At 35.1% G+C, this 71,851-nt stretch overlaps 6 protein-coding genes across 7 annotated transcripts; all 6 read left to right on the top strand.

Annotated features, from left to right (window-relative positions):
• The first annotated feature begins 27,717 nt into the window (after positions 1–27,717).
• LOC136815454 (dermonecrotic toxin LamSicTox-alphaIC1-like) lies at positions 27,718–34,982 on the top strand. Its single transcript, XM_067071912.1, has 7 exons — positions 27,718–27,827; positions 28,712–28,889; positions 30,383–30,492; positions 30,974–31,071; positions 32,811–33,102; positions 33,848–33,973; positions 34,361–34,982. The coding sequence occupies exons 1-7, from the start codon at positions 27,767–27,769 to the stop codon at positions 34,483–34,485; spliced, it is 990 nt and encodes a 329-aa protein (XP_066928013.1). The 5' UTR covers positions 27,718–27,766; the 3' UTR covers positions 34,486–34,982.
• A 7,715-nt stretch (positions 34,983–42,697) lies between these two features.
• Positions 42,698–45,550, top strand: LOC136815332 (oocyte zinc finger protein XlCOF6-like). The gene is made up of 2 exons (XM_067071775.1): positions 42,698–42,779; positions 43,104–45,550. Exon 2 carries the CDS (start codon positions 43,151–43,153, stop codon positions 45,407–45,409), a length of 2,259 nt encoding a protein of 752 aa, XP_066927876.1. The 5' UTR covers positions 42,698–42,779; positions 43,104–43,150; the 3' UTR covers positions 45,410–45,550.
• A 660-nt stretch (positions 45,551–46,210) lies between these two features.
• Positions 46,211–50,467, top strand: LOC136815341 (uncharacterized). Of its 2 annotated transcripts, XM_067071794.1 has the most exons (4): positions 46,211–46,985; positions 47,092–47,151; positions 47,820–47,978; positions 48,322–48,741. In XM_067071794.1, exons 1-4 carry the CDS (start codon positions 46,622–46,624, stop codon positions 48,360–48,362), a joined length of 624 nt encoding a protein of 207 aa, XP_066927895.1. In that variant the 5' UTR covers positions 46,211–46,621; the 3' UTR covers positions 48,363–48,741. The 2 variants fall into 2 exon arrangements, with proteins under 2 accessions (XP_066927895.1, XP_066927887.1); XM_067071786.1 differs by having other exon boundaries at positions 47,820–50,467.
• On the top strand, positions 49,658–52,471 carry LOC136815301 (zinc finger protein 665-like). Its single transcript, XM_067071745.1, has 3 exons — positions 49,658–50,171; positions 50,382–50,397; positions 50,649–52,471. Exons 1-3 carry the CDS (start codon positions 49,658–49,660, stop codon positions 52,381–52,383), a joined length of 2,265 nt encoding a protein of 754 aa, XP_066927846.1. The 3' UTR covers positions 52,384–52,471.
• A 775-nt stretch (positions 52,472–53,246) lies between these two features.
• LOC136815290 (zinc finger protein 84-like) lies at positions 53,247–59,075 on the top strand. The gene is made up of 4 exons (XM_067071734.1): positions 53,247–53,387; positions 53,501–54,532; positions 55,678–56,580; positions 58,239–59,075. Exons 1-4 carry the CDS (start codon positions 53,379–53,381, stop codon positions 58,980–58,982), a joined length of 2,688 nt encoding a protein of 895 aa, XP_066927835.1. The 5' UTR covers positions 53,247–53,378; the 3' UTR covers positions 58,983–59,075.
• A 1,227-nt stretch (positions 59,076–60,302) lies between these two features.
• On the top strand, positions 60,303–71,832 carry LOC136815279 (zinc finger protein 91-like). The gene is made up of 6 exons (XM_067071723.1): positions 60,303–61,244; positions 63,724–63,891; positions 64,019–64,372; positions 64,426–64,907; positions 66,494–67,325; positions 70,096–71,832. Exons 1-6 carry the CDS (start codon positions 60,375–60,377, stop codon positions 71,722–71,724), a joined length of 4,335 nt encoding a protein of 1,444 aa, XP_066927824.1. The 5' UTR covers positions 60,303–60,374; the 3' UTR covers positions 71,725–71,832.
• The last annotated feature ends 19 nt before the right edge of the window (positions 71,833–71,851 follow it).

Raw genomic sequence — 71,851 nt, 5'->3', positions numbered from 1 at the left:
TAGAAGTGAGTGTGCCATGCGCAGAATGGATGATCTGTAATGAAATTATAGGATTTGTGACAACTTTCGAAGGACAAAAAACAAGACTTCATTTTAAGGCACAATACCTTTAGGGAAAAAAACTTTCGCGGATTTCCAGGGCCATATTGGTTATTTCAATTAATGATTATTCAAGCTGATAAAAAGTATCACCTTGTCTCGTATCCTTTTGGACCTCGGGACTCTTAATCTCCGAGCAGATCCTTTTTTTTTTTTTTTTTTTTTTTTTTTTTTTTTTCTTTATTGAAACAAAAACACGTGTACACTACGAACATATTACAAAACATTACTTAAACATAAAATATAGTCCCTCCCCCCGCTAGGAACTAACGTTATATCGCCAGAGGTACTAGACTATGTAAAAATAAATAAATAAGGAAATAAAGAAAAAATCTTGGAGAAGGAAGCTACAATTGTTAGGTAAAAGCCTAAAATAAAGCACCGCTAAACCTTCCAGTTTCGTTTAGAAATTCAACAACAGAACAAAGAATAGATTTATTTAGATTTGAAGTCAAACTTTCATCCCCATATAATAAAAGCCGACAGAAAAAAGGAGGGTTAAGCGGCGGATGAAAAATAATGCCTATGGTCTGAAGTTTGTCGAACAAAGATTGTCTTGCATGGGAATATATAGAGCAGTGCAGAAGAAAGTGCTGAGTGTTTTCAACAGAGTTAGTTCGGCAACCACAGAAAGGGTCTAAAGTGTCGCGGAAGCCATGTCTAAATTTATGCTCGTTGAGATGGCTGAAACCGACCCGAAGTCGATTAAGAAAGATTACTCCTTGAATGTCAGGAACATCAAAAACATGAGATTGCTTGGGTCTCAAAAATTCATAGATTGCTTTTTTGAAAGTTTTAATTGAAGGTAGATCTCGTATATTACCTCCCAGAACATTCCACTGAGATATGCAGTACGGAAAAAAAGTGTTACGGAAACGCTCAGTTCGTATATTAAGAGGATAAATAGGATTTCTTGTTCTAAGGCCACCTGGTGCTGTAAGCCTTACTGGCAGGTAGTTACGTAAATACGAAGGGGCTAAATTGTTAATAATTCCATAGAAGAATGTCATTCTTCTAGCAAAGCGCCTGTCAGCAAGACTTTCAAGACCAAGTTCTGAATATAGTTTTTCTTGAGACGTTCCACGAAAACAGCCTGTTATAGCTAAACAGGCATTATATTGAATAGATTCAAGCCTCTGCACAAAGGTAGCATTTCCCGGGCGGTCATATACGATATCACCATAATCAAGATGAGGCCTAATGAAAGATTTATAAATGGTTAGTAGAGATCTCCTAGGCACATGCTTGCGAAGTCGGTTAATAAGACCAATTCCTTTATTGGCCTTTTTTATCTTCTCGTCTAGATGGCGATCAAAAGAAAGTTTTGAATCTAGGATTAGACCAAGATGTTTCTGGTACTCACTGGTCGCGATATTAGAATTATTAAAGGAGATTACTGGAGCATTAGGAGGAGTGAGTCTACAGGTAAAATAGACTTCAATGGCTTGCTTAGATGGGTCAGGGTTAAAAGACATCTTCCATTGATGAGCCCAGTCAGTTATCCTGGAGAGATCTCTGTTAAGTACCTCAAGGCTCAAGAGTTGATCAATCACAAGAGAGAATAAAGAGGTATCGTCAGCAAAAATCTTCGGTTTTGACTCAAGGTTTTTTGGAAGATCATTAATATAAATTAAGAAGAACAATGGACCAAGAATCGAGCCCTGAGGTACCCCAGCATTGATTCGCTTCCACTCAGATGTTTTTCCATTTAACACAACTCTCTGATGCCTATCGTTAAGAAAGCTGCGAATTAAGGAAAACAACGGTCCAGTCACCCCATAAGATTTGAGTTTAAAGAGTAAGCCCATCGTGCCACACCCGATCGAATGCCTTTGAAATATCTAAAAAACACCCCCCTGGTATCTAGAGAAGGATCTTTGTCAAACCCTGTATAATATCATGCGTTATGGATAACAACTGAGAAATGCAGGAATCCCCCTCCCGAAAACCAGACTGACAAGGAGAAAATAAGTTATTGTTTTCAAAATACCTGTAAAGTGTATCGTAAATACACTTTTCATATATTTTTCCAAACACAGGAAGAAGAGACACTGGTCTGTAGTTTTTGGCTATGCTCCTGTCTCCCTTTTATAGACAGGAACCACGTTACCTTTCTTCCACTGTGATGGGAAGATGCCAGAGTTGATAGAAAGATTGGAATATGCTAAGCAAAGGTTTTACTAGAGACTTACCACAGATTCTGACCATACGAGTAGAAATATTATCCCACCCATGGGCCTTGTTAACATTCAAAGAATTAATAATAGACTCGATTTTTTCTTCTTCAAATACAAGATTATCCAGTCTAGAGTTAGTAAGAAATTGTTCAGGTGGCAAAACACTGCCAGTATCGATAAGTGAGCATTGGTTTGAGAAAAAAGAGTTAAAAATATCGGCCTTCTCAGAAACATCACTTACAAGGACGTTTCTTTCATTTCGAACAGGTGGAATTTTCGGGGTTTTACGTACGTTCAGAAACTGCTTCAGCGTAGACCAGTATTTCTTACTTCCTATGTTTGGATCATTTAAAGAGTTGCCAAGACGAGAAAAATAACTTTCCTTGGCAGTCTTGATGGCCAATCTGCACCTGTCAACCATGTCATCAAGTGTCTGACCATCTAAAGGATTTCCCCATTTTCTCCAACGACGATATATCTTAGCCTTATCCAAAAGCATCTGCTTAATCTCAGGAGTCATCCATAACGCATCTTTGTCTCTGATGGTGATAGTTTTATTTGGAAACAAATTAGAAATAATATTAAGTATATATTCAGAGAGTAGGGCAACACGATCTTCTACGTTGAGTCCCAGAAAGGAGGTTTCCCAATCAATGGCATTCAGGGCAAGCACGATTCCCCTCTCATCAGCACGAGAAAAGTCCCAAATCTTGCGTTTATAAGCTGGAGGGAATATAGTTCGAAAGTTTAGTTTTACGAAGGGTATCTGGTGATGGCAACGTGGATTGAGTGAAGGTAAAACCCCGGAATCTAAAATAGGAGTCCGCGAAGATGAAAAAATAAGATCAATGCAAGAAGGAGAACACCCAGGACGAAGATGAGTCGGCTCATCAATTAGTTGATGTAACCCATATTGTGAAGCTAACTCGCTAATGTCCTCTCCTTGAGAATTTGTAATGTCACCAGTCCACCAAACTGAGTTTCTTGCGTTAAAGTCACCGAGGAAAATAGCTAAAGTAGGAGAAGCAGATCCTGATACTCCGCACGCGGTACGTATTCACTCGAGACGCCATAACTCCGTAAGAGAATCTGCCCAGGTTGGTGCAGATTAGGTCAGATCGGCACATTCACCATGCAGTATATCATATATCACCATCATATCGACGCTGTGCCGACGAATCGAGATTCTATTCAGCGTGCAATCAACGAAGACAAAAGTTAACCATGACGACCATCCAAGATCTTGGATGAAGTTCAAAGTTGATATTTTTATTCCCGTCGTTTAAAACACAACTAAAAAATATCATCTATGCTTTTTAAAAAGAGTCAGTGATAGAGGTTCATAAAATAAAGTCTGTCTATTATTTCGATTCAATTAAAGTGACATTTCCATAATTAATAGTTTAGTAATTACTTTTATACATTCGGGGATCATGTATAAAAGATTTCTTTCGAAAGAAACTCACTCCAATTACACTTGGAGGTTTCTGGGGAATTCGTAAATAGTAAACTGCATACTGATACAGTCTGCTAGACATTAATAAGGTAATATTTGCTCTTCATCTTTGATTATTTCTACAGTGAATAGATTGACACATGCGCGATAAAAATTCTATTATTGGTCTTCAGAGGTTAATATATTCTTTGAAAACTTAACCTCTGATACTCAGGTTAGCAGTGCGTGGTATACGCAAAATGGATAATATGTTTAGAGAGTCGTGACAAAGGAAAATTTTGTGAGTTTTACGATCCTTATTAGAACTTTCGATCTTTTACGACACCCCACTGGGACCCCAACCCCACTGGAAAATTTGACAAAAATTTGGTCCCCGGTGAGAAAATACCCTGGAATTTCAGCCCCACTCGAAAATCAATGCCTAAAAATTGCACTCCAAAACCATCCACACTGGATTTTGTAACCTTGGAACAATAAAATTTCTATCCCTATTGGGATTCCCACTGAAGAAAAAAGTTCCACCGAGGATGTGAGACAGGGGTTTTTTAAGGGGTAAAAATTTGGCGGACTTTGAAGTTCCAAAAAGGTACCCTTAAGGGTGGCTCATACCCATACCCTTCACTTGCCTAGGTACCCCCCTCCCCCAGTCTATTTACTAACGACTAAAAATACACATACCTAGCAATAAAGCTGTTTTCCTCCTCGTTCCTTAAGTAGTGATACCAAAACCAAATCTAGAGAAACTTGAATGATAAAGCAAACTTTATCATTTGTTAGAAAAAGAGACGCTAAAAAATAATTAACATAGTGACAGAAGAAAAAATTATTCAACTTTTACATGAAATAATCGATTATTAATGCTTTAATTGGGGACCTTGTCGTCTCCTTTTAGACACTTAAGATACTTTAAAGCTCATCAACAATTTATTTTTCAATAGAAAATACTTCAGAGTGAAAATTTATACGCCTTCAAGTATAGATCTTACGATTTTCACACATACCGCAGATGAGATGGAGTTTTTATAAGATACTTTAACAATTGGTCATTTGAAGTAATAAAGATGACGCGTTCTTTAGAAAAAGTAAGAAAATTGTTTTATTACTGGTTAACGATCAACCAAATCGAATGAGGGCTTGTAAAAACTCCATCTCGTCCCACATACCGAGACGCTTAGGTGAAACTTGAGTAAAACTTTCATGTATGACGATTAAAGTCAAATAAATACACTTTTTCTATAAGAACAGAATATATAAGAACATAAGTCACCCACTACTTAGGCAAAAGGGGTATGGGGAATTGCCGCTGGTCAGGGTACCTTTGTGGGGGACTTTGGAAAAAAGTATGAAAAATTGGGAATATATTTGGATTTTCAGCCCCATTCAGGGTGATATTTTTCAAAAAAACGAGTCCCACTTAGGGTCCATTTTCCGAACTCCAGTTTCACACCCGAAGTCGGCAAGGGTAGTTAGTACTCCCCCCGGATATAAGGCTTCGATATCATAGCAGCAATCAAAGGGATACTCGTTTTTAGAAACAAACCTTTAGCCAAATGACAAATGAGATGGCAGGAATGACATAAACCACATTAAAAAGGTTTGAATTGAAAACACCTTGGCAGACTGGCGGGGCTGTTCTGCTTAGGCTAAAAAAATGGACCACACTTTGTGCTGTTGGACTCATCTTTTGTAGATTTTTGCTTAGATTTCCCATAGATTTATTATAGAGACTCTGGCTAAACATCGAATGAAACGGTGGAGAGCGAAGTATTGTCTTTCTTTTGTTTCAGAAAACAATCGATACAGGCTTTGTCCGCAAAGGACAACTGTCATGGCGGCTCGAAGGACTCTGATTTTGAAAAATTATTAATACTCTTATTTCTAAAAAGTTCTCAAACTTTTTCTATGCGTACTTTTGCTGGCCAAAAGTTTGAAAATGAATGCTAGAATACCAAACGAATACATTTATGAAATCTGGTGTGAGAAAAACATCATCAGACGAGTAAATTCAAACAAAATGCTTATAATGACACGAAATTTTGAATTGGGAATATCTTTCCAATATTTCTCTGAGAAGAGCTGAGATTTGACATAGCTCATAGCTCCACTCTGGTATGAAAATATTTTGGTGGCACGTGGTGGCACGGTGGATTTTTTGAGGTTGAAGTTTAGAAATTTCTGGTGTCAAGATTCAATTTCTTATACAGGGTGTCCCTAATAAAAGTATCGAGTTTGAACATGCGATTGAGTAGAAAGTTTTAAGTGTGTATTCACAAAATTGTATTTTAAGCTCTCCCTCTTTTTTCTTTGTCATTACGTAACAATAAAAACATACTCTGCCTGTTTACAAATGCAACGAAATTACGATCATGAGAAAAACGCAACAATTAAAACATGTTTGTAAAGAATCGTATGTAAAACTATGAAAATAATAAAAATGGAATGTATGGAACAATAAAAAAGTAAAACGAGGGAATTTGAATTTTTATTAATTATGATTTTTAAAGACGTACATTTATGGCATTTATGCAACAGGGGAATAGTAAAAGGGCTATTGATTAATTTATACGTTGTAACTACCTTTTGTAATGAGCCTATGTGATGGAGAACGTTCTTATATTTTAGCGATAACACACACAAACTCTTTTACTCAATCGCATGTTCAAACTCGATACTTTTATTAGGGACACCCTGTACATAACTTGTTTTTGCATCTTCCACGCATTTTAAAACGTCATAAAGACGTATAATTAGTAATTAACTAGATGAGTTTGAATCTCGGAGGAGAGCTTAAAGTCTCATTTGGGAATTGGGTAAGTGTATTTTGATGTGAAATGCAATTAAAATGCTATGAAGAATCATGTTAATGGCGGAAGGAGGGTGAACAATAATGTCATTACTGCAGACAAGGCTTGTACATGAGAAATTGGCAAAAATCAGCGAGTTGTTTTCCGGTGTCTATAATAATTCCTTGGATTTCCCAAAAATGTGACCTGATCTGCCCTGAATGGAACTGCGGGACTAACCTTTCTATTGTGGTGTTTTTTGTAACGCAACCTGGGACTTATGTAGAGGTGAAAAAAGGTACCCTGTCAAGTACAACATCCCTTGGGAAACATCTCCGTGATGGAAAGCTATCAATTCCTTTCAATTCTGGAAATCCCATTTTCCCGCCCATTTAATATTTTATATTCAATTTCAGGGGTTTCAGAAATGGAAAGCTATTACTAAAGGTTTTCTTTTTACATAAGTGTTCCCGTTTCATTTCAGACACATGTTTCGTATCAGACAGTGTCTGCCTATTGTTATATTGTGCTGATATAAGCAAAAAAAGGTTTTTCTTTTTCTCTTCCTGACCAATCTTGCTCCACATCCGTGTCAATATTCAATATCAAAAAGCTTGTAAATCAAAATTGATGAGTAAGCAAACGATATCACTCTTATTTAAAAACAAAACTTTTAATCGGGTAAATTCCTTTGAGCATGGGCTTATGTGTGGAAATCCCATTATAAGCCCATTCAGGCCCAGTATTTCAAGATTGAATTGATAAATCGATGAAACTCTTTAGAATTTCTGCTACACTTTCACCGTTATTTCTTCAGCAATTATTTTCACGGAAAAATGTATGTAATTAGTGGAAATGACGGAAATTGAAAACGTGATTAATTGTGATTAAATTGTCTTAATGCTTAATTATTAGTCTTAATTTACGGAAACACAAATTGCTTAGTTGTATATTGCTCATAATAATGCTATACAAGTTCGCAGGCAACCGTGCGAGCACATGGGCCTCTATGAACCGCTCTTTGTTCGGTTTTCAATTTTTTTAATGTAGAGTTTTTCCTAGGGCTCTCCCTAACTTTAAATTTGAATTTTGTGTCCTCTATTCAATTAATCATTTCTTGGACTTTCATACACTCTAATTTACATACACCACTTTAATTGTGTTCCTTTCACTTTTTGTTAGGTCTTCTGGTAACCGGTGTAGCGGATTATTTTAACTCCCTGTAAAAGATAACTCCCCCAGTCATGATAAACTAGTAAAAAAACACTCCCCTAGAGTAGAAACTTCCAAGGAAATTATAACTCCCTTAGTGAATAATGACTCCCCAAAACCCTTTTTCTAAACAGGTAGGGAGTTGGAAAAAAAAACTAGTTGGATAAGACTCCCCTCAAATGTCAAGCAGAAGAAGTCGTTGTGATGCATTGCATTAACCCTAATTAACCCTAACACACTGCATTACCAAACTTGGAAACTTTGCACTCATCCTTGTCCCAAGGGATCCCAAAAACCCAAAGAGAGTCTTTAGAATTAAAGGTTTAATTTGGAAACTTTGTAGACTTTTGTACCTTTCTTTGTTGTTAATTTCCAGCAATTTTTCAAAAGCTTAACTACATTAACCTGATCAATATATTGTGCCCCCCCCCCTTTATTCGATTCACTGCCCGATGTGTTGCCGAAGATATCACCAATTGCATTGTAAGATTCCGAACTTCAGACTTAGACTGAAAACGGATAACTTCACCTTTCCCAACGTATGGTTCGTTATTGTACATGGCGTGGTAAATCCATAATTTCATTGTATATGATTTTTCATCGAATTAGCCCTTTAAAACGAATCGTTGAAATGTTTTCAAATACATTAAATTAATACAAAAGCTTCTTTTGTGGCTTGTCCTGGTAAAAAACTGGTAATAGAGAATGAAAAAAAAACACGAGGAACATGACAAACAAGTATACCCAATTTCATCCATCCGACAACTTTGGAAGTCTAAGGCTGCCTTAGATTTTTCTGGTATATGCAGTATCAAACAGGCACGCATTTTTAGATTCTAGCTCGACTGAAGTTAGGGGGAGTCATTATAAACTAGGGGGAGTCTAAATTTGCTAGGAAATATCAACTCTAGGGAGTCATAATTTACTAGTTTATAAGAACTGGGGAGTCATAATAAACTAGTGTATTTTAATTGGGGAGTCACAATAATCTAGTTTATTATGACTGGGGGTTATAATTTAGTTGAGTTGAAATAATTAACTGTGACACCGGAAGGGTAATTTGCTCCTTTAGTGATCTCTCCCAACACTATATTGGACACTGGTCTATAGCGTTTCTCATCTTCTCTTTCTTTCGAAAATTTCCCGATTCTTTGTGTTTCTTCTATCTTTATATTCCTTAAGTGAAGCATCATAGGTAAGACTTTTTCACTAAGGCATTCTTCGTCGTAAATTTTGGTTGACTCCTCTGAATCTTCAGTGGATTCGTCAACTCCAATGAAGAATTAAATTACATGCTGTGGATTGAATCAGTCGTTCCTCCTGTTTTTCCCTTCGAAATGCCTTTTCTATGTTCTTCTCGATTTGCCTCGACGCGACTGCTGTGTACCTCCGTGGTCTTACTTTTTCTTTCTTTTCAATAATGTTTTCGATTGTTGCTATTCTGGTCTCAAAACTATCCTTTATTTCGCGGATCATAGTATTAACGTCTTTTGACTTTAGCTGATTGATTGCTACGTGCTACGTACTTGGGATTTCATTAGTTTTTGCAAGCTTTTATTTCATTTCGGAATCCTGAGATTTTCAATGTTTCGTATGAGTCAACTCGTTCCAATAGATCAGGGGTGATCACGACACAGTTTTGACAGATGAAAGCTCTCGATTTGTATGTTAGACATAACTGGATTTGATATGTGACTGAACAAAATAACAATCTTTTAAGGATAATATGATCCTCATATCTTGGGATAGACATCGAAACATCCTCGTTTGAATTCCTTCATGATTGTCAAGCATTTAATGGTAAGATTTTCCAGGATATGTTAGCATCATAGAAAGTCTTCTTCATGAATCAACCGCCACTGAAAGACTGTTGATTAGTTCGTACGGGTGAGAAACGAAAAATTCTACATTCACATATGTGAAATGGTGCTTTGAATTTACAGACTTGATTCGGTGTATAAAAACTTCTCTAAACCGTGGTCACATTCCTGATGTTAAGAATTATGTAAGAAACTTAGGTCCGTGTGACCACGAAACAAAATTTTGTCTGAACACCCGCTAGTCATCTTACCCGCAATCATCGCGCCCGAGTAACCAAAACAATTTGCCTTACGGGAGTTGAGGTTTCGGTATTTCGGTACGGTGTTGGAGAAGATATGTGATTTATGCTAAAGCTTAATAACTCCTTTCCCATATTAGTCTTTTTTTTTTTAGTGAGAAGGAAAGGTGTCAGCTCAAAGTATACTCAGTACCAGAGTGTATCTCACGTTTATCGCTTCGTAGTACACTCTGTGTGCATTGCCTGTTTGATTAAAAAGAAATCCCCGTACGGAGACCTCTGCGATGAAGTATGATTTATAAATAGCAACACTTCTCTCATCGTCTCCCCTCTCTCACCAACACTCCATCGCAGCGGTCGGTTTGAAAATCTGAAATGAGAAAAGACGATGACAACAGACACTCTACGGCAATGAATTTCGAATAAGTCGTAGATACTGGGTCTATGTGCAGACAACTCAAAGTGTGGTCTTTGTAAAAGAAATACAAACTTAAGAGGGAAAGTGAAGTGTTGAAGAAGCAATTCGGTGTTGGTTATATAGGTCTTTTTCCCTCGGTATTTTGGTGATTTAGACATCTTGTGTCCGAGACCCCGGTGGGAAAAATACCCTTCAATTTCATCCCCACGAGGAAGTTGACTTTGATTTCATCCCCATCCAAAACTCAATGTAAATTAATTACTCTCCAAAACCATTCCCACTGGATTTTTTGACTTAGGAACAATATGATTTTTATCCTCATCGGGATTTCTATCGAAAGTTTTATCCCTGCTTTTATCCCCCTGTCTCATTTTTAAATCGAGTACGAATCCATTAGTGGATGCCAACAGCCTAAACTAGTCATAACTTTCATTAAGGTGCCACCGCAGGAAGAGTTGAATTTGTGTTCAAAAGGAATGATCTTAGCCCTACAGTAATTTTTGTTAAGAGTGACCTCTCATCTGAGACAAAATTCTTTCAAATGCTAACAAATGTGTCAAGGGAGTGATTTACAGTCTACTTAGAGTGACATCCTTGCCTTGTCTTACACGTTTTTTATAAGAACAATTTCATAAGAATACGAGGCTGAAATTTGGCCAAAACCTAAGAACAAATTAAGAAGAATCTGAACCTCAGATTTCAGAAATTACTGAGAAGTAAATGTTTCCATTTTAATTAATATTGACATTTAAGGCTGGAAAACTCATATAAATTTAAGAGCAGTCCAGCCAGAATCATACTTACTGGTTTTTTCTATAAAAAGCGTATATATCTACTGAAGATACTGCTTTTCATATAACTGTTCGAATACTTTGAGTAGAGTAATATTTTTAACCTATGAGGAGCGCTTAATAACTACTTGTGGTATAAAAAGGGAATTTCCCAGAAAAGGGAATTTCCTTAGATTCATTTAACTCTCCAGGGATAAGAAAAAGACAAACTGACATTTCAAAATAAGTAATCAGATCAAAATAACTCCGGAAAAGTGTTTTTGATGATGATAAAACAATAGAGAGACCGTAAGATAAGAATGCTACCGTTAAGCGGAACTAAAATACTGAAAAACGCGCGCAAAATTATGAGATGTTTGCCCAACTTCCTTATGCGTGAATCTATGAATGCCATCCTCAGAAGCTTTAGGCTTCCTCCGGTGGCAATAATTCTGAGCATTCGCATACTAAGGAAAAATGGCTTCGGTTTTTTATCGATTTCAGCGAAAATCGTCTATAGATCGGTCTTCGGAAACTTTGTAAGCCCCAAACTGGATTCTTTTGACAAATCGCTTGTTCTGTGACGGGGGAAATGTACTCTTAGGTGCCAAATAAACGCCCCCCCCCCCGCTTGTTAATTTTTCGAAAATCTTCCAACCCCCCGGACCTTATTAGGACCCCCCCCCCCTGTTTAATAATTTTTAGAAATATTTTCAGCTGTCAAAGAGAAGGCCCCTTATATTGCTCTAAATAGCCTGATTTTAGCCTATATTTACCTTATTTTTGGGTTTTCAGAAGTACAATTTCCAACCCCCCCGGCAATTAGGTCCCCCCATTTATTAAAATTTCAAAAATTTTCCAACCCCCCCCCGTTTATTCGAACCCCCCCGTTTATTTGGCACCTAAGAGTAAGTGAATCAACTTCAGAATATGAACGGGACGAAATCCAGGTGTCATCCACAACGTTAGAAAGCTCATTACTCTAGTCAATACACAATACAATAGACAGCTCCAGACTTTTAGGCCTTACTCTTGGTCTATAGGCACTGTTAAAGGCGGCCACTAGTAACCCCCACCGGGATTTGCTTATTAATAGGCTTAAACATAATAGACAACTTTCACAAAAGATGTTTATCAATAGAGATTTCAAATAAAAGAATGTTTAAAGCACAGCTGATTGGCTTAGGTTTCGAAACTCTCTATTGTTTCATTAAATCCTCAGTGCGCATGCGAATATCAATATTCAAAACAAGAGCAGTGCTCATATCCCGAAGAGTGGGAGTTTTCATAGTCCGTATAAAAAACCCTGGTCTGGAAGCTTATTGTTTTAACTTTTTGTTAGCTTTTCCCTTTGTTAATATCAAAAGATAAAAATCGATTTGCTCAGTTTTTGATCACGTTACCAAATATTCCTCTTGGGGTTGGTTTAATATCCAATCACATGATCAAAAAGTGAGCAAAACAAACTAATTTCTCAACGCAAGTTCAAGTAAGAAACAATGGAAAGAAACAAAAGGCTTCCAGACCGGGGTTTTTTATACGGAATATGGAGTTTTACGCTCGAAACGAAGGAAGATATGACGTAGCCTATCATTACCCCTGGGTACGAGGTGCTTGCCTTTTTGACTTCATTCAATACTTTTACTTGGAGAATATTTGTTTATCTGTTTAACCATAGCACGTATAAAAAACCCTGGTCCGGAAGCTTATTGTTGTAACTTTTTGTTAACTTTTTCCTTTTTCCTTTGTTAATAACGATTATAAAGATCGATTTGCTCAGTTTTTGATCACGTTACCAAATACTCCTCTTTGAATTGGTTTAAGATTTAGTCACATGATCAAAAAGTGAGCAAAACAAACTAATTTCTCAACGCAAGTTCAAGTAAGAAACAATAGAAAGAAACAAAAGGCTTCCAGACCGGGGTTTTTTATACGGACTATGGTTTAACCTCACTTCCACTGTGGGTATATAACCAATAGAACAAATGCAAACTTGTACCGTGAAAATCACATGCCGAAATCATTTATCAACCTGTGCCGACCAATCCAGATTCTATTCAGCGCGCAATCAACGCAGAGAAAAGTAACCATGGCGACAATCCAAGATCGTGCATTAAGTTCAAAGTTGATATTTTTTTCGCGTCATTAAAAACACGACTCAGAAATGTCATCAACGCTTTTTAAAAAGAGTCAGTGATAGAGAATTATAACGTAAAGGGTGGGTTTACATCTGTAGGGGAGAATCGATTAACACTCATTTTGTCGATAACAATTCAGAACATAAAACAAAAGCTCAAAATCACTTTTACGAATTCTTTTATAAACATAATTGATCTTCCCCTCGTTATTGCCGTTGTTACAAGAGGTAAGTTTGGGTACCTCTTAAGACAAAGGATTTTTCATACCAATTTTGAAATACAGGCGGCAACGAAGCTCGCTTCAAAAGACAACAAGTTTGAAATATATTTTATCAACATTTTCAACTCTAAAATGCAAAATTTCAACTGCGTGTATACTTTTGAATCCCTTTTATCACTGCAATATTTTTTTTTATGACTTGAAAAAAACAGCTTGCCAAAGTTGAGAGCCTGTTTCATAAGAATATCGAAATTAGAATGTGACACTCTCTAAAATTATTAGACACTTAAGTCAAAATTTAGAAATATTAGTTGGAGTTTTGACTACCCTTGGAGTCCAAGCTCGTAATCTTAGAAAAAAACAAAAATACCTCACCTCACAAAGTTCTAAGATTATAAAGCTTGGTGCAGGTAGATTAGTCTGACACAGAATGTTATAAACAGTCTGTGTGTGAACCCTTGTTGACAGACTTTCTGAACTTTGGAAACCCAGGCAAAGACACATAATTAACTTACCATAAAAACTCTTTCACAAGCTCTAAAGACTTGCAAAACTACTAAAAACATCAAAACATCAGCGACATATATTTAGACTTCCAGCCAACAGCCATTTTGTTTTGAAATGAATCTATGTTTTCATTTTCATTTGTTTTCTTTTTTTCTGCAGAGTCAGCTTTTTCCATGAATTATGCGTGCGCATCGAAAAAATATCAAAATGCGCGCGAAAGTACTATTAAGTAATACGCCAAAAGCTGGCCAATCAGGCCGAACCTGCATTGCAGGGAAAAATGTCCCTGCAGGCGAGTTACCTGCGCCAAGCGTTAAACAAGCAGCAAAAATATCATAAACTAGACTGTGAACAAAGTTTAACGCTTGGATTCCCAGGCTAAGTTTTGACAAGCTGACGATGATTTTGCCTCTGTTAACTTTGTTATGATATAGATTAATTTTACGTCAGAGGGTCGAAATATGGTTAACAGTGTAAACAGGTGGAGATTTTGGGGAGGCAAATAAATGACAAAAGTGTATTAGGTTCCGAAATGTGTATTTGTCGAAATGAGTAAAGTATAGTAAACTTGAAATGACTGAAATTTGCCGAAATCTGTGAAATGAAATAAATGTGAAATATTGTTCGCTTTGGGGCTGATGTTGGGGATGTACCATGCAATATGAGGTCTAACTTAAGCGCCTAAGACCGTAAGGATGACGGCCTGTCGAAGGACTGTAAGGAGGACAGCCATATGAGCGTGGACTGTAAGGAGGACAGCCTTTACTCCTGAACCTTATGAGCGTGGACTGTAAGGAGGACAGTCAAATGAGCGTGGACTGTAAGGAGGACAGCCATATGAGCGTGGACTGTAAGGAGGACAGCCTTTACTCCTAACCTTATGAGCGTGGACTGTAAGGAGGACAGCCTTTACTCCTGAACCTTATGAGCGTGGACTGTAAGGAGGACAGTCAAATGAGTGTGGACTGTAAGGAGGACAGCCATATGAGCGTGGACTCTAAGGAGGACAGCCTTTACTCCTAACCTTATGAGCGTGGACTTTAAGGAGGACAGCCTTTACTCCTAACCTTATGAGCATGGACTGTAAGGAGGACAGCCTATACTCCTCAACCTTATGACCCCCTTATGAGCGTGGACTGTAAGGAGGACAGCCTTTACTCCTAACATGTATGTGCCTGTAGATACTGTATAAGCTAGCCACTAGGTAGGAGTATGGGGCTCCGAAAGGACCCACACCCCCAAAACGTCCTCAAAACTACCCTGAATCGAGATCTGAGGGTAAAATTGTTTGGACATTTAATGCAAGGGATCTGCTAAATATATAATAAGATTCTTTGAGGATGGTGAGTGTGGGGTATGTTTCAGGGAAAGAAAGGGAACCAAGTCCCAGGGTAGCTGAAACCAAAAAAGCAATCTACTTATTGTGAAGTCTGCAGACCCAATTTATGTTACAGCTGTATAGAGAATAGGTGTCAAAAAAAAACGAATAAAAAAACAAAACCCATATCTCAACAAGTAAATTCCCACATGTTCATTGCTAATATAATTACCATTGAATCGTGACGTCATTCGACGTCACCAGGGATTATAGCAAGAGAAAACAAGAAAGAAAAGAAAAATATCTGTCCCACTTACATATGAACCCAAGGTTGGATAGTAAGAAACCCAGTTAAGACAAAATAAAACTTGACGACACAAGACCAAGAGCTACCCAACCAGTAGGTTTGCATGGGATCATAGGCTAAGATTATTACCAGTGTATCATGACGTCATTAGACGTCGCCAGGAATAATAGAATGAAAACAAACAAAAAAGGCCAGGTGAAAAAAAAAACGAAAAAAAAAAAACTGCCCAATTTACAGGTGAACCCATGGGTCGATAGTTAGAAACGCAACTAAAACAAAAGTAAACATGACAGCACAGACCCAGGGCTATCCACTCAGTAGGTTCCCAAAAGTTCATAGGCTAAGTAATTACCAATGTATAATGCATCATTGGACGTCGGCATGAGTAATAGGATGAAGAAAAGAAGGGTGAAAAACAACTGTCCAACTTACAGGTGAACTCTTGGGTCGATAGTGAGAAACCCAGTTAAAAACAAAAGTAAAACATGACAACACAGAAACCCAGGGCTATCCACTCAGTAGGTTCCCAAAAGTTCATAGGCTAAGTAATTACCAATGTATAATGCATCATTGGACGTCGGCATGAGTGATAGGATGAAGAAAAGAAGGGTGAAAAACAACTGTCCAACTTACAGGTGAACCCCGGGGGGGGGTACTAGGTTTGCGAGGACTTTTTCCAAAATTTTGGTCCATTTTTTCCAAATTTTGGTTTGATTTTCACCAAATTTGGTCAAAATTTTTGGAAATCGTGACCCTTTGAGAGAGAAATTTTTGATTTTCGTGATTTTGGGACCCTTTCAGAGACTAACTTTTGAATTTGTACCCCTTTGAGAGACTTTTGAGGAATGAGAAAAGGTACCCTTATGGCTCGCACACAAGTACCCCCCCCCCCCCCGGGAGGTGAACCCATGGGTGGGTAGTTAGAAACCCAGTTAAAAAAAAGTAAAACATGACAACACAGAAACCCAGGGCTATCCAACCAGTAGGTCTCCAAAAGTTCATAGGCTAAATAATTACCAATGCATCATGACGTCATTGGACGTCAACAGGAATGATAGGATGAACAAAAGAGGGGTGAAAAACAAATGCCTAACTTAAAGTGAACTTATGGGTGGATAGTGAGAAACCCAGTTAAAAACAAAAGGTGAAACATAACACATAAACCCATCCAACCAGTAGATTTCCCAAAGGTGCATTTAAGCTGAAATAATTACCAATGTATCAACCAACACCATTGGATATCAACGGGGATTAAAGAAGGGAGAACAAATGAGGTGAAAAACAACTGCCCGACTTGACAAATGAACCCATGGGTGGATAGTTAAAAACCCCAGTTAAAAACAAAAAGGTAAAAGATGATAACACATGAAACCCAGGGCTATCAACCAAGGCTTCCAAAGGTTCGTAGGCTAGAATAATGAAATGGCTAATGTATCAACGTCATTGGACGTTACCGGGGATTAAAAGGAAGGGAAAAACAAAATGGGGTGAAAACAACTGCCCGACTTACGATGTATGAACCCATGGGTGGATAGTTAGAAGCCCCCCAGAGTAATGAAAGACAAAAATTGCAACTTGAAATCAACAAAGCAAGGGTACGCAAACCTAATGTGGTTCCTTTCCACGACTAAGATTGCCCATGTGCTATGACCAGCAAAACAAACTCAGGGACGTACACGTACCATCAAAGTAGACCATAAAAGATACCAAGATTTGATTATGTTGGAGAGGGGGGAGGATGAGAATAGAAATTTGAACTTACAAGAGACTGTTCACTTAACTTTCCATTTTGTTGAAAGACCATCCAAGGAAGAGAGTGAAGACAGGTGCATCTAGGACTGTGACTTCGAGGAGAAAGAGTACGCAAGTAACAAACGTGTGTGGATGGGAGCTTCTTGGATTGGTTGTCATCAGTCAGCAATGTTTATTGTTTTTGAAGGAATTCAGCAGTAGAGTAGCCAACAGCAATCATAGAGTGTAAGGTAAGGACCAGCAGAACAAACATCCATCGAGAGTTCTTGATATATTTAATTAACTATCCGGACTTTTCTTTGACACTTGAAAACATGGTCTTGGGTCTGCTGCACATGTCATCCCAACAAATTGAAAACACAAGAATAAGAAAGGCTAAGCGTATAAATAGTGATACTGGGATTTGAGCAATGGCTTCTAGAGTGCGTAGCATGATGGCGGAAGGGTGTATTGCGGGCGTTAATTTGTCTTCCTAAAATTAACCTAAGCTAAATAAAGTTAGCTCTAATAAAAGGCTTAAGAAGAGTATAACAACAGGGAATTTTGTCGAAGTTTTGACGTTGTTAACAAGGTATTCCCAAGTGGTATATCATCAAAATCTATTGTTTCATTTTATGCTTTTAACGAGGCGGCAACGAAGCTAGCAGCCTTTTGTACAAAAAGACAAAGGAGATGGATGTCCAGTCGTTTATATGTTCATGGTTGAATATAGAAAAACCATTTTTGCATTCTGTAATAAAATTTGAACCAACCAAAAAGCTTAGGGAAAATCAATTATGACTTACAAAGGAATCGTGATGGAATCAAAAGAAATCGTGCGATTATCATTGCATTCCTTAATCGATTCTCCCCTAGATGTAAACCCACCCAAAGAATTGTCTATTATTTCGATTTCATTGAAGTAACATTACCATGATTAATAGTTTAGTAATTACTATTATACATTTGGGAATCATGTAGAAGATTTCTTTTAAAAGAAATTCATTTCAATCACACTTGGAGGTTTCTGGGGAATATATTGAATAATTTTTGCATGTTCGCTTTTATTAAGGCCCCCTTTTGTGGTAATCCTACCTTTTACATCTTTCGACCGCAATGATATAAAATTAAAAAAGAACTGCCACTAATAATCTTATCAAGAAATCGTGAAAAAACAGAATTATGATTGCATGAATTCTACTGAACTTGCAGGCTTCTACTTTCTTACATCCCTTATAATCCATGCACGTGAGAGATTAGAAGAGTTCAGAAAAGAGTACGAAATGCGAGCCAGTTTGCTTGTAAACGTATGGTTAACGTTGACTTTCTCCGTAGGATGTGTCAAAGGATCTTCAGAAACTGACAAATTAATACATCAAAATTCACAGACCTATGATATCATCACCAGTCACCTGCTAAAGAAACGAAGCGTAGACTACATTTCAGAAGGCTATCTATACGTTAAACAGAAAAGCATTAGAACACTTATGAGAAGCCTGCGGTCTGTTGGCAAAAGTGAAATCAAGTATTTAAGGAGTAAACGTGATACAGATGGGATGACATTTTATCCACAATCTTCTAATCCTCAAGACTATGTGATCGGACTAACCATTGCTGCATTGTTTATTGTGTTTGTTGCATCTTTCATTGTAATCTTTTATTATTGGGGCAATAGGTATTGTCCAAGTCTATTATTTTAAATTTAAAATTAAAAACTTTTTAATCACCCCATTCAAATGTACTTGAGATTTTTTTTGGGACCCTGTCAGGGACTCCATTGCTAATTTATCGTTTTTGTACCCTTTAAAGCTTACTCTTAAGGCTCTCGCATAGCAATTCCATGCTTACAAAATGGATGAAACCTTTTATCCGTGATTGTAAGGATGATTCCTAGCGAAAAATGATGACACCATATTGAAACCATTTGAGTGTTTGATATTTTTTAATCGTTCGTTTTTGTAATCTAAGGGACCTGGCAATCATTCAAATAAGATTTTTAGTTGCTTCTAAGAACTTGTTTTAGAATCGTTTCTCATTTCCATTCTATTCATATAGCAAATTTTTCCCCATTTGTTTCATCGCGGAGAATGCAGCTTGAATTTCTTGACATTTCGAGAAGAAGTCATTGCGATGCTATTTCGCGCGCATTCGAATCTACGCCAATCAAAACGTTCGAATTCTAAAAAGACATTCGAATGTCAAAATGTCCAAATGTCAACAAAACGTTGCAATCTACATTTGAGTTTTGAAGTTCGAAGAGATCACATCATTCAAAGAAGCCTTTGACTTTATATTTCTCTTAATTTTATTTTGGAAAATTGAACTAAATTCTGTTTAGAGATTGATTTTATGTGATGTTAGGTGTACATAGAAAAAATGGATATTTTTCTATGGGATGTAACTTCAGTTTTCACTGCATCTTTTTTGTCCTTCTGAATTTCGATTTTGAAGGAAACTTTTATAACTTTTAACTTTGATCAAAAAAGTGGCAAGACGAAAGATTGGATACCATGGATTTCAAAGGAAAGTGAGTGTTTGTTTGAGAGTTTGAGAAATGCCAGAATTAGTCTAGGTAGGAGGTAAAAAGTTGTTTTTTTGTGCAAGATATCATTTAGATTTTCTCCCGATTTTCTGCACTTTTCGGACCTTTCGCACTTTAAGAGTTTTTTTCTTTTTGGTAAATCTCTTTTCCTGCTAATACAAAAACAGCATACATGAGTTATTTTTAAAATTAGCCAGTATTATTTTAATTTATTTTCTTTTTATCATTTACTTTTCATTAAAAATGTTCAATTTTTTTCTGCTTATTGCTAAAGTCATTCCTAATGTGCAATTTCAAACTTGACGTTAATTCTTTAGAATAAGGAGGTACTCAAAACTTCAAGACAAAAAAGCATAGATGAAATGAATTACAACCTATAGACATCAATACATCATTTTTTGGCATTTTTCATCCTCTTTGACATGATTTAGTTGTATAATTCATTTCTGGTTCCAGTATTTTCTACTGGCCTTTTCTATTGGCAACGTCAATTTTTTTAAGCTAAAATCTTTTTTTGTCTTTTCGACAGGAGGAATCTTTGAGCCAAGCTGGCATAGTGAAAATCCTTTACAACCTATCAATATTTATACATCGTTGGAAAGAGCTAGAACTGATCTTTCTTTCTATATATTTGTATAATTAAAAGGCAGATTTCTCCTACCTCTTTAAACCCTGAAAGTTTGTCAATTTTCGTTAAACATAGGAAAAACATGTCTTTTTACAGAATACTAAATCTTTTTATCAAGAATCAACTCACAGACAAATTTAGTATTGCCAGAGAGAAGAAAGATCAGACAGTTCAAATATACAACATTTAGCATGTAAAACTTTCAAAAATCTCTAAATAATTTGAGCAACATGTGATGAAAACAGCTTAAAAATTCAAAATTTTCTATTATTGACGTCAAAAAAGTGACGTCGAACCCCCGGATTTGATAAACGTCAAAACGTTCGACTTGCATTCTCCGCGATGTTACTCTTTCTTTTTGGCTTTGGGGATAATTAGTGGATTTTTTACATGTGATTTAATTTACGGTTTTCCATCGACGGGTTTTCCTAGGCTGCTTGCACCCTCTAACGAATTCGTGCTTCATATTTTTTTTTTTCTTTATTGAAACAAAGACACGTGTACACTACGAACATATATTACAAAACATTACTTAAACATAAAATATAGTCCCTCCCCCCGCTAGGAACTAACGTTATATCGCCAGAGGTACTAGACTATGTAAAAAATAAATAAATAAGTAAATAAAGAAAAAAAAGAAGAAAAAATCTTGGAGAAGGAAGCTACAGTTGTTAGGTAAAAGCCTAAAATAAAGCACCGCTAAACCTTCCAGTTTCGTTAAGAAATTCAACAACAGAACAAAGAATAGATTTATTTAGATTTGAAGTCAAACTTTCATCCCCATATAATAAAAGCCGACAGAAAAAAGGAGGGTTAAGTGGCGGATGAAAAATAATGCCTAGGGTCTGAAGTTTGTCGAACAAAGATTGTCTTGCATGGGAATTCATATACTGCTTCATATACTACGGTTTTATAGAGGTCTGCGATTCAGACTACGATTTCCTGGCTTCTGCTGGACGTTTGTGAGTTGCCGAGCTTCTGATGTAGGCTATCTTATTTTCAAGGTAGTTTATTTATTCATCTCTGTACGCCGTTCTCTGAAATTAGATTAAAATGATCTACCGGGTGGGTCAGAAAAAAACGCAACGAAAATTGAAATGTCTATAAAAGGTTGTGACGTATTTGTAGCCTGATCAATTTTGCTTTTATCCTCCACTTTTTTTCAAATTTCAAACTTCAAAGGAAGGTTAAAAGGTTTTATTTTTACATAAGTGTTCCCGTTTCATATCAGACACATATTTCATATCAGGACAGTGTTTGCCTATTGTTTATATTATGCTGATATAAACAAAAAGATGTTTTTCTCTCCCTCTTTCTGATCATCTTGCTCCACACCCGTGTCAATTCAATGTGAAAAAGCTTGTAAATTGAAATTGATGAGTAAGCAAATGATATCACTCTTATTTAAAAACATGACCACATATCATAAACATATCGTTTTACTCGAAACAAAATTTGATGTTTCTTCTATCGATAGTATTTTAGGAATCAAAAGTCAAAATTTCGTTGCGTTTTTCCAATTTTTGGCCCAATCAGTATATATTCAATGTGGTAAGTGAAGATTCTTTAACTTTCTGAAACTGATGATTCGATTCTACCGAATGGACTCTCCATCCCAGAGTTTTCGTTTGTTTGCTTTCGGTTTCTTGGTTACCCTGAGTATCAGAGGTTAAGTTTTCAAAGAATATATTAACCTCTGAAGACCAATAATATAAATTTTATCGCGCATGTGTCAATCTAATCACTGTAGAAGGAATCAAAGATGAAGAGCAAATATATTACCTTATTAATGTCTAGCAGACTGTATCAGTATGCAGTTTACTATTTACGAATTCTCCAGAAACCTCCAAGTGTAATCGAAGTGATTTTCTTTCAAAAGAAATCTTTTTCATGATCCCCAAATGTATATATGGGGATATGTTGGAGGATATATTGGATATTTTGTCTAGGGGTAATGAAAAATCTACAAAATCTGCCTTGTTTTAGGGGCAAACTTGTTTAGGAGTGATTTCCGATGCTTTGTCCCGGTGGTGAGAAACGTTGCCAGGGGGGGGGGGTCAAAATTCACAACGTCCGAAGGGGAAATTTCCAAAAAAATGTTATATCCTCCACACTCCATATTCTTTTTTTGTTGGGAGAGCCCAATCATGATTCTGTTCGTAATTAATCCAATATTTGCAACGGCTTTTGGATTGAGAAAAATGCCGATTCCTCCGACAGCGTTATTGGCAGAATTTTTCCAAGCAGAACAAGATACGAGCTTCCATGATCTAATCGGATAACAGCTGTTCATAATTTTCTTACGCGCACGGTAAACCTCTAAAGGCGCTTGAAAATTATCCATCTGAGGAAAATAGTCCTCCTGCGGAAAATTCTACCACAAGAATCTTGTTGTGCGCCAGAAAATTAAGAACTGATAAGGCGCCCTATTCATAAACACAATCACGCAACTTTGTTGTCGTTTCTAGTCCTTTTAGACGAACGTGGTCCTTACGATTTCGAGATTGCATATTCCTCAGATTGTTATGTTTTCACACATCCCTTTAGAGCTTCAGTGTGATGTGCAGAAAACATTCACAATCTGATCTCAGGTTACCATGATCCAAATGAATGTTCTATCGTTGGTAGTTCTTCATGAACGAAGCAACGTTCTTGAATACTATCTTGGTAGGTTGATGAAACGATAAATTCAGTTCAGGTATTTTTAGATGTTAAAATATTAGGTATCAATGGCAAATTTCATGAGAGGGTTGAAAACTTGTACTTTCAAATTGAATTGAAATGGGTCCTAAAATAGCACTTTACTCAAATATATCTCAGCCATCAAACCGGGGCCCTTTGATGTGAAAAATGATATAATCTTGACTTACGCGTATGAGAATGCCGAAAATCTGATTGACGACACCTATTTGTGGGCAAAAATAATTAAGTTTATATAACGGCATTTTATCCATACAAATGGGTCTAAACGTGGTCTAAAACTGAATTTATCCAGAGAATACGAGCGTGAAAACTAATTTTTTTAGGCGTAATGGCGTGAAATCGAAAAAAAAAATGGCGTGATGGCGTAAATTTTGGGTCCGCTGGGGGGCCTCATATAAGTTATATGAGGCTATCTAAAGACTGTGATGCTGTTGGTGGGCATTAATTGGGCAATAACTTTTTGGGACTGCGCTTAAAAATAACGTACTTAGATACCTTTTCTAGTATAAAAGAATCAAGAGCTTTGTTTATATCTCAATGAATTGAGTTTTCATAAATATATCAAATTTTTTGTCATTTAATCCCCAAAACAAAGTTGTATTTCTGGTATTTGATTTTTTTCGTAAGCTCTATCTATATTTTGTATGAGCTTTATCAATACACGTTTTTTTATAAGATCATCCAAATTTTTTTGAAGCCTTCAAATGTTGTTAGCTTTTTTCAGTTTTAAGCCTAAAAATGTTTATTAGTATGTTCTTATATTCGCCATTTTTCGAGTATTTTTGTCCATTTTTCTAAGAAAACAGGTGTTTTAGAGTCCGCAAAGCCTTAAAATGTTCTTAACTTGTTCTTAAGATTTTGGCTACCAAAGCCTTATGTTCTTATATAGCTTGTTCTTATAAAAAACGTGTAGATAGGGAGATTGATCAGGATGGATAATATAGATTTAAGATTTCAAAAACATTAGTAACTTGTGGCGACAAAGTGCAAAGGTAGAGCTAAATTCAAAATTTATTTTTCTTTAAAAAATTAAAAACATAACAGTACCCTTATGTGTAGCGAAATACCTGCAAAATTTATGAGGGAGTGCAGACGTTTATGACATATACATTACATCATTTTCTTTTGATAAAACAAAGGCAATAATCACAGTATCATAAAAATCGCTCTCATCCATAAATTTTGCAGGCTATCTTGCTACGCCTATGTACAGGATGTTTCACGCCTTCCACTAGAGACGATCATCAGATGTATGAATAATAAAAATTTGAACAAATTCTATACCATGTAGAACTTATGACAAAGTAATTATTAGGTTGTAAAAAGTGATCAAAAGTGATAAAAGTTGAGTTACTTGGCTAATTTCTTTTTTAGCCAATTAACTCAACTTTTATCACTTTTAATCACTATTAAAGCCTATTAATTACTTTCTCATATTCATTTTTTATTAATTCATACAACTGATAACCTCAGTCGAAGGCGTGACAGTGTGACATGTTTTTAATATTTTAAAGAAAAATAAATTTTGAATTTTATAGATTCAAGATGTCTATCATAAGATCTATGTTCATTGTTATAATTTCGTTCTTCACCGTATATACAAGAACACTTACTAAATCTGCTCGAAAATTACAGGAATTCGAATTTTCGTCCCAAAAAAACAGCTTTGGTTATGATGAAACGCAAATTGTGAACAAAGATCGGGAACATAGAATCAAACGAAGAAATGCCAAGACCGAGAATGATGAAACCGGATTTGAGATTCTCGATACATTTGATCCAGAACCTGACCATAAAAGCTTCCGCAACTATCCACGTACCGAAGTCAGCGTTTTTCTTTTGGTGTTCACAATTCTGGTGATGATAATTTTATTTGGTCTTGTGGTGACTTTGATCGCATGTTACTGGCAAAAGAAATATTGTTGTCCAGATATTGATTTCTATCACTTGTTTTATCGGAAATGCAGACATGCTCGTTCAGTAATGTATGATGTCAACGAAAACTATTTGTTAAGTTATTGATTTAATGGACAATAACATCGTTAAAGTCGACTTTCATTGATTTATACTCGACAAAATATCTTATCTAGTGATAAGATTAAACATCCTCGTCTCACAGCCCCGATGGAACTTCTTCCAGCAGTGGGGATAAATCCTGTGGAGATGCTTAGAACGAAATTATTCAATTGAAAGTCAATATCCCAGTGGGGCTGAAGTTGTGGATGCTCCCCGCTCCGGACCACCGGGTCTGTGACACAGGAGTGTTTAAAAAGCAACATATTTTGAATTAATTTTTAATGATTTAGGTATCATGTAATTTAAAAATTAAATTTACTTATATTTATATACTAAAAGAATAGACGATATCGACCTACTATTTTAGCGTGACACATACAGAATTTGAAATAGACGATATCGGCTTCACATGAAAACTCAGATTTGACCCCCGAATATTGCCCACAATGCTTTGCGCGGAAAAAAGTTCACGGTTATTTTTTTCCACACAAAGCATCGTGGGGAATTCTCGGGGGTTAATTCTGAGTTTTCATGTGAAGCCGATATCGTCATCAATTTCATATTTTGTATCTGTCACGCTAAAATGGTAGTCAAGCTGCGGTTTGGAATGGTTTTTCAGGAGGTTGATTCGAGTATGAAAGTATTATTTTTTTTTGAGTCTAGAGACTAAGATCTCTTTTTTTTCGAAAAAGTAATGCATAATTAGTCGTGGTTTTAATTAGATATATAAAATTTTATTTTTAATCGATAACTGAGGGAGAAAATTAGCACTATCTCCCAGTAAAACCAAAAACCAAAAGAAATTTGACGTTCGAAGTGAAGAAGCCCCTACAGTGAACGAAAATATTCCGACTTCAATTATCATGTGACGTCGTAGCAAATTTTCGAATTTAAGAAGGTGCTTTCTAAAAACTAGTTACTAAAAATGAGTAGTAATGTCAACGTAGAAAAAAGGAGCGATGATTGTTTTGAAATCAAAGTATTTGTTGAAATTAATTCTTTTAAGGCGTCTCAAATTCGCAAAAAAAGAAGTCAAGATATTTTGCTGTTCTTTTCAATTTTTATACACTGATAATACAGTTCACGCTCTCCAAATTGATGCTTTACTTTACTGTTTGATAGGTTGCCGTTTTTAATTTAGTAAGTAAGTAAGTCTGCGACCGCAGTCGGAGGCGACCCTAAGGCTCCTCTTTCGATAGCTATCTATCCGAAGGTTGGGGAGGACGCCACTCTTTCTCCCCTCGATTGCTCCACTTACCTTTGATCCTTCCCTTTAAAACTTTACTTGTAAACCAACCTATTTTAAATGTTAATGCGCTCCCTTTAACTCAAATTTTTGATGAGCTTGACATATCAACTTATCTTTTTACAATTGATGAGCTTTCAAACTGTGTTAAACTTTTTTCAAATAATAAATCTTCAGGTCTTGATAATATTCCAACTCTGCTTTGGAAAGATCTTGTCTTTATGGGAATGTTTCTTCATTTTTGTAATCACACATTTGAGCACAACCCCCCTTCCGCTTGGTTAACTGGCGGTATCATTTCAGTTCCAAAAAAGGGTGATTTGACCTTAGCATCCAACCGAACATTTCCAGAGAGTAATCCAAGAAAAATTTCCAAGGAGTATTTTGTCATTTTTCCAAGGAGGTAAAAAGTTATTCTAAAATTTCCAGGGGGTATAAGACTGATTTTAGTTCGTCCACCCTCACTTTAAGGTATGAATAAGAATCTATCCTGTTTAATATAGAATGACTGTCAGGGGCATCATCATCATCTATATCCAAAAGGCCCCAGTTCGATCTCTACCTGTTTGCCTTGGATTTGACAAGTGGAAACGGTGATAAAAAGATAAAGTGAATTTGAAAAATTGGGACATGCCTTAAATTTCCCGAGTATCGAAAAAAGTCAAATCTAATATGCAGAACTATTGGGCGTGCGAGAAAAGATATTGGACGAGGCTTTGCTGAGTTTGAAGTTTCTTGGTAGTCTTTTTTCAAAAGTCTTATATTTTCGTTGTGTGACGTCAAGTTTGGAATTTTTTAGCTTCCATTCGAAAAATACGCACGCTCTGAGGGGTGGAGGGGGTCCTTTAAAGCCTACATGGGTTGGGGGGGGGTCAATCAAGAAATGACAATTTTTTTTAATTCAAAACAGTAAAATTCCACACAATTCTTATTCTGGTCTTATTGTATTGTGGTGCGAGATTAGACATTTAGTGGTAAGAATTTTCTACTTTTATTAATAAGGTTATCATTTTTAAAATCTCTTGTAATGCTGCTTAAAAAGCTACAAAAATTGTTACACTTTTTTTATAAGAACAAACTATATAAAAACACAAGGTTTCGATGGCCAAAATACTAAGAGCAAGTTAAAAACATTTTAAGGCTTCTCAAACTCTAAAACACCCGATTTCTTAGGAAAATGAACAAAAATACTCAAAAACGGTGAAAATAAGAACATTTTTAGGTTTAAAACTCAAAAAGTTAAGAACATCCGAAGACTTGTTCTTACAAAAAAAAACGTGTACTGGCTGAATTGTACGAGCAAGTGGGGAGCGAGCTTTTTCATAATTGGATTTTAGTTGTCTTTTTGTTTCTCATTTTGGCAGCACGCTTTCTGATGTTGTTGTGCTAGGCAATTGATTAATGTTTTTACCAGTTAACGATATAACGCTCGAGGGATGATGGTGATGAAAATTATTTTCAGTTCAGTAATTCTGGTGACTTTTCTCACTGTAAAAGGTATGTTAAAAAAAGCCAATAACTCTTCTTACGTTTTAAGACTTAATTAATCTCATAACAGATCATCCATTCTGCGCATACCAACTTCTGCTCTAAAGGGAAATGGCGAATGTGACCACGGCTGTTCAGCTGTAACATTCAAAACCACGTTTTCTTTTACTTGAAAAACTAAAGCGAAAGCGACTGGGTTCTATTGCTTATGTTTATAATACACCTTTTCGACCGTAGCCGCCAATTACCGTGCGGGCATTTTTTTGTCCCAGACTTTTTTTCGCACCAATAGACAATAAAAAAAAGGTGTAAAAAAAGGATTGGATCGAGTTTAGGCGCCTGACCGCGCGAATACGGTCAAAAAAGGTGTATTGGTGCTTGTTTTGGTGCAAAAGTTTTGCATTAGCCAATCACCTCACTCAAAAGATCACTTAATATTCATCCCAATTCTGGATGAAAAAAGATTAAGGCGTTGCGTCAATCTGGGCAGATTCTCTTACGGAGCCATGGCCTTTAGTGTGTATACGTAGCAGCACGGAGTAATCAGGATCTTCTCGAAGATTAGGACGTCAATATCGTTAAATGTGGTTCTTTTGACAATTTATTTGGGACACACTCATTTTATGAAAAGTGCAACTCACTTTACGATTCCCTTACGTCTTTTAAGAGTTCGTGACAAAAGTGCATTTCTTTTTAATTTTGCCATAGTCCCATAGTCCGTATAAAAAAACCTTGGTCTGGAGGCCTATTATTTTAAGATAGAAATAGATTTGCTCAGGTTTTGACCACTTTACCAAGTCCTCCTTTTTGGATTGGTTTAAGATTTAATCACATGATCAGAAAATGAGCAAAACAAGCCAATTTCTCAAATTATTATTTTGCATATATTTTAGCTCAAAATGACGGAGGTTTTTTTAATATTGCACACATGTGCAACAATATCGATACGTTGGATTGGGCAGTTAGAGAAGGTGCAAACGCTATCGAGGCTGACTTACAATTTGATGACCAAGGCAATCCAAAGAGATTCTACCATGGAGCTCCATGTGATTGTAATTGCATGTGCAATTTGTAAGTCTATACGGAACAATCACCAAACTTCAACCAAGTCCCTTAAGGACTGTTCATATATGGAGATGGGATGGCCCGGTTAGGTGAGGTGGGGTAGATTTTCAAACGTCACGTGATATGTTTTTAGCCATTTGATTCGTCGAAAACTGTGACGTAGCGCTCGAAAATCCATCCCGTCTCACCTAGCCGGGCCAACTCACCACCATATAAAAAGCCCCTTAGTACAAGCCCTTCTCACAGACCCGGTAAGATTTTTTCAGCCTGTTGGAGTAACATTAACGGACTGAAACTCAATTGCTATTCCAATGTTGTTTCCTCGTTTTAATTGTGGATTTGAATTCCATTGTTTTTAAGTCAGAATATTCAGTTGTATTGAAAAAATGGGACAATATTTTGCCGAGGGGTAAATCACTCGAAAGATTATGTTCGAGATTTATTTTTGATTTATTATTGATTTATGATTTATTTTTGATTTATTTTTAAGTTGTTTGTTTGAGATTTTTTTAGTGATTTTCCCCTGGTATTTTGCAGTGAAGATTTTTTTATTTGATCATTTTCAGTGGAGACAAAAATTGGAGTATGATCATAGTGTCCCCCCCTTTTTTAAAGGGGAGGGGACCAATTTTCCGATTTTGGATGGGTGAGGGGGGAAATGAAAATTTGAATAGTAAGGGGGGGGGAGAGGGGGGGAAACATCGATAGTTGGCAAATTTGGTTGGGGGAGTGTGAAATCACTTCAACTTTATCTCAGCAACCAAGGTCAGTCCACATGATATCATGTGATTAGTTCATGATTGAAAAATTCACTAGGCATAAAAACTGTACAGAAACATTTTCGTTCTATTTTGTCTAGCATTCCTTTTGCAGCAAAATCTTACGTTTGTGTCAGGTTGAAATTTGAGAGATTTATATGGGTATATGGGGGGGGGTCTTTCTGAAGAAGAATTTTCTGGGGGGAAAGCAAAAAAGAAGGGGAAACTAAAAAACTGAAAAGTCATACGGGGAAAAAAAGAGTGGGGAGATTTAAAAAAATCAAGATTTGGTGGGGGGAACAAACCCTGGAGGACACTATGATGATTTTCCACTGGCGACTATATTTTGGTCAATTTTCCAATTGGAATTGGTCCCACTGGGTCTGTGAGAAGGGGGTGTCTTAGTTCACTTTTTATGAGTTCATGAAAGTCTTGTTTCAGCAGTCCATTAGTCAATTAGAATGTGGTACAAGTGGCTATGGCTAGGAGATTGGGCAGCTCTCTCTAAGGGGGACAAAAAACCAAACCAATCTCTAGAAAATATGGTCACAAAAGCACAAAAAATAAGAATCTTTTAAGATTTTTGAATATATGGACCAATTATTGATGGGAACTTCTGAAGGGCCAAAAACACTTTTTTGTAAGATATCTTCAAGACAGTATCAGGGATTTGAATTTGTTGTGGTTCAGATTTTTGATAAGGTTGATTATTTTATCCAGCTTTTTTATATGTCTTTTCAGCCATCTAACTTGTTATTGGTTTCGGCCACACACAGTTTGTTATCCATTGAGTACAAATGTCAAGAATTGCGACGCAGAGGCCGATGTTACATTATGGATGAGAAGAGCAGGTGAAAACAATTTGAAAAACTTCTCCAAGAGCTGACTCGGATAGGCTGCACGCATCCCCTCTGATATGTTTTGTTATAGGGGATGGGTATTGTGCATAAAATTCCCGTCCGAGAGTTATGCGTCCTCTATATCAAAACATATCAGAGGGGATGCGTGCAACCTATGACTCAGATTGAAAAGAACCGTAGAAGTTGGCCCTTAACTGTGTAAAGATTTAGCTGAATTTGAACACAAAGTCAACTGTTTGAAAATGTTGCCTAAAAACATCTTCTTGTTCTCGCATCCTTACAGTGTACCGTTATTCCAACCTCGTTCTCATGCATTATCTCTTTTTTTATTAATTAGGATTAGCCCTGGACTTGGCTGGGTTTTCATCGTCTGTCTGAGGTGATTATCGAAAAAGATTAAGTAATGTTTGAACATTATGTTTACTACCTCTTTCGAGAGTATTGATCACTTTTTCTTTTTATTCATTTTCAGCCACAAAATATTCGTCAAAAATTGCTTTGATTTGGTTGGACAGCAAAGTCAAAGGGAAAGGTTATTCTGAAGAAACACTCAGAGATGCTGCCCGTAATGTAAATACTGTACCTAGATTTTTTATTTTTAACATACAATCGACTCTTGCTAATCCAAACTACTATTCTTCGAATTTTTTTTTATGATTCGAACTACTTCTCAGTCCCCATCAAGGGTAAAAGATATCCTTTACAATTCGAAAAGCATTTTTTTGGCAAATGCCAAAAGGGGGGGGGGGATTAGATGCGAATGGGAAAATCTCTAGGTGGGGGCATACTTTATGCATTTTTTAGCAAAACAGTGTAAAAACATACCTTTTTCAGAGAAATCACTCAATTTTGTATCCAAAAATGTCATCTTTTAGACACAAAACGCATGAAATTGAGGACTTTGAGGATTGAAAAATTTTTCCGAAAAGGGGGACAAAGAGGTTTTTCAAAATCTAGGAGGCGGATTTAAAAGGGAGGCAACCAACCCACTAAGACACTATTTAAAAGAACACTAGGACACTTCTAGGACACTACAAAATTTAGACTCCCCTTCCGAGTTCGAATAGGCTAGGGTAAACTATAATTTCAGACACGAAGAAGTGTTGATTGATCTTCGAAGGTAATTTCATAAAAATCATCCATTCTTCCAACAACATACCATCCTAAAATTCGAAATTAATAAATAATCCTTTTGTATAGTAAAGAAAACGAGTTAGATAAATTTCATACAGGGTGGCAATCTTTGGTGAAAGAATTACCTTAAGGGAAGACATTTTGGCGGAAAGAAACTTAAATTCATAGGCCCATGAAACTCGTAGGCCATTAAATAAATTCTCGCCAAATTTAATTTTCTTTCAATCTAGTCTCTATTTCTCCTAAAAGCCCTTTTTTTCTCTTTTTTCAGCTAAAATATTAAACAAAAATGGGTTCGTTCGCCAAAATTAATTCTCGCCAAATTTAGAAATTTTATTAAATCGCCAAAATAAATATCGCAAAATTGCACCCTAATTGGCGAATGGGTTCATTCGCAAACATTTCTTCTCGCCAAAATTTCTTCTCTTAATAGGCCGTTAGGGCCATTCTTTTAGGACCCGTGACAACAATTTCCGGAGTGGAATTTTTTTGTTCATTCGAAAGAAGAATGTATTTAGAAACTTTTTTGAGAAGGAGTAAATTAATTAGGTCCGGCAATTTTTTTTTATGGGGAAAAGACTGACGTCACAAGCAAAAACCCTCGGGACCCGAAATTTGACGAAATTTCAAAGTCGCTAAAACACAAAACCACATAGAGGACTTTAAAGCGTACATGGTCGATTTCTCAACGTAACTAAATTGCTAAATTGCTTGTGACGTCAGTCTTTTCCCCATAAAAAATTGATGGACCTAATTAAATTACCCCCTCTCAAAAAAGTTTCTAAATACATTCTTCTTTCAAATGAGCAAAAATAATTCCACTCCGGAAATTGTTGTCACGGGTCCTAAAGAAGGGGGCCATACTATAAGGTAGTAACTACAGTTTATTTAAAGTTTTTTTTAAATTTGACGTTTGACCTTCATGATATGCGTGACTGTCATGGGGTCTTGTTAAGGGTTCTGACCATCTGGGACGAGATTATGGAGCTTTTACAAGCTCTCATTTGATTTGGTTAGTCGTTACCAGTAATAAAACAATTTTGTTACTTTTTCTAAAGAACGCATCATTTTCATTACTTCAAATCACCAATTATTAAAGTATCTTATAAAAACTCCATCTCCTCTGGACCATCTCAGCTTGTTCTTCGACTAATCTCTAAACCCCTCTTTTGTAGCTTATCAACGTGTTAGAGGACAACTTATTCAGTCTTGGTTATAAGGGTGTAGTGTTGATCGGTGCAGAGGGTCATGAAATTGCATCTTACTTCAATGAGGTTTCCAAGACCACAAGTACCTTTAAAGATCGAATTTACGTCACAATGGATAGTGTTACAATGAAAACGGCTCGAAACAATTTGGACTTTACCAATTTCAAAAACATCATTTATAACAACGGAATGACTGGTTGTTCACCGAGAAAAATCAAAAGTGACTTATTGACAGCTATCAAGGACAATGTTGATAAAGGTATTAAAGATTTCGATCATCACTTATCATTTAAAGTATTCTTTTTGGAAGCAAAAGCTTTAAACTCCCTATCACTTTCTCTTAGACCCGGTAGGATTTTTCCATCCAGTGGGGGTCAAAATAACGCACCAAAACTCGGATTGATATTCCAATGTTTTTTATGGCTGGAGATTTTAATTCCATTGTTTTCGAACCAGAAAATTCAGTAGGGATGGAAAAAATAGCACAATATTTTGCAGTGAGGATGTCTTTATCTTATTATTTTCAACAGGGACAAAAATTAAAGCATAATTTTTCCCTGTGGACGATATTTCGGCAACTTTTTCCAGTGGGAAGGGGTCCCAGATGGTGTGTGAGAAGGGGTTTTTTCTATTATTTCTTTACTTATTATCTGCTATTCCTAGCATGCTAGGTCACTGTAAGCCAAAACTTCTACAAGTACTTTTACATACTGTGAAAATCACATGCCGAAATTATATTCTGACCTGTGAGGACGAATAGCAATTCTATTTAGCGCGCAATAGAAATGTAACCATGACGACAATCCAAGATCTTGATGATATTTTTATTTCAATTACACTTGGGAAATTTGTCAATACTAAACATGCAAATGGTAATATTTGCTCTTCATCTTTGATTCGTTCTACAGTCATAAAATTTCTACATTGGTCGCCAGAGGTTGATATGTTCGTTGAAAACTCAACCTCTGATACTCAGGGTAGTACTTGTACTTTTGTAATTCCAGGAGTGTTCAGTGCAGCCTTTACATGGACTTACAATTTGAAGAGATCCATGAGAAGAGTGGCTCCTTATTTCAATGGCATCATAACCAATAGTCCACCGTATCTCAACAAAGTTGTCAAAGAAAAAGGTTCGTTGATTTTTCGGCATATCCTCATCAAAGAATCTAGTTTTTGTAGAAAGTGTTATATAACTGTTTGAGTACTGCCAAGCTAAATTTCCATCATTTATGAACGATACTTTCGATACGATACAAGACCTATTTTGCTTCAGACAAAGCCGAGAAAACTACGTTTGAAGTTGACGCACCGTAATTTAAAAAAAGCCTTAAATTTCACTTTCACACAGTTCTTCAGGAGTTAAGCAAAACTTTCCATTGATTTCACATATCCCTGGTTTCAGTGACACATTGGGGGCGACAAACAATGAAATACGATTTCATTGGGTCTGATTTTTAGATACAGGGGTGTAAAAGCAGTCAAACAGATCATTTCCCTTTTTATTTTGTTCCACCCAGGTCTCCGTTTGGCAGTACCAGGTGAACGTTTACCAGAAGCGACAAGTTCGATTGTTGAAGACGTTCCAGATGATGAAATGTATGACTCTGAAGAAGATTTGACCAATGATAGTGAAGAGCTCTAAATTCATCCATTTACCAACAATGACTCCAATGGAATCTTTAGGAATATATATTTTACCATGAGATATAAACAATTGGACAGCCATCTTCTCTTTGTCTTTTTGTAGAAAGCACTGCTAGCTTCGTTTCCACCTCGTTAAAATCATTGAAGCTTCATTGAAAAGCTTTAAATTTATCAATTTGCCAGCAATGACTCCAATTAAACTTTTAGGAATAGATATTTTACTCTAATTATAAAATTGCAAACAAAAGCCAACTAAGATTTTGTTCTGTTTCTCAACCCTTTTTTCCATTTCTAAGCTGTCGTTCAAGAAAGATTGCATTCTTCAATATCAAGAATTAGCCCAATCATCTCAGAAAATCATCTTTTTGGCCCAGTATTGGTAGTTTACCAAAATACGCTTATCGACTACACGTATTTTTATGAGAATGGTGTTTTTTCATTTCATCATAGATATTTTTAGCTTTTTAAGGAAAATCATACACGTGCAAAATTAAATTCGATCTAAATTTGTAATTCCTTCCGTTTCCCTTTTTATTTACATTTCGTTATTTGGCATGTGACATCCGCGCATGGAACGTATTCACTCTAAACACCATGGCTCCGTAAGAGATCCTATCCAAGTTGGCGCACCGATTTCAATCTTTTTCGTTCAGTATTAGAATGAGCTTGTTTTAGCGCTGATTAGCTAAAGCAAAACAATCGGACCAAAATCATGAATAAATATTGGAACAAAGTCACTTTTGCTTTTGTTTTCAAGTAAAAAGCAACACAGTTTTTAGGCTTCTGCTCATTCTCTAAGCGAAAAGAGTTTCTATATCGGGAAGAATATCTATAGAGGTCTGCGATTCAGACTGCCCGGTTTTGAATGTTTTGGTTGAACAACCAGGTCAAATTCTCACATTCACCATATCCTTTTAGAAGGGCCTCATCCGCGAAATATTTTTAAACAAATCTCAAAATATGTCAAATAAATACTATTTGAATAGTATAAATACTATTTGAATAGTTACTTGCATCGAAGAGGTGCTAATAATGCGTGTTTTAACAACCAACAGTAAAAGTCACAAAATCGTTAAAATATTGCCAACCAATAGTGCGACCCGCGAAATTTTTGAATTTCGGGAATAGGCCCAACAACGAAATTTAATCCCCGCGAAAGTTTATCCCATCCCAAAGTATAATATAGGAACATAAGGCTTCGATGGCCAAAATATTAAGAACGTGTTAAGAAACATTTTTAGGCTTGAAACTCAAAATTTTCAATTGCAGAAAAGCTAAAATTAACAAACACTAGACTTCAGTGTCTTGGCTGCTCCAATGTGGTACGAAAATCTGTTGACGGCACGTGATGGCCAGGTGAAAATCAGAATGATATAGCCTGGAAGTCTATAAACCCCATCCAAATTGAAATATCCCAGCCGGCTAGCCCTAGGAAGAAATCAACCTCGTTCCCAGCCTATTATCAGCTAGTTTATGTTTGCTCTGATAGCGTAAGACTCGGCGTAAGATGATACCCTGACATTGTCTGCTTTTCGAATGAAAGATTGCGTAATTTAAAAACAAAACGTCAGATTTCATTTGTTCTTCTATTTTGAAACCATTGTACTGCAGTAACATCAAGATTTTCTTTATCATGGCGTATTGTTTTTGAGAATTTCCCCCACGCACTGGAGAGGGGGAACTCGCCATAGATTTCTGTAAAGCCCGAAGGCTAGATCGAGTGCTTTAAGCCGAGATTTAAGCTCTTTCTCCTAGTAAAAAAAGTGAACATCGAAAATACACGGGGACGAGGGGGCAGGTTGAAGAGGAATATTTAACTTTCTCAGGGTATCCAAAACGCGCGTGACCCGCGTTGTTTTCACACAAACGCCAGATCGAAATGAAAATAAAATCCGTCGTTGAATTTCGAAAAAAGGAGCCGTGTAAAACACAAAGAAAAGGCTATCCTGAGTTTAAAAATCTGGTGTATCTTAGTTTTGACTCACACCTCTTTTGGTTTGTATTGAACATTGTGTCGACATTTCAAGCTCATTTTCAGTGGCTCCAGCAAAATAAGATATGAAATCAAAATACACTGCAAGGGTCAGAAACATTCGGTACAGTGCACTGTAAGAGTACCTTTCCACTGCTAAGAGGTGCACTGTAAGGGTCCGATATTTCGAAAACCCTTTTTTTTTGGTGGCACATGCCGTCGTTTAGAAATCGAATGCCCCCTCCGGGAATCTTCTACATGATTCCCAAATGTATAACACAGTAACTACTAAACTTACTTACTTAATATTAATTATGGAAATATAATGTTTCGATTCGATGGAATCGAAATAATAGACAGATCTTTATGTTATGATTCTTTATCACTGACTCTTTTTTTACAGCATTGATGACATTTTTAAGTTGCGTTCTCAACGACGGGAATAAAAATATCAACTTTGAACTTCGTCCAAGGTCTTGGATTGTCATCATAGTTACTTTTCTCTGAGTTGATTACGCGCTGAATAGAATCTCGATTGATGGTCGGCACAGGTTGATATGTCATATGATTTCGGCATGTGCTTTTCACGGTATGTATATACCTATACGTTTTGGATGGAGAATAGGTGATTTCGTGCATTCCCCTCCCATATCCAAAAGTTTCGGATCTTAGCCACCTCGCTTTGAAATCAAACCGGGTCATATCTCCCACTGATCTTTAACTACTTGGTGACTTGTGGGCTACTTGTGTAAAAATGTATGATATCGTTCCCCTCTTTAACACGCATGCCGCCTGCGAAGTAGCCAGGATCAGCTTGGAAATCACTACTATGAACATTTGTTTGCCGCCCCTATTGTTCATTCTTTTAACGCCCAAAAGATAAAAATACCGCCTCCGCCCACAGGTGCTAATTTGAAGATGGTACCAAAAGTAGCGAAACAAAAAAAGTTGACCCTCGCTTTATTTTTACCGCCATCCGCTCGTCCATTTTGACTGTATGCTGCTGTATGGTGAAATTTCCAAGATGTGTTTGGTTGTTCTTTTGTTTTGAACCTTATCTTACTGCATTTCAATTCTATGGTGTGAGTTCTGTTTTTTTTTACAAATCTGCTCTCTTTTGTTGTCCCTTCCTTCTTAGCCTTCACGCTGCTTACAGTAGTTTTAAAGTGCCAGCCAGGTTGTTGTCTTTTTTTCTTTGTTGATTTGTTTCTACTGTACTGTTTCTACTACATCTTGTGGAATCTTTCTTTCCTAGTCTACATCATAAACAGCTCAAGGTTTTTTAGGTGCCGTAGTATAGTGGTAGTCAACCTTGGCTTCTGTGCAGGTGGCCAGGGTTCGATTCCCACTCACGGCAGTTCACTTGGCAAGTGAACGTTCCTTCGCCCGGGTCAACCCATGCCATGTGAGGGGAATTGGGTAGTCAGTTCAAGGTGCTGACGGGACGCTCATTAGTAGTAGCGTCTATAGTTGCGAGAATAGGCCTCTAAAGCCTCCTGCAACTCAACCAAATAGAAATAGAAATAGGCTATTTTACAGACCAGAATCTATCAAAGTTTCAGTATGTACCTTAAAGACGGGAATACATTTTCGCGGGGGGGATTAAACTGCATTATATTTTGTGGGATTATATTTCGCAAATTACGCCTATGGCCAGGCCCTTAATTGATTGTTTGGTTTGTGTCCTAGAAGCTTTGAAAAATTGGTTGGTCGGTCGGTAGCTAAAATTGGAACCTTTCTTTCATTTTCCCACCAAGAAATTATTAATTAATTTTTTTAATCTAACTTTAATCGTTCGATGGAGTTTCGATTAGTTTGATTGTCCGATTGGTTCGACAAGTTCGATTGATAGGGTCTGGATTTAGATGTTCGCGGTGTTTGCTTAATTAAAAGAATAGACCTTTTCGCCTTTCCATCCGCCATATTGAATTGTATGCAAAAATTATGGTGGCCGAATTGCCGTGGTGAAATTCCCTTAGAAAGTATGCAAAACATATGCAAAAAGAAAGTATGAATTAAAAACTTACATGCATAATTGGCATTATATTAAAGTGTAATCTTGTAAAGAAAGATTAAATTTGCTTCTCTTGAAAACTAAAAACAATTATATTCACTCATCTCTTAGAACAAGCACTTCAAAAGACCATAACATTAGACAGAAACTCAAACTGAAAAATCACCCGCGAAGGTAAAAAACAATCCTTATTCGGCTGACGGCAAATTATTCTCCTGGGAATAGAGCCGCCAAATGATCAAATCAAAACATTGAGAAAGTGTGACGTCATAATTACTGCTTTCAGTTTGCGTGTTTTGAAAATTTGATGTGCGTACTCCGTCTTTGTGGAATTTTTTTATGGCATGAAAACAGAATATGCAATGTCTTTAAGAACAAATTCCTAAAAGGCTTCTGTTGTTCTGTAAATATTTCCTTTTGGATTAAGAAATTCCATCTTTTATTGTTCTAATGATCATAATATTTATTTATAAGATGCTTTGTTGTCTTTTTAATCTTTGTGTAACTTGCATACATTCCAACTAAATCCAACCACGGCATTTTCGTTCCTGTATTTTTGCATACAATTCAAGATGGCGGACGGAAAGGCGAAAAGGTCTATACAGAGCTGTGACTCTCTGCTTTTAGTGGGTGCTTTAATATTTGTTTTTAAGTACGGGTTACACCGGGACATTTTCTGTGTGTGAAGTGGATGTTGTTTATAGAAGAATCAAAGCATTCAGTTAATAAAGAACCGCAGAAGAGATAGTAGTTATCATGTAAAAAGGAGGTAATTTTTTTTTGATTTTTCCGACTCAAAGTGAAACACTTTTTCTCAAAAACTTATGTCGGAGGACACGAAACAAACTATCAATTGGTAGGGTAGACAGGGTGATTTTTGAATTTTTCCTTTACCTTTTTTTTAGTGGAATCTAAAAGAGCTTTCCAAGACAAGAAAAATGAGTGGTCATAGAAGTTTCTAGCATAAGCGGTTCCCGAGATATGAAACTTTTTGTGTTGTGAAAATCATTGGTTTTAAAGAAAATTGTACTAAGCTTTTATTAGCCTGGATATTCAAGCTCAAAATTTTAGAAAAAACAAAATTTACCTCAACATAGAAAGTTCTAAAATTATAGAGCTTGGTCTCCCTAGAGAATGAAAGTGCAAACCCATGTTTCCAAAATTTTCCTAGCCAACCCAGGGCAGCAAAACAGAACTTAATAAAAGCAGCCTTACAAGATCTAAAACCATTTAAAACATCCAAAGATTACACCAGAGTCTATGAACAAGTTTGCATGCATTATCATGACCAACCATCAGACAGTCAGTGCAAATACCTCCATTTAAAGCAAGTTAAAAGTTCACAATAACGACTTTTTTTTCTACAGAAACCAAACAAATGAGAGCAAGTCATTAAAACTAAAAGTCAGCGCTGGCTCAGTGGTTGTGACGTAGTAATTATGGTAATTTTCAAAGTTTCTTGTTTCTACGTCATTTTTTAAACCTCTTATTAGGAGAACGTGTCATTCTATTAGGAATTTTATAACACTTCACGGCAGATTAAAAAGACAATTAGAAAACGAAAGCTTCTTTGTTTTTCATTTTTGCATTTATTATGGGGAAGAATGAAATTTTCAGAACATGCTTAATATTCGATATGAGGATTCCCATATCCGTATAATCGCGATTCCCAATTGTTGCGAAATAGTGGCTATGGGTAATTCCTTTGTTCTTTTGCTATTTTCTATTGTTCTATGTGAAGTAAAGACACTTCACAAATCGATGTACTAACTTTCAGACCATGTTTTCTTGGAAAATGAACTTGCCTCTGTTTTCTTTTTTTTCATGTTTTCATGTAACAGAAAGCTCTATCTTCACTAGCAAGTGGAGGACTATCCTATTTTTGCTTCAGAATTGCTCCGCGCCTTGAAGATTGGTCCTTAGGGCTTTAGTGAAGTAAGCGCAAGCAAGCGGACTGCATTCTCATATGGAGAATGCAAATTGCTCTAGGGAGACAAGGCTGTAAACCAGAACATAAAATGTCAAAAACTAGACTGTGAAATAGCTTTTGTAGGGAAAACAAGTTTTTTGGATGGTACCAAAAAACTTCATTTTTAAGGTACAGTATATACCATCCTGATTGTGATTTGGCATAACTTTTGATAAAGTTGATAAAGTTTGGGTTCAAATTTTGAACATCGTTTCATCTTGGGTCATAAATTTAATTTTTGATTTTTTTCTTATTTTCCAGACAAGGATTTATGTATTTTACAGACCAGTCTGTAAACCTCGAAACTTGCTATTTTTATGCCAATTTTTAGTGTTTTAAGCTCAATTTAGTGTTTTAAGCTTTAAAATTTGATGTAAATTTATCAAAATTTAATGAATTTGGGCCTGGCCAATTTCGCAAAATATAATCCTTCGCAAAAATTTTCAAACTGTTATCTCTCGCTAAATTCGCGAAATTTAATCCTCGCAAAAATTTAGTTTTTACGCTATTAAAAGTCTTTTGATAAAATTCAGAAACAATTTGATTTGACACTTTCATTAAATCAAACACCTGATGTCCTTTCAGCTAAGAAACTCTCTTAAATGAGTCTCCATTTATCTTGAACGTCTCTATAATTCCAATAAATTTTCATTCCTCGTAAGAAACGAGTTCGAGTTATGGAGACTCTACTGTGGACTCAAAATCTTGTAATCAAACTAACGAAAAATGTGAAAATCTGAAAAAATTCACCAATTCGCGAAATATGATCCTCGCAAAAGTTTACAGTCAAATTTTGTCGCAAAAATAAGTCCCGCAAAAATTAAATCATTTTGCAAGGGAAGCTGTCTTGCGAAAATTAGTCACCACGAAAATTACCCTTAAGGTAGCTTGTTGAATCCCATCTAGTTAACCTCTTTCTAAGAGTTAGTTATCCCAAAAATCAATGTCAAGAACAAATCTATTTTTGTTAAATATAATAACTAGTGCAGGAAACATTACTATGGATACCATGCAAGCTTCCAATACCAACAATTTTTGTTTGGAAATAAAAGTCGAAGAAATATTTGATTCTGTAGAACATACAGGTAATGGCCTAACAGATAATGAAATAACAGTTGCAGTTACTCCAAGGGAAGAAACTTCAAATTCAGAGGAATTAGAATTAATTAAAATCAAGGTAGAAGATTTTTTTAATACACAAGACAACAACCAATGTGCTCCAAACACTACAGAATTAATTCAGAGAAGTGCAAACCTAATTCAAGAATCTTCTTCAAGTGAAACAAGAAATTTGATCATCCCCCAAGATGACCAAAGATACAAAGACAACGTTTCTGATCACCAACCTTCAAATGATGCAATTGTCAATCAAACTGGAAATCCTTTAAAGATGGACACAGCTCCTCCAACAAAACTTGTGATTGACAGGAATTACCAGAAATTCAAGCATAATCTGTTCAATACTCCTTCTATCCCCATGTACCAAAATACTGAAACAACAAGCAGAGTATCATCTAATTCTAACGAAGTATCAAAAGCCTTTCCATGCCTTCTTTGTGCGGAATCTTTCTTACTAAAAAAGGAACTCGAACAACACATTATTGAAGCACATGAAAGTGTTTTGTATGAATGTAAAATTTGTGGAAAGAAATACAAAGACAAGAACGTATTCAAGATACATTTTCAAAGGCATGGTAAGACATTTCAGTGTAAAGAGTGTGGAAAAATTCTTCGTTCACAATCTACTTTAAAAAACCATGCGTACACCCATCAGAAAGTAAAACCATACAAATGCAGATTTTGTGACAAAACTTTTGCCTATAGTAATGGAAGGAACTATCACATAAAAACTCACCACTTAGAAGAACAAGGTCTGAACCCTAAAAAGCAAGATTTTAAGTTTCACTCTTGTTAAATGTTTAAATGGTAATTATAGCCTTATTCTACGCGAAATTCAATTTGTTATTTTCAAAAGTAAGAACACTGCACACCTTTTTGAGAGTTTAGTTTTTCTTATTGCTTATTTTTAAATATTTTCTGTATTGTATTAATTGTATTTATATAATATTTGTATCTGTTTGTATTCAAATTTTCTGTTAATATTTTGTCAAATACACACATTTCAGACTTTTGGCTTCCTCCTCATTCTTAAACACATCAACTTTATATTGGGTTTATCTTTTGGCTGTTAAAAATTGTTTCTATTTTTTATTGGTTTGTATTTTGACTTATTGTATTTTTCTGCTTTTTTTAAGTAAATTGTAAAAAATAATAAAGAACAAGAGGAAATAATAATGGTAAAGTTGGAATCATAATATTGATGTTGATTTTAATAAGGTATCTAAAATGTATATCTGTTGAAAGTATGTGGTTAGGTACGGTAAGGAATGCAATTTTTGGTCCTTTCTAAAGTACCTGGAAATTGTATATACCAGGCTTTCTAGAGTATTTCAAGCGGTTCATTAGAGGCTCAAATTTTTGTTTCAAATCTACCTTCTAGAAAATGTGATTTCAACAAACTGGCGAAATACAAACTTTGATGCCATTGCTTATTGTTACATTTTTAAACTCAGGGAGCTTTAGCACTTAGGACTTAGGACTTAGGAAACTTTCAGGAATGATTTGGACCCTGCTAATAATCAGTGCTTTATTCAATTTTAGAAATCAAGAAATGAATTACAGAAATAGAAACTTTTGGTGGTTGATCAATGGATCATAATAATGCAGAAATCAAAATCGAAATCAAGGAAGAAGAACCATGGTGGGAGCCTGAAGTACTAACAGCAACAAATCATTCCAATTTCATTGGTCAAACCCAAGAAAATTGCAATCCATTAGCCTACCTTGACATTAATAACAACAAACCATGCCAATCAAGTTCTTCTTTATCCTATGGTAAAGAAGATGCACCTACATTTGCACAATTATCAAGGTCTCCTACCAACCGAAACATTGTATATCAAACAACAGCTAATAATCCAAGCAACCAATCAAGCAGTAGCCCTAATTCTGGAACTAACTTGTTTCAATCGAACCAGCAATATCAAAATTTCATTTCTCGTCAAAGTTTATTATGGAATCCTGATATTTCTGATAACCTACCCCAATCAATCCAACAATATCAATCTCTCATTTCACATCAAAATATTTCATCAAATACTTCGCGTTCATCAACAAATAAGCGACAAAAAGTCCAGTCATCAAAGAAAAAAGCTAAATGTCAACCATTTGAAACTAACACTATACCTTTGAATAAATTGCCTATTCCAAGATTATCAAAATTTGATACTGGATCTATTGCTAAATCATCAGTCTTTCGTCTCATCTTGCCTCGTCCCATCTTACCTCGTCCTGTACAACCAGGCCAGTATGTCGATGGTCAATATAAAGTGGCTGTTCCCGTTAAAGAAATTCCTAATAGCAACATAACACAAATTGAGTATCAAGCATTCCCAGAAAAAGCTTTTCCTGTGTTTATAGCTGACAATAGCTTGATCAGTGTGCAAGAGACTGTTTCAAAAGTGAAGTCAGAGGAAGAGAAACGCTTAGAGGCTGAGAAAGAAAAGGAAAAAAGACAAAAAGAAGAAGAAAAAAGGAAAAAAGAAGAAGAAAAAAGGAAAAAAGAAGAAGAAAAAAGGAAATTGTTTAAATGTGATTTATGTCAAAAATCGTTGAAAGGTCGGACTCGCTTTGAAGCACACAAGAAGAAACATGAGAGAGTTTTTCAATGTAATGAATGTGGTAAAGTTTTGCGCCATAAAACGACTTTGGAGTTACATCTTCTTGCACATCAAGGTCTCAATGAACGTTTCAATTGTCCCGAATGTGAGAAAACTTTTGCACATAGAAAGCACCTTAAAGAACACATGGCTGTGCATAAGGAAGAAGAACCTTTTAAATGTGAAAAGTGTGGGCAAAGTTTTAAGATGAAAAAGTGGCTTAAAACTCATCAATACTCCCACATGGAAAACCATCCTTTTAAATGCAATACATGCGAGAAGTGCTTTACATCTGCTAGTTCACTAAGACGGCATCAAGGAACACATGCAAGTGTTCGCCCTTTCATATGTGATGTTTGCAGTAAAGGTTTTTACCGACAAGATAACTTTAAATTACACCAAGAAACTCATCAGCCTGCCCTTAAGTGTGATCAATGTGACAAAACTTTCACCATGAAGCACTCTTTAGAAAATCATAAAAAATTGCATTTGGATATCAGACCATTTAAATGCAAGGAATGTGGTGCTAGCTATACACAAAAAAAGTACCTTACAGACCACATCAAAAAGCATTCTGGAAAGTACGATTGTAAAATCTGTAATAAGTCCTTTGCACTTATTAGTTACCTCAAATTACATATGGACACCCATCCCGACCCTTCGAAAACTTACAAATGTAACACTTGTGACCAACATTTTTCATCAACAACTACTTTGAAATACCATGTTGTTTCAAAACATGATGAAAAATACAAATGCCATTGTTGTCAAAGATGTTTCATTAGCAGAAGCTCTCTTAATATGCATCTCAAGCGAAAAAATTGTTTAAAGAAACTATTCAAATGTGAAGTATGTGTTTCAAGTTTCCAGACAGAAAATGCCCTTAGTAAACATTATAAGAAAAGTCATAATGAAACATATTTATTTGAGTGTGAGAAATGTGGTAAATCGTTTACACAGAAAGCTGAATATAACCAGCATACTGCTTTGCATATGAAAGCTTGCAAATTTGAATGCAATGAATGTGGTGATACATTTACATCCATACCCATCTTACGTAAACACAAAGCAAAACACAGAGATGATACTACAAATAAATGCAAGAAATGTGGAAAGTGTTTTTCGAGTGTCAAGGCTTTAAAGCGGCATTCTTCTTTGCATAATGTTTTGATGCCATCAACCTTCACAACCACCAGACCTGGAAGATACATCACCTCAAACTTTCGAAAATCTTACAAGCCAACTTAAAGTTAAACTCCAAGATATCATCAACAACACTAGGAAGTTTGAAATGGCTGAAATAAATAATTTATTTATCTTAATTTTTCCTTTTAGGTGTTTTATTTGTTTCACTTTCATAAAAAGATATTTTTAAAATTGTTTGATAAATTGGTTTGAGAATATTGATCAGATTTGGTCAATTTTATTGGGGAGATGTTAAGGTGTGTTATCAAAATGTTAACAGACCCTTCATGCGGTTTTTAATGCTAAGGCTACACTTAACAAAATTTGATGCAGTAGATAGCACACCGTGGCAAATCTAAAAATAGACTTTATTGTTGTCATAATTATTACTTTTTATATGTTTGTATGGGTTTTAATCCCATCAACCTCTGCGTTAATTTCTCTTGCACGTTAAATGCATCCAATTACAAAAGATATGTAACAGCCTGCACGGATTTTAAATTTAGGCAAATTGGATTGTGGGATTGAAACCCGTACAAAAACGAAAAGTCATGATTATGATGTTTCCGTTGCGGAGCGCTATTGTAATGCATCTTACTTCACTACTAGGCCTGAAAACATCAATTGTGGACACGGTTGATGTTTTTTATGGACAGTCAATCATTTTTATGGACAGTCAATATCCAAACATCGACTGTCAATACTTTTCATCAACTGTCAATATCCAGATATCAACAGTCAATACCCAGACATCAGCAGTCAATATCCAAACATCGACTGTCAATACTTTTCATCAACTGTTGAGATTATTTAATTGACTGCTGATGTCTGGATATTGACTGTTTGATATCTGGATATTGACAGTTGATGAAAAGTATTGACAGTCGATGTTTGGATATTGACTGTCCATAAAAATGATTGACTGTGGATAAAAAACATCAACCGTGTCCACAATTGATGTTTTAAGACCTAGCAGTGCTTACACAACAATTCGGAAACCCCAATATAATTGCAAAACAAATAAGAGGTTTGTCTTTTGTCGTTATTAATGAAAATTATTTACACTTTTTAGTTAGCTCCTGTTGTTACACAACAAAAACTGTCAGGGAAGCAGCAATGTTGAAATAGGATTGCAGCTGCTTGAAAACAAATATCAGTGAAGTTTGGCGCAATATTTTTTCCATTTGTGATTTTTTATTGCATGTTTCTTTTGTATTTATTTAGTGATAAGGAAAACATTAAAAATAATATAAAAAATATGACAATGGTATTGTGATGGCAGATGATTCCCCACCATCTTATGAGGATGTTATATCATCAAATTCAAGATTGAATGATAATAGTAACCCTTTTGCATCCTCCACCCAAGGATACACTCCCCCTCTCCCCTTCTTACCCAATAGAACCCACTCTGAAACTCGTACTAATACCAATCCAAATGCTAGCTATAATGAGCCACCTATATCTAACTTTACTTCAGATCCCCCTCCTACCTATGCTTCCCTTCATAGCCCAACCAACTCAACTGATAGTAGTGATGAACAGCCTTCTCGTCAACGTTATTTTCATAGTAGAAGTTGGAATTCACACCGTTCCGTGAACCGATCCTTGAACCGCTCAAACCAAACAGCTCACTGGAGTAAGTAAAACGAAATTAGTGTGTTAGTGATTCTACGATAGGAAATTTGGAAAACTTATTATCTAGTGTATTTATACTTTGTTATGATATTGTTTTTGTCTTGTAGGGAGATGCTTTGCAGTACTTGCAGTTTCTTGTATTCTCCCACTGGCTGTTTTAATCGCAGGTAAGTTAAGATGTGTTGAACGGTGAAAAAGAATGTAGCTATTACAGCCCTGTGAATTCAGACAAAATCATATCGGCACTGAAGTGCTGACCAAAAGCTGCCGCAGGCCGGCAAAATCTTGCCGACCCAGAGGTCATTTTAGGTCGGCAAAGCCGTCCTAAGTAGCTTGTTTAGGTCGGCAAAGACAATAAATTTCCTACAGTTAGTTTAACTATCCTTAACAATCATCAATTAATAAGATGGAGGAAGTCAAAAGGCTCGATTATCATGTGTTATCAAATGATAACACAATTAGACTAACCTAACAAATAATATTTTTCCTCTTTAGGTCGGCTTTGCCGACCCAAAACATTTCTTTTGTCGGCACGCCGACCTAGAGTGTAAATTACGTCGGCAAATAAAAGCCGACTTCAGGTCAAGTTACTTCGGCTTTCAGGTCGGCATTGCTGAATGCTGACCTGGATTCACAGGGCTGCTATTATTATTTGATTTTTCCCAACATTGGTTCTTTCTCAAGAGAGGTTCAGATGAATATAGTTTTACTGCAATTTAATTATTAACAGGCTTCTGTTTTTTTAGAAAATACTATAATTTTTCGAGTTTGATGAATTCATGAAACGCTGCATTTACTTATGGTATTTTGATATTATTCCCTTTACTTCTTTCAGGATTAGTTGAACAAGATTGTCATTTTGAAAAGAGGATATCCCCTTACATGATCAGTTCGGGGATAACCACTATCACTTGTTTTGGATGTCTCGCTCTTGGTCTTTACATAAAAGCTGAAACTGAGCGAAACACTCTGGGAAATGTGCTTCTGGTAATAGGTATTATATTATGGGTCTGTGTGTTTGGTCTTCAAATCTGGGGAAGTATCATAATTCTTCCCCATTGGGACAAGTGGAATAAAAAGTTGGACCAATTCCCTTGCAATCAGCATATCTTCAAATTTGGGTTCTCTATGATTACTCTATTTTGGATTTTAACAGGTTTGAGTATTAATTTCTGTTTGAAAGGTATTTTGGATAAGTCGTGATGTTCATCTCTGCTAAGCATTTTATTCGATACACTATATACTATTTTTTATATCCATTCTCTTTTATTTCATTCAACTTAATCTTAATTGATGATGGGTAGATCCCAATAAATTCTCTTATTAATGTTTACCAGTTTTTGTACCTGGCATTGCACACCGGTTAAGCTGTAGATGAGCGCACTTCAAGTCATTTGGATGTTGAAGCTGGCTTGAATATAGAAAGTTCAAAATATTTAAAAAAAATCAAAAGTGAAGATTAAAGATGTAGAAGAAAAAAATTAAAAAAAACAGACAAAATCTACCCGCTTTGGAGGGATTTAGAATAAATCAAGGCACATTTGAAATCAGTGAAGTTCAATGTTTTAGTAAAATAAAATGAACATTTTGTATTTCTGATGATTGCAGTAAGACATGAAACTTGAAGTAATGTACCTTTTTTACCTTTTTTTTTTACTTCAAATTTTGAAATAAATAAATTTAAAATTTTTTAGTCCAGTTGAAAAAATCTTGATATTTCATGTCTTAATTATTCATCCTTTTCTTTGAAATTTTTTGTAAATTCATTAATCATTCAATCTATATATCCTTCTAAAGAAGTATTACTTTTATTATATATATTTTTCTTTAAAACAATCAATGTTTGAAAATGTGTGTACTGCAATTCTTTTGGAACAAACACTAGATTTGATGTTGTGCAAAAATGCAGATTATATTCATTGTCTAATTATACATTAATCCTGATTAACCCACTTAAGTCAAGTAACTTAACGTCACTTTTAGTTTATAATCACTAAATAATTTTTTGCACTGGTCCTTTTAACGCCAGCCCTCTTATTTCTAACGCCAATAAAGACCAGCATGAAAATGAATCAATAAAGCAGGTATAATTTTATAATTGCTGTGGAGGTTCCAGCTGTTTGGACACTTTCTTGGGTTTGTTTGAATCAATAACTTTTCATGTTAATGTTGGTTGTTAATGCTGGTTATAGGTATCTGGTCTTTCCATTATACTGGTAGTACAGGGGGCAAATTATCTTCCCAAAGCAAGGCCTTGAACAAGCAACCACACAACTGATTACAATATGCACGAATAGTTTTGTTGTTTGATGGTTGGTACCAGAGTATACTCCTTGTATCATAGGAAATGGAATAAAAACATAAGGCATTAAACTCATTCACTCAGTTTTGATTGACTCAACCTTTATGTCTTTTTTTATTTTTTTTCATTTCAAACATGCATTTTTTTCTATTTTTAAGGTTATGAAGAAAAAGAAATTTAAGTACAACAGAATAAAATATACAATGGCCTAGTGATTTGAACTTACCCTGGAAATTCACATAGGATCAAATGGTCTAATTAGTATTGTTTTCATATTGTTGCTTTCATCTTAAACCTACTTTGCGTGTGTGAACTAAACATAACATAAGTCATACTTTGATCTCATTGTCGAGAATTGGTTGAAGCCAGTTATGGATGAAGTGAGTTTCGATGACATTGATATTGACATCAAAGAAGAAATATATGAAACTGAAGAAGGTTTAACTGAAGATGAAGATTTGAATACGTTTGAATATCAATTTAATGATGCAGAGGAGGAGAATATTAGCTTAGATAAAACTGAAGTAAAACCTAAGGCTCCAAAAGATCCAAAGCCGCATAAATGCAAGGAATGTGGTGAGAGTTTTGCAAAGAAGTCTCATCTAAATACACATGCTGATACACACACAAGACTCAACCATTTCAAATGTTTACAATGTGAAAAGTTTTTCTCAACTAAAGCATACCTTCAACGACATCTTGCTTCACATAGGAAAATTAAACCCTTCAAGTGCGAGTTTTGTGGTAAGTGTTTTTCACGAGAAGGAAACTGGAAGACACATCTTGAAAAACACAGCACAATACTCAAATGTATGGTTTGTGGTAAATGTTTTACACGTAAACGTTATCTTGAGACCCATCTTGAAAGTTGTACTGGAATCAAATAGAATTGATTACTTGTCATGTGATGGGAGTGACAAAATAATATGGGAAATGTATCTTTTTCACATGACTTGAGGTCACACCTTCTGTTGTCTTTTGGTTTAGAGAGATCTATTCAGTTACAGTATTTTTTACAGATTGTAATTTTTTATCATAGCATTTTTAGTTTCTATAAATTCAATAACAAAATTTTTGTAAATGGTATTTTGATAGCAAATAATATTCGATTGTATAATTTACGTATATTTTTTCATGATTTAGACACTACATCAATTGTTTTGGTTTTTCTGCGTTTTTAATTCATTTATTTGATTTTCTTTGTTTACCTGTTGCACCTGTTCTTCCAGGAGGCATTTTAGCACAGTTTTAAACCCCTCGACTGGCTGCTGTTTCAAGATGCTGCTAGGTTATAGCTTTCCTTTTTCTTTATACTTACAAATTTTCTTTTTTGTTTCGTTTCAGGTAATATTAAAATTTGAGAAATGAAATAAAGTTAAAAAAAATGGATGAAATAAAGATCGAAATAAAGGAAGAAGTAGGAGAATGGTTTGAAGTTGAAAATATCATTGAATCAGAAAATTTGCTTGAAGCAGAGCCACATATGATTGACCAAGAGCCATTTTTAGTTGAATCATCAGAGCAACATTTAATGTTTTCAGGATCAGAACAATCTTCATATGAACCAAATCCCTTTAAGATACCTGGTAATATTCAACCATCTTTTGTCTCATCGCCATCCATGGACACATTTCAATGCAAGGAATGTGGTAAAAGTTTTTCCCAGAAAGCATACTTAAAGAAGCATCTTAATTTACACGAAAAATTAAATTCCTATAAATGTAATATATGTGGTAAGAGTTTCAGTCAAAGAGGAAACCTTAACAGACATATTGTTTTGCATAAAGGTGAAAAGCCTTTTGTGTGTCATGTGTGTGGTAAATCTTTTGCTGTAAAAGAATATTTGAAAAGACACCTCGTATCCCATGAAGAATCTAAACGTTTTCAATGCGACGAGTGCGGTAAGTATTTTGCAAGAAAACATACCTTCAAATTACATGTTGATGCACATAAGGGAATTCTTCCATTTAAATGTAATGCGTGTGGGAAAGGCTTTTCTATAAAAAGTAATCTTCAAAGACATTCTATGATACACACTGGTGTTCGACCGTTTCAATGTCATTACTGTCAGAAGGGATTTGCAGAGAAAAGAAGCCTTCAAAATCATCTACGAGCACATCAAAATAAACCATATACCTGTACAAAATGTGGTAAAAGTTTCATAGAGAAGGAATCCATTGAACTTCATTTAGAATCTCATAAAGCAAAAGGAAAACTTTCGAAATGTAAGGAGTGTGGTAAATGTTTTTCACAGAGAGGTAATCTCCTGAGACATGAGAACTTGCACAAAAATGTAAAACCTTATAAGTGCCAGTTATGTGAAAAGAGTTTCAGAGAAAAATCTCATCTTCAAAGACATGAAGCTGCTCATAAAGGACTCAGACCATTTAAATGTGACGACTGTGGTAAAACCTTTGCATCAAAAAGCAGTTTTAACCTTCATCTTAATTGGCATAAAGGGATAGTACCATTTAAATGTGAGTTTTGTGGGAAAGGCTTTTCTCAGAAAAGCAATCTTCAAAGGCATATCAATCTTCATAAAGGAATCAAACCATATAGATGTAGATACTGTGGAAAGTGTTTTTCAGAAAAAAGTCCCTACTCAAAACATCTTCGTATACACGAGGAAATCAAACCATTTGCATGTACATCATGTGACAAGAAATTTAGTAACAAAATTAGATTTGAATTACATCTCCAAACACATAAAATGAAAGATCAAAATGAATGTAAGGAATGTGGTAAATCGTTTACACAGAAAACTGCCCTAACAAGACATCTCCAAATTCATAATGATATCAAACGTTTTCAATGTGAGATATGTGGTAACACATTCAGAGAAAAATCTCATCTCAAAAGACATCTTGCTGCACATCAAGGACTTCGGCCATTTAAATGCGAGCAATGTGGGAAATGTCTTGCGTCAAAATACACTTACCAACTTCATCTTGATTCACACAATGGAACATTGCCCTTTAAATGCGAGGAATGTGGTAAATGTTTTAGCTTGAAAAATAATTTTCAAAGACACGTCAACTTACATAAAGGTATTAAACCATTTACATGTAGCTTTTGCTCAAAAGGGTTTTTCAGATAAAAGAGGGCTTGAAAAACACATTATAAGCCATCAACAAATTAACATATACGTCTGTAACGAATGTGGCAGAACTTTCAAAACACAAAGATGTCTCGAAATGCATGTGCAGTCACATCGAAGAAAAGAACAATTGGTCTGTCCTGAATGTGGTAAGAAATTTTCACAAAACGGTAATCTACAGCGGCATCTTAACGTACACAAAGGAATAAAGCCTTTCAAGTGTTACGTATGTGGGAATCAATTTAGTGAGAAAGCTCATCTCCAAAGGCATCTCAATGCACATGAAGGAATTAAGCCGTTTAAATGCGAGGAATGTGGTAAATCTTTTGCATCTAAGAGCAATTACAAGCTACATGTCGATTCACATAGAGGAATCGTACCGTTTCAATGCCCAGAGTGTGGTAAAGGGTTTTCACTGAAAAGTAACTTAAAACGACATTTCAACAGGGTTCACAAAGAAATTGAATTCTTTAGGTGTAGTTTTTGTGATGAATCATTCTCTGAAAATGGAAATCTGCAAAAGCATCTTCGCACAGTACATAAAAATGAATTTGCAGCCTATGAGATGAACAACACAGCTGTGACAATGGCAATTTAATGTGTTCTTTTCTTACATGTCCATTTTTTTATTGGTATTAATATGTTGTTATTTATTTAGGGTACATTGCTATACATTGTATTTATTTATTTATATATTTATTCGTCTATTTATTTAGGATTTGTAAAACTTGTGAAAAGTTAAATACAATATCTGTCATTTTTCCATTTGTTACCTTTAATGAACAAAGCAATACACCTGTTAAAGATTTCCCATTGTGCAGCCAACTAATCAATGTTTTGTTTATTTTTATTTTTACAGAAAAACAAACAAAAATAATTTAAACTAAAAGAAATACAAATTGATTGGATTGGAGGTTGTTGTATAAAAGGATTTGTGTCACAAAGCGTACAGAAGAATAAAGTTTTGGTGGATTGGGAAGCAGTTGTATAAAAGTATGAAGAGTGTAAGAATATGATAAACAATTGTCCGAACCTTTCTTTCGATGTTTTCTGACTCACGTTTGCATTTGAAATTGGCCTTTTTTTATTTTTTCCTCTCCTTCTGATTCTATTCAAGATGAGTGATGAGAATGAAGATATAATTGTTATCAACCCAGATACAACAGCGGGTAGCACTGAGTTTCATTTTGACCCACCTTCGTTTTTGATTGGTAATGCTGACTGCAGTGAAAAAACGACAAACAATATTATTAAAAATGAAAAATATAAAGATTTTTTGATTTTACAATCCAATGAAGGAACGACCAATCAACAAAATAATGATATTGAACACGAAGAAACTTTTACATGTGATGTTTGTGATAAATCATTCCCTTCAAGATCGAAACTTAAACGCCATGGATATACCCATACTCGCGTCAAAAGATTTGTTTGTAGCATTTGTCACAAAACATTTAATCAGTCTTATCATTTGAATGTTCACATGAACAGCCATACTGGAATTAAGCCCTACGAATGCAAGGAATGTGGTAAATTCTTTAGACAAAAGATTAACCTCAAAAGGCATACCGCAACTCACGAAGGAATCAAGCCTTTCAAATGTGATATTTGTGATAAAACATATGCCTTGAAAGTTGATCTCAACAGACACCTTAAGACCCATACAGACGTAAAATCTTATGGGTGTGGTGTTTGTGGGAAAACCTTCGCACGAAAATGTAATCTTACCCAACATCTTGGAACACATGAAAAAGAGAAGAAGTTTGAATGCAAGGAATGTGGTAAATGCTTTGCACAAAAGGCTCACCTCGAAAGGCATATCAACAATCACAAAGGAATCAAGCCTTTTAAATGTGATATTTGTGATAAAATGTTTGCCGTGAAAGCTGATATCAGCATACATCTTAAAACCCATGCAGATGTTAAACCTCATGGGTGCGATGTTTGTGGGAAAACGTTTTCTCAAAAGTCTAATCTTACGCATCATCTTACAACGCATGAAAACGAGAAGAAGTTTGAATGTAAGGAATGTGGTAAACGATACAGATGGAAAAGAGATTTCGAAAAGCACATGTTCACCCACCAAACAACTAGTGTTGAGAGTGCTCCTGATGAAACTATTGGTACTCTTGTTTCTATGGTTGGTTTATGACAAACCTTTTTTAAAAAATGTTTCAATCTTGATACTGGTAGGGTCAGCCTGTCTTCGTCAATTTTAAACAACAGTTGCCTAACCAAAGGGGTCTCTTCTCTTTCTCCCAGGATTTCTCATCTTAGCATTGATAAAAAAACCCCGTTTTTTATAAATTGTTAAAAACATTAAGCATCAAGACATTACCATTAAGCATTAGGCATCAGACACTGGTTTTTAATTTGAACATAAAACCTTTCACACCTTAGCCTAATGATCACTCTTTTATGTTACAATTGCTTTGTTAATCATGCTTAATTTTTGTTATGCCTATTTTTTATAGGTTTTATTTTTATCCATTGCATAAATTTTTACTTCCTATCTATCCCAGGTATTCTTTCTAGAGATTTTATAGTGTTCTGTGCTAATTTTGTACATTAGTAAATTGGAATTGTCCATTTTTTATTCTATATATCTTACATTATATTGCATCTTGTTTTCATAATTTCTCTTCTCTTCGTTTTAGGTCATTCCATTTTGCCCTAAAGTGAAAAGCTGTGGGGGTGGGGTGGGGGTCTTTTTAATAAAGTCGATCGATACCTCTTAATTAAGCTATCATTTTTATCCGTTTTCATATACAATTACCAATAAAAAACGAGTTTTTCTAACCAATTTTCATTTATTTTTGTTTTCACAGACCATCATACTAGACATAAATAAAAAGTGTTCATATTCGAAACTGGATTGTCATAATTTTGATTTATGATTTAATCATTGTTGGATTGTGTTGTGTCAATGTCATGTATTTGAAAAATCGACCATTCTACGAAGGAATTCAATTGGAGGTTGAACAGCAAAGTGTGTGGTAAACCGTTTCCATTGTTATATTTTTATTATTGTACTTTACAGTGACCGATGACTAGTGACTTATCTACTTGACTGACTTAGCTGACTTACCAGACAGTAAATAATATGTGAAATTGCTTTTCACACCTTGGAACATGCAAGAAATTCCCCTCATTTTTGTTCCAAGGTATAAAATGCACTTTTCACACCCAAGTGATTTACTCACTTTTTACTATGATACACAAAATATATTTTGTTTGTTTTCAATATTATTTAATTGTTTTCTTTTATCCTACTTTTCAAAAATTAGTTTTTGAATGGATGTGAATGATGGCACCAACATTGAAATCAAAATTAAAGAAGAACCAATTGATGATGAAGACGAACTGTATTTTGACCCAACTCCATTTTTGAATAGTGAAATCAAAGATGAAAACCTAAAAGATAGTGATGCTGTAGTTAAGATAGAGTTTGAAGAAGAGAAAGAAGTTCAAAAGTCAAATATAATTTCTTCAGAATCAACAAATCAACAAGCTGTACAGAATAACACTAATAGAAAAGGAAAATCTTATAAATGCGATGTATGTGGGCAATGCTTTTTACGTAAAATCCATTTCCAGCAGCATGTGGTTACTCATACCGGATACAAACCCTTTAAGTGTGACACTTGTGGAAAGGGCTTCAACAGACCTCGAAATCTTCTCAGACATCATGGTATTCACACAGGCTATAAACCGTATAAATGTGAACTTTGTCACATGGCGTTCAGCCAATCAGCGCATCTGAAGTCACACCTCATTTCTCATTCACCGATTAAACCATTTGAATGCCAAGAGTGTGGTAAACGCTTTGCACAAAAATTTGATCTCAAAAGACACGATAGGAATAATCACAAAGGAATTAAACCATTTGAATGTAAGGAATGTGGTAAGTGCTTTGCCTTCAAAGTTGATCTTAATAAACACATGACCATACATGCAGAAATCAAGCCTCATGTTTGTGATGTATGTGGGAAACGTTTTCCAAGGAAATGTCACCTCAATCAACACCTCAGAACAGGCCATGCCAAAAAGGATAAATTTAATTGCGGACTTTGTGACATGAACTTCAGATATAAAACTAGCTATGAAAAACATGTTAAAACTCATGTACCTCAGAATAATTCTGCTAAACATGAAGCAGGTGATTTTGGTTCACGTGTGACTATGGTTGACTTTTCTTAATACTGTTAAAATCGATATCAAAATCTTAATATTGACTAACTATATCTGTTTTAGTTTTTGTATTTTTATATAATTTTTTACGAGTAATTTTCTAAAACGATATTTATGAATGCGTTTTTAAATTTTATAACAAAACTGTTTTTTATATGCACAAGTACAATCTCTGTATTAAATTTCTATTTTTCGGTTAAAGTTTGTATTTTTGATATTATTTTCCTTTGAAATGTATTAAAGGGGTGTTTATTTTTGTAATGACAATAATATGATATTCTTTCATTAATAGTATAATTTCTTTGTTTTTAATTTCTGTTTGATTGCTACAAGTTTACTTCTAAAACGTGGTACAGTTTTCTCTAATTCAGAACTTTTTGGTACTTGACTGATTTACATACACTGACATTCTTCTTCTCTCCAATATTTTTCAAAGTGACGGCAACAAAATGTACAATACAATTATTACTGTTTTACAAGCCTATTTTTTTAGTAAAACTAGAGTTAAAAGCTGACAGTATTTTCTTCATTTTAAATACATTCAATATGCACCATATCGTTAGTTAGTTCATGGCATTCCTTAGTTCAAACCTTCAGTTACAATTTTCTCATTTCAAATCTCGCTTTAGTTCCAATTCCATGAATACAGTACAACAATTTTTATGGAATGTTGGATGTCGATAATATTGATGTTAAAGTTGAAATCAAAGAAGAACCATTGGGTAGTTTAGTTTATTTTAATGCGACTCCTTTTTTGGACGATGTTTAATTTAAAGAAGGAAAAACCAAAACTGCCACAAAACTGCCATCACAAAAAAGATTATATTTTTTAAACGAAAGATAGTACTTGAACCTATGAACCTACAAGACCTGTCTTAGCACTAAATAAGCTATGTGAATTCTTAAATCAAGAAAAAAATGTCAAATAATTTGAATGTAAAGTTTGTGGTAAATGCTTTACACGGCTTGTAGATTTTCACCAACATACTATAAGAGGTCACGATCGCACTTAAGTACAGGACTGTTCACTTTATTGAAGCACGACTTAAAGCTAAGCAAGCTGTTACTTACTTACTAGCAAAGCAGCCATATCATTATTAAGATATCAGCATTAAGAATAAGAAAGAAAACCTGCCACCTTCTGGTTTAGAGCTTTATGAAAAATGTTTTTCATGGAAAGTATGATTTTCAATCAGAAAATAAGTCAACTAAGTGCATGTGGTAAAATGAATACTGAGAACTTAAGTTTAAAGAATTTTCTAAAAACACTGATCTAGAATTTTCTTTAGCTAGAAAATAGTATTTGGGAAAATATTTCATTTCATTGTAAATCTCTGCTCGATCATTAAAACATGTATCATTGTTCTATTTTTCTATTTTTTAATAAAAAATACATGTTAGATTGGGCTCTTCCAGAAAAAATTTGAATATGGGGGGTGGAGGATATAACATTTTTTGGAAATTTACCTCGGACATTGTGAATTTTGACGACCCCCCCCCCCCCCCCTTTTATGAAAAATACATGTTAGATTGGTTGGTGTTGTTTTTGTTTTCCTTTTCCTTTTTTCACTAACCAAAGTGCATCAAACATTTTATTTAGTCACTTTCATGTAATCTGCTAATCCAGTTTCTTTGTCAACTTTCACTAACATATTCATATTGTTCTTATCATTTTAGGTATAGTTAGAAGAAAAACAGAAAATGAGAGTAAAAGAAAAGGCCTTATTTGGTCATTTAATCTGATGGTTTATTTTTGTAATCTTTCGCATCAAAGTGAAATGATCAATTCTTCAGAAATTATACTAATGCTCAAAGAAGAACCAGCTGATGACATTGAAGTCTCAAATGACGTTAATTTTCCTGCTACTGTTTCTAGTGAAGGATCACCAGAAGAGCCTTCTTCAGAGTCAATTGAAGAACCCTACAAGGCAAAGAAAGTTCTAAAGTCTTACAAATGCAATGTTTGTGGTAAGAGTATGACAACACGTAGTAACCTCAACAAACATCTCTTTATCCACAATGAAAAGAAGGAATTTAAATGCGAGAAATGTGGTAAAGCGTTTGCACGAAGGGAATATATGATGAGACATCTTGAGACTCACTCTAGCCTTAAACCCCACAAATGCGATAAATGCAGTTGGTGTTTTATACAGAAGAAACATTTAATAAAACACGCTATCACACATCTAAAGGAAAAGCATTTTAAATGCACGGAGTGTGGGAAAGCGTTTGCAGCAAAAATGTATGTCAAAAACCACATGGAAACTCATAAAAAGGATAGGTCATATGAATGTGAATCTTGTCATCGAACTTATACACGTAAAGAAAGTCTTAAAGCACATATCGCCTCTCACCATAATCCGATGTCCAAACTGGAAACAGGTCAATACCAAGGAGGATCAATTTGACACATTTTCTACATTGCAACTATTGGATCTGGTGCAAAATTTTCCCATCGCTGAACCATCTGACGACAAACCTTTTCAGTGTCACGTATGTGGAAAATGCGTGACGACCAAGAGCAATCTGAACAAGCATCTTTTCATACATAATGATACGAAAATATTCAAATGTGAGGAGTGTGGTAAAACGTTTGCACGAAGAGAATATTTAGTGAGACACATTGAATCTCATAGGGGTGTTAGACCATTTAAATGTGAGGTATGTGGTAATGCATTTACACAAAAGAAACATTTGAAAAGACACGCGGTTACTCATACAGGTGTTAAACCATTTGAATGTAAGGAATGTGGTAGATGCTTTGCCTTCAAAGAATATCTCAAATCACATATGATGAAAACCCATTTCAAACAGCAATTTAAGAATTTATAAAAAACAGTTTTAGTACATCCACAAGCCTAATGCCAGCGATATTTATGAATTCTGGCGTTATATTTCATATTGTTTTTTTACAGGCACTTTTGTATTAGATTGTTGTTTTTATCAAATAAATTTTGACTTCGTCTGTTTCTCTGTTTCGCGAAATAGTTCCATCCTCGAATGCAGCATTGTTAAAATGAAAATACTCATCGTCAGTCTTTGTCCTCAATCAAAACTCTTCCCTACATGGTCTTATATACCTTTGCTAATTATTCAACTTCTTTTATTTTCAGATGTTACTTATAAAAATGTTTAAAAAATACATAAAGTGAAATCATTGTTATGGGATGAAATTATTGATCTTATTGGATTTGAATGAATGAACAATTGTATTTATTTTTTGGTGTGGATAAATTGGTCTTTGAGTACTCAACTTACTACTACTTACTACTTAGTGTTGGTTGTTTTCAACCACTTGAATTGTGTGTATCTTTTGTATTAAGGTTAAAATCCTTCAGAATAAATGATCTGGTAATAGGTTCTGGTAATTTACAACAACTTTTAAAAGTTTAATGGTTGCGTGGAGAAGGTCCAAGAATAGGTCTCAACTCGCCGTCAAAATATTTGTTTAACATCTCAATGCTCCTTTCTTGTATTTAATGCAATTGATTTTAGTGTACATGGAAGATTTTGATTACTCCATGATAATAGTATACCATAATTATACACCTGCCTTCGCGTTTATTTTGTACCGTTAACAGACAAAAACGAAATGGATGGTGAAGTAAAAGTCGAGTTGAAGGAAGAAACTGTTGAAAGTTGTGAAAATTCGTCAAGGGGAGAAGTATACGTCGTTGATAATGATGTTGAAACACCAATAGTTTATCAAAACTTGGATGAAGACTCGACATTTAAATGTAATGAATGTGATGAATGTTTTCCACAGTCTGAGCTATTAAATGATCATATAGATCTTCGTCATGGAGACAACGAATGAGTTTAGATGTGACGTTTGTGGTAAGAGTTTTGCTCGAAAAGAATATCTCAGGAAACATCTCAGTATTCACAATGATACAAAATCGTTCAAGTGCGAGGAATGTGGTAAATGTTTTGCTCAAAAAGGTTCTTTAAAGCGACATCTTGAATCTCACCAAGGTTTTCGCCCGTTTAAATGTGATCTTTGCGATAAATCATTTACTCAATCTGGAAGCTTGAAAAAGCATCTTGAACTTCATACGGAATTTAAACCGTATCAATGTGAGGTTTGTGAGAAATCATTTGCAAGAAAAGATTATTTACAGAAACATCTTCTTGTTCACGAAGAAATTAAACCATTTGAATGTGGGAAATGTGGCAAGACATTTACACAAGAGCGTAATCTAAGAAGACATCTTGAATCACATGAAGGATTGAAACCATTTGAATGCGAGGTTTGTAAGAAATGTTTCACACAATCTGGAAGTTTAAAGAAACATATGAGACTTCACGAAGAAATCAAAGAATTTGAGTGTGATATATGTGGAAAATGTTTTGCACGGAAAGATTATCTTCAGAAACATGTTGATATCCATAATGATATCAGACCTTTTCAATGCGAGGAGTGTGGTAAAAGTTTTACACAAGAAAGATATTTAAAAACGCACATCAATGCTCACAGAGGAATCAAGCCGTTTGTATGTGATTTATGTGGGAAAAGTTTTACCCAATCGGGAAGTCTTAAGAAACATCTTGATCTTCATAAGGGCACGAAACCATTCCAATGCAATGTATGTGATAAAGGTTTTTCACGAAAGGATTATCTTGAAAGGCATGTTCTTGTTCACAGATCTGAATCAGTTAAAAATGGTGTTTAAAAATGTTTATTTAGAAATCTCTGAAACAAATTAAATTATCTTATCGGCCAAAACTTAGTCGGCCTTAATTTCAGTCGGCCTTAATTATTAGTCGGCCCTAATTTTAGTCACCTCGTCAAAATTTAGTCACTAAGTGCCGACTAATAATTAAGACCGACTAAAAATTTGGGCCAATTCTAAATTTACAAGCAGATGGAAAATAGGAGAAAGCTTTAAATACTGGAAAATAAGGAAAGCTTAATTATAAACTTTTAATTTGGCCCAAATTTTTAGTCGGCTCATATTTTAGTTGGCCCTAATTTTTAGTCGGCCCTAATTTTAGTCACCAAGCCAAAATTTAGTCACTTAGGGCCGATTGAATTTAGGCCAATAAGATATATTAAATTTTACAATCTTTGTTCCTAAAATGCTAGTTTTAAAAAACTTCAAAGGAGTAGTTTGAAGTTGTCTTGAACGATTTTCTTATATTGGCTTCCAGCTACTCATTTTTGTTTATTCTGAGTAACCAATCAAATATTGAAAAGTTGTTTCTTTTTTCCTTAGATTAGTATACTGTGGAGGCCGCAAAGGGTCAGCGTGCGATTTCTTTCGAAGCTGTCGAGATTTCTTTCAAATTGCTGCGTTCTCCGAAACTGCTGCGCTCCCAAAATTGTCGTGTTCCTAGAAATTACACTTTTTATATAAGGCGTATTATTATTAGAAAATAATTTATTAGATTTTTTTAATTTTTTTAAATGTTAGATTGCTATTTTTAGTATTAAATCGATGAAAAGACCGTTTCTGACACTTTTTTGGCCGATTTTCTCCCAAGATTCAAACCTGGAACCGTTAAGTTTAAACATTTTTGTTGTTGATTTTGATACATTTTCTGATTAAATTCTTTTTTTTTTCTTTGCAGTTAAAAAATGTTTATTATTAAATATTAACAAAATACAAAATGGATTTGAAGCAATTCATTGTCGATTGTCTTGATTGTTTGGTTTGGAAAAAATGCTTTGGCTCTAATGCTTTATTGTCAGCATATATGGTATGAATATACAAGAAAGTAGACCGTAGTGCAGTGTTAGAGCATCCGGCTACGGTGTGCAGGGTTGTGGGTTCAACCCCTAACCGGGTCATAACAAAGATTCTCAAGATGGTACTTGATGCCTCTCTGCCTGATGCTCAGCAATTAAGAGAAGAATCAAGGGTAAGTGGAGAAATCCATGGAGAAAGAATGGCGCCCTCCTACCTTCGGGTATATAGCTATCAAAAGAGGAGCCTTCGGGTCGCCTCCGACTGCGGTCGCAGACAAGATAATTGGTTGCTTTTGGCATGGAACGAAGATCGGTAGTATCTCTTTACACTCTTCATTACTTTCTTGGTTCTTTATATCTGGAAAGTGTTATCCTCCTTTTTCATGAAGCTGCAGCAGGCGAAAAAGCATGCTTTGACCACTGTTATTTTGGAAACTTTCTTGAAAACAATTTATTGTGTTATCATATAATAACAACCATATTACCGTATTACATGGATTCTAAACGGTTCCAGTCTATCTATGATTAGTTCGGTCTACACACACACACACACTGAATAATCCATGTTCACAATCTGGCATTCCATGCTATAACACCAAAAACAAAACAAAGGTGTGAAACATGGATCATTTTTTATAATTTGTTTTTAATAATTCAATAACAACACCACATAATTCAACTTGAAATGAAATGATGAAAATTATCTCAAAGAGATGTTCTATTTGTAACATCATCATCAGTCGTGTATTTGATTGTCTTACTGGTTTAGTTTTGAACCGTTTCTGAAAATTTTGACGAAAATGATGAATGTTTTGATTTGTTTTTGTATTCTGATCATTTCTTTTTGGTAACCTATTGTTTTTTATTTAGGGTGCTGTTTTGTTTGTGTTGGTATTTATTATTTTCTGTATATCGATCTCATTCTTTATATAGATACTTAATTTATTTTCTTTTCACATGAACTGGTTTTGTTCTGGCGACAACGAAAACACATCCTAATGATTTTTGTCTTATACATTAGTAGCATGCTACACGTTTTTTATTCGAACATCCAAAAGTTTTTAAGCCTTTGGATGTTCTAAACTTCTTGAGTTTCAAACCTAAATATTCTTAACATGTTCTAATGTTTCTCCATTTGTTTTTAGAAATCAGGTGTTTAAGAGTCTGCAAAGCCTCAAACTGTTCTTGACTTGTTCTTAATAGTTTGGCTATCGAAGCCTTATGCTCTTATATGGTTTGTTCTTATAAAAACCAACGTGTATTTGGAATTTTAGAACATTCTTCTTACCATCGCATAAACTTTGTTCTTTCAGGGTATAGATTAGAAAATTTAGAACAAAAAAACACCATTATAGTAAAATAAACAAATCAAAACAACAATGAACAACTTTGGCCATCAACACCATCCATATCTTCCAAGACCCAATTCTATGAATTTCAATCGTATGGTTGAACCAAAGCCCATATTCCAACAAATGTTAAATGTAACACAAGAGTCCTTACAAAGTCAACCATTCTATAACATCCCCTTGGTGAAAGAGAAACTCGACATTCACCAGTATGCTTTTAACGCACCAACACTAGCTAGAATCAACGCAGCTTCGCAGCAGAAATCAAACGCCAAGAAGGTAGTTATTAGTCAACCCACCCCTGTCTCAAGTGTTCCAAATGTAACCGCAAACCCTTATAGCAGTGCTACACCGAGTATAGCAAATACAAATCGCCAAGTCCAGAATACACCTCCGAGCTTGCCAGATAACATCCAATGGACGAGCTAACCCTGCAATGGCAAACCAGCAAATGTTTAATACTCCAAACAACGTACCGCCAAATATGCTTAACAATGTCAACATGAGTACAGTTAATCAGCAACCAGTCTTCAACCAACAGCCCATGGCAGGAAACGCCTTCTTTCCACCCCAAGCAACGCCCAATGTAATGAGTGAAAATGCGAATACAGCGACCACTATGAATCAACCAGTATTCAATAACCCTAATATGCCGGCCGGTATGATGACTGGCAACTTAAACCCGTCAATGATCAACCAACCACAAGCCTACAATTCTTCATTCTTCCAAGGAAATGTCACCAATGCTAATCCAACTCCAGTCAATCAACAACAAGCGTTTTCCATCTCAAAGTACATCTCAAAATCCGATAGCTAGCTCATTCCAACAAAAAACCAACACCTAATGCTGCAGCTGAGCAATTGAACACAAACATTCTAAGTCAAAACGTATTTCCTAACAGCATTCCGAATCTGCCCGAAAACGCGTCAGAGACGTTTACAATGTTAGACGAGACATCTCAACCTGGTACGCCCAATGCCAAACAATCAAAATCTTCAGAATCACGAGCTAACAAGGCAGCTGCCGGTGAATTGTCTTTTAAGTGCAAGGAATGTGGTAAGGGGTTTGCACAAAAAGGACATTTGAAAGCACACGAGGAAACACATTCAGGTATTCGACCTTTCAGTTGCGATATTTGCGAAAAGAAGTTCTTGAGGAAAGACCATTTAAAACGACATTTGGCCGCTCACTCTGGTCTTAAGCCATTCAAGTGTGATTACTGTGGTAAATGTTATTCACAGAAGCATCCTCTTAAAAAGCACATGTTAGTTTGCAAAGAAGGGAACTCATCGTCGTGAGGAAGAATGTACATATTATGTAGTTGTTGGTACTTGTTAATTATAATAATAAGAAAAAAACTCTATTACAAAAATAAGTTATGACTTATCAGAAGTTTTGTGTTACCTTTTAAAAGGTTACGTTATTGTATATTGTGCTGTCGCGATTCACAGAGTTTACACTGAAGAACATTATAATTTTTCCATATTATGGAAGATGAAAAGTGTCTGTTTAAACATTATTATAGCCAATGGGGCTGGAGTGACCATATTAGTTATTAGAATGATAATTATGCTCTCAGTTTCGCCAAGTTTCCCTGTAAAGTCGTACTATTTCAAAAACAATTTTTGAAAAGGTTTGAATTTCGATTTTTTCTTTTCATAAAAGTCACAAAATCGAGTTTACAATTTTTGTGTCACGCGTTTTTTTTTATAAAAACATCCATAATTTTTGAAGCCTTCGGTTCAGATAATCTTAACTTGTGACTTTTAAGCCTAAATCGTTCTTAGCTTGTTCTTAATATTTTGGTCATTGAAGTCTTATGTTCTTATATAATTTGTTCTCGAAAAAAAGGTATTTTTCACACGCAATGTCTTAGATTAGAATTCTTGGTGCTCCAGCCTCTTTGATAACCTGAATTTCCCATCGAAGTTCTGTATTATTTATCAGAACATTTTTATCAAAAGAATTAGAAATTTAGAATAATACTATCCATTGAGTTTTTTTTTGTATTTAAATAATGCGCCCTTGAACAGAAAAATATGGCGCATTTTATATATTACGAGTAGAGAAATTTATTTTTTTCGTTTTTTTTTATTAGTTTTTGTTATACAAATTTTTTTGTCCATTTTTGTTTTTAAATTTTTGTTACCTTGTTTCGTTTATTATATCTATGATATAAAAAAAAAGCAAACTGCTTACGTCAGCAGTTTTGCGAAGACTGTACATCTAGATTTTAATTTTTATTGTTATTATATATTTCTTTTTATAATTTATTACGTATAAAACGTGTCTTCAATTGTACTTATATATTATTATTATAATTATAATGCGAATCAATTATTTGTCAATAGCTAGACACGCTTTTAATACTGCTACACATGCCCTTATAATAATCATTAATTGTACTTTATAAATTATTCAATTATTTTCCATTCCCTTTTGTTTTAAAACATTAGTAAGAAATGTTTGTGTGCGATATTCATGATATGCACCACTGGAGAGTCTTTTGAGAGCTTTAAATTTTTTTCCACCCAATACGTCACTTTTTCTATTTTTTAAGTGGCGTATTCAGTGGAAGATTTTCAAAGTTCTCAGAAGACTATCCAGTGGTGCATATCATGAATTCTAGAACTATTTTTTTGTTTTTGTTGTTTAATTCCTTTCAGTTCTACTTATTTTTCAGTGTTTGTGTTTTTAAAGTCAACGACTCAATTTTTCATAAGGCTGCTAGGACTACTAAGAAAGGTTTGAAACTGTTTTTGTCTTAATGTCAATAAAGGAACTCAATAATTTTATATTCTTGGTCTTCATTTGAACATCCTCTTCATACATATTTCTTTTATTTTTACAGATAAACAACTAAAAACAAAACTAAAAAAAAAGAACAAGAATTAACAATAACAAAAAACAACAAAGAAAAATGAGTGAAACCGACATCAAGATTGAAATAAAAAAAGAATTGGATGAATCAGATGAAAATCCATATCTACCAAAGACTAACACATCCTTAGATGTCAGTTTCGATGCTAAACAAACATTCCAACAGATGTATAACGTTACACCAGAATCATTGATCGGTCCACCATTCTACAATATCCCATTCATGAAAGAGAAATTAGATGCGAGTCAGCATATGTATACTGCACCGTACCTACCGACATTGGTTGGCAATCCTTTCCACACGGCTACATTGAATATGGTTAATGGTAGATTTAACAATAAGACTATAAACGGGCTAGTGTATCCCAACCAAGCTCAATATTTGATTGGTTCGTCACCTTTCAAGGTTGTTCCGAATATGACAAGTGAAGCCTTGGCACCAGTACCATCACAGCCGACTCAAACCTCTTCCAGAACGACATCGGACGCATTTCGTTGTGATCTTTGTGGAAAATGTTATTCATCCAAGAGTCACTTGAAAGCTCATCTTGATACACATTCAGGAATACGACCTTTTAAGTGCGAGGAATGTGGTAAGAGCTTTACACAAAAGGGTCATCTTAAAGCTCACATGGATATTCATACAGGCATTAAACCATTCAATTGCACCATTTGTGAAAAGACATTCTCCCGTAAGGGTAACTTGAAACGACATTTGGCTGCCCATTCTGGTCTTAAGCCATTCAAGTGCGATTACTGTGGTAAATGTTATTCACAGAAGCATCCTCTTAACAAACATCTTTTAGTTTGTAAAGAGGGCAATTCTTCGTCTTGAGTATGGAAAAAACTATTAGATTTCTCAATGTATATACAAAGGGGAATATCCCTTCTTTTGTTTGGTGGAATCTCTCTATTTGAACTCGGATTTCGCTAATAATCGAACAGAAATTGATTACAAGTGAACTGAGTGATGATGTACTTGGAATTTGGAAGTAGTTCGACGCTCTGGTATCTACTCATCTAGTCGAGAATTACTGAATATAAAGGTGTTCAATTGCCTGTGTTCTTTCTATCTATCCAGTGCTAAGAATCCGTTTATTGGTATTGTTGAAATTATTTGATGGACCAATGTGTATCAGAAGATGTACTTCCTATTATCAATACTGGTGATTTTTCGTCTAACCTGAACTTTAGTTATTTTTTTTTCTGATGCTCTTTACAGTCGCTGCAGTCCTTTAAACTAAGACCTTCTGTTAAATGCAATGATTGTGGTAATTATTTTACACATAAATATAATGTAAATAAAAAGAAAATTCTCGAGTATTTTGAGAGCCAAGAACTTCTTTATCAATTGTTTTTGTAAAATGGGTGTAGCTTACGGCGTTCGTGTCTACTTTTAAGATTATTATGAAATAGTTTTTCATTGAGCAGAAAATATGGCAGCAAATTTTTAGTATTTTAAACAGTATATATATCAAAATGTGTATCTTATGAAAATATTACTCTAAAAATTGTATTTTGTTTTTTTTTACGTTTTTTTTTACGTTTTTTTATATTATTTTTTTGTAACTCTTTTATTTATTACTATTTTTATTAGATTTTTTTTATTTACAATTTACAAGGTATTTATCCTTGGAATATATAGCTAAGGAATAACTGAATTTGAAAAATTCCTATATCGCAGATCTAGGTATATGTAAATGTCAATCTTGTATTTCTGGCAACTTTCAAGTACACTTTTTTTCTTTATATGAACTTAGATATTCTAAGTTTTATTTATTTATTTATAGAAGTGTATTTCTCAGGTCTATTGACCTCTATGAAACAATCTTACATCTTTACAATTTATAGATCATATCATTCCATTCGTTTGTCAATTCTGTTTTACAGTTAGGCACCTTGGTATCTAACCCACTCTTCTTACAATCATGTTGTTTCCGTCGTAAATTTCTTTAAATAGAGTTTAGTCCTAGGACTACCTCTCACTTTCCATATAAGTCTTGTCTTCTTCTTCGATGTTTTTTCTTTGCTTACGATGTTGTTTTATTATCTCGCGTTCTTCCTTGATTCTGATATCCCATCGTCTTTATTTAGTTTGTGGGCTCAAGTCTATCCTTTCTTCTTCACTCTTGGAATAACTTTTAATGTCTCCATCGTTCATTTGTATACATTTCACTTTACGAGGCACCTATGGTTCTACCTTGATTAGCGTCACATCGAAACCCATTTGTTTTCAGTGTTCTTCTATAAATCTTTGTACCAACTCGTGCTCTCTTCGTTTTCGTGCTGTTTCACTAAATCATGCACCATGATGTTGCTTGGTTGATTTGAGCTCCTCTTCGTTCACTGATTTGATGAAACTTTTATGGTCATTTGTTTTTTAGATCTCTTTGGTGATCTGCATATGATTGTTTTTTTGTGTTTCTGTGCTTTGAGTGGTTTTCAGTCGTTTTTTTGTCTGTTCTTTGTTGACGTCTTTTATTCATTAGCTTCGACTTTTCTTTCTAGAGAGGTTATTCTCTCGTTGAAACCTAAAATCCATGATGATTTCATCTTTACTGCTTCCTCGTTGTAATGTACTGCGAGATTTTTCTGCTTGTTTAATCCTCTCAAGTAAGAGTTATTGTAACTTTCCACATTCGAAGCGCCGGCTTTATATTGCAGACAGCTGAATCTGATAGCGGGAGCTCAGAGAAGCATAATGACAAGTCTATCACATCTTCTACATTGTAAGGTTTCGTTATCTGCTACGATGGGTTTGTTAAACAGTTATTGGGTGTGCAATATCCATAATTTTGTTGAATTTCCTTGTTAGAATTTTCGTTGATTTCCACCATATTGTTGCATTTTCAGGATCGTGGCAGCACAGAAAAAATTTGACGTCAAAAAGCCTAAAGCTTTAAGCCTAAAGCTTTAAGCCTAAAAATATTTTTATTTTCTCATTTGTGAGTGTTTATTTACCCATTCTCCCAAGAAATCGGGTGTCTTAGAGTACGCAAAGCCTGAAAATGTTCTTAACTTGTTCTTAACATTTTGGCCATCGAAGCCTTATGTTTTTATGTAGTTTGTTCTTATAAAAAACGTGTACTTGTAGTATTACTGTTTTGCTTTGAAGTTTTTGCTACGTTTACTCGGATTATGAAAGTTATCTTGAATATGCATCGTATCTATCGCTTGGAATAATAATAACTGTTCCATTAATTCCATACTAGGGGTGAACGAACCTTTTTAAGTCAAAAAAAGATTCTTAGAAAGGTCTTTGTACCCCCTGGAAAATGGCAAGATCTGTAAAAGAACCCTTGAAAAAATTCCTTCCCTTGAAATATACTCATTATACCCCGTGGAAACCCTACTACCTTCTGGAAGTGTTCGGCCACAATCCCCCTGTATATTGATATAAAATCATGTTATTTTTACTGATCCGCCTAATGCCAAAGTGGCTGTAATATTATCATTTTCTTTTAATTTGCAGTCATCCTTTGAAGTTATTATATGTTGTCTAGTGTTGTCTATAACTTGCATTCATTTTTATTTTCAGCAAAAATTATCCAAAAATAACAACAGTACTAATGAAAAATGGACAATAGTAAATGAAATGAAATATTACTATGGAAGATGACAAAGAAAACGAACTTTTGATTGAAATCAAAGAAGAAATATTTGATGATTGGGATGACCATAATGATGGTTCAAACCAAAACATTGACCAACAGAATCATGTTAATTGTCAACTAGATGCCAGTCAACCCATTCAGCAAATCGAATACATTTCAACTTCACCACAAAAATCAGAAGCTCGTCATTTACCTAAACTTTCTATTTCTGACCCTTTTAAATCAAACTCTATATGTCATCTATTGGATAATCAGCAAGCTGAAAGTGTAAATGATGAAAGATCGCCAGAACAGCTTGTTCATGAAACCCAACAGTCAGTTAACCCTCAACCTCTCAACATGCCAATAGGTAGTAGAATAACCAGTGCAGCAACACTTCTCCCACCTATTGATAATTCTGTTGTTCTTCTGCCAATCATTCAATTTGCCAACCAATCCAATGGTCATGCTATCAATCCTCCAATGCTTTATCCAGTACTGACTACACTTAATCCAATGTATCAAATACTGCCACCATTGACCGAAAAAGATTTACCAGCAACTTCGAAAAAAGAAAAAGAAATTATATATCATCAATGTAATGAATGCCCAAAGAAATTCAAACAATTGTCATCTCTTAAGGACCATACTAATTTCCATAAGGGAATCAAACCATTTGAATGCACGGAATGTGGTAAATGTTTTACAGCGAGAGGTTCTTTAATGAGTCATGAAATTTTACACAAAGAAACGTTTAAATGTGACCAATGTGGCAAATGTTTCTCACGCAAAAGTGTTTTGGAATCGCACATGAAAGGACATGAAGGTATTCGACCTAAACCCTTTCAGTGTAAGGAATGTGGTAAGTGTTTTTCACGTTCAAGCGTCCTTAAGAATCATCTATTATCACATAAAGGAATAAAGCCGTTTCGATGCAAGGAGTGTGGTAGATGTTTTACAGTATCCATGAATCTTCGCAGACATGAGCTGATACACAAAGGCGACAAACCTTTTCAATGTACGGTTTGTGAAAAATGGTTTTCACGAAGTGACTATCTTAAAACCCACATCAAAAAAGTTCACAATAGTAATAAAGAAGCTTTTAGATGTGAACAATGTGCTGAGAGTTTTCGTTCCGAGTCATCCTTAAAACGACACAAGATGTTGCTTCATTCGGGGACTAATGAATTGGATGTTGACATTGAAAGGTCCTTTAAATGCAACAAATGTGGAGATGGGTTCACTTCTAAGATAAACCTTACCCTTCATTCCATGTTGCATGATGGAAAACACTTTCAGTGTGAGGAATGTGGTAAGAACTTTACCACAAAATTTTCGCTGAAATCTCACATCATACAAATCCATACACATAGAGATTTAAGACCACATGAATGTAAAGAGTGTAGTAAGTGTTTCAAACAAAACGATCAACTGAAAAGACACGTTGAAGCTGTTCATAAAGGCTTGAAACCGTTCAAGTGTGATGTGTGTGGTAGATGTTTTTCACGAAAAGAGCTTCATCAAAACCATCTCGACGCTCATAAAGGAATAAAGAAATTTAAGTGCGACAAGTGTGGAAAGAGCTATACTGAAAAAAGAAATCTAAGAAAACATATCGACACGCATACAGAAGACTAATTTCCAAGACGTGTTTACATAATTTTTTTTTATGACTTTGTAAGTTTCTTTTCCTATCAGATCTTTTGATTATTTTGTGTTATTTATATTTTGTAAGCATTAGGTTTATTTCTAACATATAATTGAA

This window comes from Clytia hemisphaerica, unplaced genomic scaffold, assembly GCF_902728285.1.
Source record: "Clytia hemisphaerica strain Z4C2 unplaced genomic scaffold, Clytia hemisphaerica genome assembly, whole genome shotgun sequence".
NCBI lineage: Eukaryota > Metazoa > Cnidaria > Hydrozoa > Leptothecata > Clytiidae > Clytia > Clytia hemisphaerica.
The sequence above is the reverse complement of the archived record's forward strand: the minus strand, read 5'-3'. Positions and strand labels throughout refer to the sequence as shown.

Coding starts and splice junctions, on each gene's coding strand:
- LOC136815454 (XM_067071912.1), top strand. CDS start 27,767: ATGATGGTGATGAAAATTATTTTCAGTTCAGTAATTCTGGTGACTTTT. Junction 30,493..30,973: donor ATTATGGATGAGAAGAGCAG/GTGAAAACAATT, acceptor ATTCATTTTCAG/CCACAAAATATTCGTCAAAA. Junction 33,103..33,847: donor CAAGGACAATGTTGATAAAG/GTATTAAAGATT, acceptor TTGTAATTCCAG/GAGTGTTCAGTGCAGCCTTT.
- LOC136815332 (XM_067071775.1), top strand. CDS start 43,151: ATGGATCATAATAATGCAGAAATCAAAATCGAAATCAAGGAAGAAGAA.
- LOC136815341 (XM_067071786.1), top strand. CDS start 46,622: ATGGCAGATGATTCCCCACCATCTTATGAGGATGTTATATCATCAAAT. Junction 46,986..47,091: donor AAACCAAACAGCTCACTGGA/GTAAGTAAAACG, acceptor TTTGTCTTGTAG/GGAGATGCTTTGCAGTACTT. Junction 47,152..47,819: donor ACTGGCTGTTTTAATCGCAG/GTAAGTTAAGAT, acceptor TACTTCTTTCAG/GATTAGTTGAACAAGATTGT.
- LOC136815301 (XM_067071745.1), top strand. CDS start 49,658: ATGGATGAAGTGAGTTTCGATGACATTGATATTGACATCAAAGAAGAA.
- LOC136815290 (XM_067071734.1), top strand. Junction 54,533..55,677: donor TTGTTTCTATGGTTGGTTTA/TGACAAACCTTT, acceptor ATTAGTTTTTGA/ATGGATGTGAATGATGGCAC. Junction 56,581..58,238: donor TGACTATGGTTGACTTTTCT/TAATACTGTTAA, acceptor ATTCATATTGTT/CTTATCATTTTAGGTATAGT.
- LOC136815279 (XM_067071723.1), top strand. CDS start 60,375: ATGGAGACAACGAATGAGTTTAGATGTGACGTTTGTGGTAAGAGTTTT. Junction 61,245..63,723: donor AATCAGTTAAAAATGGTGTT/TAAAAATGTTTA, acceptor GTTGAACCAAAG/CCCATATTCCAACAAATGTT. Junction 64,908..66,493: donor AAAGAAGGGAACTCATCGTC/GTGAGGAAGAAT, acceptor AAACTAAAAAAA/AAGAACAAGAATTAACAATA.